The 69873-nt window shown below is 49.9% G+C and overlaps 3 protein-coding genes across 6 annotated transcripts; 1 reads left to right on the top strand and 2 right to left on the bottom strand.

Annotated features, from left to right (window-relative positions):
* Positions 1-5536: 5536 nt before the first annotated feature.
* Positions 5537-31453, bottom strand: Pou6f1 (POU class 6 homeobox 1). Of its 4 annotated transcripts, none has more exons than XM_057791864.1 (11): positions 31156-31453; positions 25892-25984; positions 24031-24226; positions 17223-17344; positions 15924-16149; positions 15174-15409; positions 14484-14612; positions 13708-13911; positions 10508-10649; positions 9604-9772; positions 5537-8892 (listed from the first exon to the last, which is right to left on the bottom strand). In XM_057791864.1, the coding sequence occupies exons 2-11, from the start codon at positions 25937-25939 to the stop codon at positions 8547-8549; spliced, it is 1818 nt and encodes a 605-aa protein (XP_057647847.1). In that variant the 5' UTR covers positions 25940-25984; positions 31156-31453; the 3' UTR covers positions 5537-8546. The 4 variants fall into 4 exon arrangements, with proteins under 4 accessions (XP_057647847.1, XP_057647851.1, XP_057647849.1 ...); XM_057791868.1 differs by having other exon boundaries at positions 13795-13911; XM_057791866.1 differs by having other exon boundaries at positions 15174-15406.
* A 13386-nt stretch (positions 31454-44839) lies between these two features.
* Positions 44840-49525, top strand: Dazap2 (DAZ associated protein 2). The gene is made up of 4 exons (XM_057792246.1): positions 44840-44997; positions 46061-46179; positions 46816-47061; positions 48163-49525. The coding sequence occupies exons 1-4, from the start codon at positions 44985-44987 to the stop codon at positions 48289-48291; spliced, it is 507 nt and encodes a 168-aa protein (XP_057648229.1). The 5' UTR covers positions 44840-44984; the 3' UTR covers positions 48292-49525.
* Positions 49526-50582: 1057 nt separating this feature from the next.
* Positions 50583-66276, bottom strand: Smagp (small cell adhesion glycoprotein). The gene is made up of 4 exons (XM_057792247.1): positions 65739-66276; positions 65151-65219; positions 51737-51817; positions 50583-51235 (listed from the first exon to the last, which is right to left on the bottom strand). The coding sequence occupies exons 2-4, from the start codon at positions 65182-65184 to the stop codon at positions 51057-51059; spliced, it is 294 nt and encodes a 97-aa protein (XP_057648230.1). The 5' UTR covers positions 65185-65219; positions 65739-66276; the 3' UTR covers positions 50583-51056.
* Positions 66277-69873: the final 3597 nt, after the last annotated feature.

Below are 69873 nucleotides of genomic sequence, written 5' to 3'. Positions count from 1 at the left end.
GTACCATTGTTGTTGTCTGTGGAACTGCTAACTATGTTCATGTGGGTGTACAAAGTGGATGTCTTGTGGGGTTGGGAGGAACATTAAAGGGGACCATCAAAAAGGAACAGTAAGAAGCAGTGAGGGACATTGAGAGAGCATTGGAAAGAACATAGGGAAAAATTGGGACCTGATGAAAAGATTTATGTGAGCTAATTTATTTACTCTCAGACCTTATTAGCCAATTTTCACCTACTGTAGTGGTCCTTCCGAATCCTGAGAGATTTAAGGGGGCTGGCACCCCAACAGAAACTTCAACAGGACACTTTTCTCCAAGCACTATTGTGGGGGGCTACACATGGCAGTCAGAAAACCCACAATTCATCCAAGGTGCAGGTTACTCAGGCACCTGATAAATTGTTCACTGGGTTTCTGGAAAGGCTGTGTGAGGCACACCAAGTATTTATCCCCACAGATCCAGACGCCCCCCAAAATCAGCAAGTCAGTAATGTTGTCTTGTCATGCAGTTGATATAAAGAGACAGCTCCAGAAGTTAGAGGGATTTGAGAGGATGAAGAGTCAGAAAGTTCTAACAACCGAGGTTTAGCTGCAGACAGACAGGGAAAGAGACTCTCCTGGGCAGTGATTGCTGCTCTTAGGAAAACAAACTGGAGAGTAAATAGGGAGACAGACCAGGAGGAAGGGAAAGACCAATATGCCTACTATAAACAGAAAGGTCACTGGAAGAAATAATGTCCTAACGGAACGGGGATAAAAAGGAGAGTCACCCCGTTCTCTAACTAACTGAAAACTGACAAGGCCAGGGCTCATACAGCTTGGCCCCTGGGATCCCAGATTGATAGCAGAGATAGGAGCAAATCTATTAACTTCCTGGTAGGCATCTGAGCAGCCCATTCCGTCTTGACAGAACCTCTTACACTCCTCACTTCTAACCAAACAGTGGGGCTGTGGATTAGAAAAGCAGTTGACTACTTTAATTGCTGCCTAATGGGCCATGCTAGTAGGAGCATGGAAGACGGTGGTGCTGAGGGGATCTGAACTGTGGGGACTGGCTTAAGAAGTTCCAGAGGAGAAGAATATATGGAGCCTAGAATTCACTCTTGTGACATTTTGGTGAGGAATGTAACCGTCCATTGCCCTCATCTGAAGAGTCCGTCTGAGGCTAAAGTGAAGAGTTTGGATTAATTCCATTGACAGAAAAAAGTCTCAAAACAGCCTAGTACAGATTCTGTCATGTGGTTATTTATAGCACTGTTAATAAAAACTCAGAGACAGATATTGGGGTTCAACCTGAAGACCAGAAAAGCAAAGAAGCCAGCCACTGGCTCTTACCTCAACCTCAGTCCAAAAATAGTAATCCTGCCTCCAGTATACCTCAGAATGAGACTGAGAGCTGTCTCCTCCCACTGTGTAATCCTCTCTAATTCTGAGATTAAGGGCAGGCACCACCACCTCCTGGTTTCTATGGTAAACTAGTGCAGCTACTGAGATTAAGGGTCTTTATCATTGCTGCCAGCTCTGTAAGACTGGCCAGTGGGACTGTTTTACTCTCTAGTCTTCAGGCAAGTTTTATTTATTGAAATAAAAATTAAATGCCACTACAGTTATTAGTGGTAACTCTAATGAAGATTTATAAGGAAAAGGAGCAATCCGAGCAAGAAAAAAAACATAAAATGGACAATTTGAGGAGAAAAGAAGCACCAGGAAGTAGAATAGAGTTAAGTCCTGTGTTCAAGGAGATAAGCAGATTAAGAAATGGAACAAAGGGCATTGATGAGCTCAGAGCAAGATCCCAACCAGCTAAGTTTTCAACTTGTGAAAGGAATTGAAGAACATTTTAGGTCCAAGTCTGGTACATGCCTTTAATCCCAGCACTCAGAGGGCAAAGGCCGGCAGATCTCTGAGTTTAAGGCCAGCCTGGTCTACAGACTCAGTTTCAGAACAGCCAAGTTTAGGCAGTGAAGATAACCATGGAGAACAAAAAGCTGGAGAAAATGTAATTGCATGAGAGGGCCGTGTTCCAGCCCAGCAAGCAACACAACCTGGCAGCTTTGGTCACGTGGTTCTGGCCTTAGAGTTAAGGATTGAAGAAAGGGGTTATGGAATTTGTTCCCAAGACTAAGGAAAGCTACTGAGGCCAGGCATGTGTCAGGAGTGTCCCTGAATGGAGGCCCAGAGAGGCCATTGCATGAAGCTGTGAAGTTGAAGCCTGAATTGCCATAGAGACCCCAAGATGTTGGAGATTTCAGAGTCAGGGGATACCCAATGAGTAAAACTGCTACCAGGGAGTAGAACCCGCTCAAGAGAAAGAAGTGTGTTTCAGTCAACAAAGCTGAAAGGAGTTGGAGATCTGAAGAGTGTTTTGATATCAGACACGAAGATGCGGAGTTTGGAGTTTGCCCAGCTGGTTTTCAGTCTTGCTTTGGTCCAGTATTTTCTCACTATGCTCCTTTCCCTATGTTTTGAAATGGTAATGTATATCCTGTGCCATTATATGTTGGAAGTATGTGATCTGCTTTTTAATTTTAATTTTACAGGGGATTACAGTTAAGAGATCACATGAATCTTAGTAGAAACTTTGAACTTTAACCTTTTAAATAAGTTTGAGACTGCTATAGACTATGGGGACTTCTAAAGTTGGACTGAATGCAGTTTTGCACTATGATATGGCTACAAGCCAAGCCTCTGGGGGTCAGAGATGGAATGTGGTGGTTTGAAAGAAAATGGCTCCCAAAGGGAGTAACACTATTGGGAGGTGTGGCCTTGTTGGAGGAAGTGTGTCACTGTGGGGTGGGCTTTAAGATCTCCCATGCTCAGGCCACACACAGTGAGATTGATGACTTCCTGTCACCTGCATATCCAGATGCAGAAGTCTCAGCAGCTTCTCCAGCACCATGGCTGCCTGCATGCCACCGTGTCCCACTGTGATGATAATGAACTAGACATCGGAACTTTAAGTTACCGAATTAAATGTTTTCTTTTATAAGAGTTGCCGTGATCATGATGTCTCTTCACAGCGATAGAAACCCTAACTAGGAGATCACTGCTGGTAAAAGAAGCTGACAAATTGATTTTAGGGCAAGAATTGTCCCTGACAGCCCCACATTCTCTTGAGGGGGACATATCTGGGTGACTCCACACCAAGCCTTGCTTCTGCATTAACTTCCAATCTGTTTCCACATCAGCCCTCAGCCCTGCTGCTCTCCTGATGGACAATGACCCTACGGAATCCCTGCATGACTGTCTTGAGGTGACTTCCCTGATCTTGTTCATCAGCCACGATCTGCCTGATAACCTGTTGGCAACACCAGATGACGAATTGTTCGCAGACCAGAACAGTTTCATCCAAGACTGGACTAGGCTTGCAGGGGCAGCAGGGGCAGCAGTGATGACCCGAGGCATAGTCTTTAAGCAGAGGAGCTTCAGCTCAATGGGCTGAGCTTTGCTTCAAGCACTCTGCTTGGGAAAGACAAGGCTGTCAGCATCTACACTGACCGTCAATCTGGGAAAGACAAGGCTGTCAGCATATACACTGACTGTCGATCTGCTTTCATTGTGACTCATATTCACAGGGCTCTATACAGGGGAAGGGGGTTGCTGATCTCAGTAGAAAAAGAAATAAAAAATAAATCTTACCACTATTGGGGGCTATCTAAAAGGGTGGCCAATGTCCATTGCAAAGGACACCAAATGGGGGACCCCCTTGAAGTCAGAGGCAACAGAGCAGCTGCCGTGCCATCCAGGAAGTGGCCCTCAAACCAGTGGATCTTCTCTAAGTCTTGGTATCCCTGCCGGTTTACTGAACCATCTGGAATACACCCCAGGAGAGACTGACAGGGTAGAACAGAAACTGGCCACACAAGATGAGAAGGACAGTGGACACTGCCAGGCGGCACACCCACTCACGTTTGTGGGAGGATGACCGGCTTTGGGTCTCTACCGACAACACCAAGGGGACCAAAAAAGCTGCTGAACTCCTCAGACTCAGCTATTATGTTCCAAATGTGGAGAGATTGGTTAAAGACACCACTTCTAGATGTGCCCCCTGTGACCAGGTAAAGCCCAAAGGGGCAGAAGCATAGCTCAAGGGACCTGGGTTCGAGGGACTGGACCTGGGGAGCACTGAACATCGGACCCCGCTGAAATCAGGCCTACTGTTAGGGGCTAGAAGTACCTGTTGGTGTTTGTGCACACCTTCTCAGGATAGGGGGAAGCCTACCCCACCCACACAAAACCTTCCTCGGGAATTAATTCTCTAGCCTTGGGGCCTGTCAACTGCCTGGCATTCGTGGACAAAGTATCTCAAAGTTTGGCAAAGGTATTAAATATTAATCGGAAATTGCATTGGGCATATAGGTCTCAGAGTTCTGGTCAGGTAGAAAGGAAGAGTAAAACTCAAGACCAACTCCATTCCGAGATATCCCAAGCTTTGGGTCAGACTCTGGCATCCCTTAACCCCTTGGGCTTGGGCAGGGAGAAGAAATGATCTAGAACCAATGGAGTGAAGGGGTCACTTATTCTCGCCCATTTAGATTGCTCCATTCAGACTCATCCATGCCAAGTGAGTGAGGGCAGCCAGGGACATGGCATGAATACTGCTCCTAGAGGTGGACGGGGCAAGACGAGCCTTCTTGGCAGCTGCCTCTTTAACTCTTAACTCAGAGGCAGGCCTGTCCCAAACATGTGCAGGATGGGGAAGGAGCCACTTAGCACACAGCACATTTTAATAAAGAGCTGAGCTGTATAAATCAAGCTGTTGTTACTGTTGATTAAGTCATGAGGGCATGGAGCCCTTTAAAAAGATGCCTGAGGGAGCATGTTTCTCTCTACCACAAAACATTCCATGTAAAGACATCCATCTATGAGCAAGAGACCCTCACCAGATAGACACCAGGCTCCTTCCAGGTAGAAGCCCTCACCAGATAGACACCAGACTCCATCCAGGTAGAGGCCCTCACCAGATAGACACCAGGATCCTTCCAGGTAGAGGCCCTCACCAGAAAGACACCAGGATCCTTCCAGGTAGAGGCCCTCACCAGATAGACATCAGGCTCCTTCCAGGTAGAAGCCCTCACCAGATAGACACCGGACTCCTTCCAGGTAGAGGCCCTCACCGGATAGACACCAGGCTCCATCCAGGTAGAGGCCCCAGGCTCCAAAACTATAAGCAGGGACTTTCACTTATTAAAAGCTGCTCAAGATGAGGAATTTTGTTACAGCCTGGATATGAACTGGAAGCACACACCAACAGCATAGCCTGTCACTGGGTCGAAGAAGGATGCAAAAGCAGCCTCAGCAGGAGATTCTGAGACACTAAGTACCAGAAGGATAGTTTAGGAGAAAAAGGGCCCTCTTAGCCCTGCACACCCCATCCCCAGAGGGAGAGTCAAAGCTTGGAAGGCCCAAGCAGGATGGCGTGACATGGGAACTGGGCGCTGACCTGTCTGTCCCTCTAGGCAAGCCTTTGGCAGCAAAGGCAGCTCTGACGCAGCCTTGGCTCCCTCACATCTGAGATGTAACAAAATAGGCAGAGCAATACAAAAGAAAAAAATAGTGTTTATTCACACAACTACACCAAGTGCTTCTCCCCTGTTCTCCCAGCTTTCGGGGGCAGTGCCAGTGCCCCTTGTGGGGAGACCATCAGGACTTCAATGCCAGAATCTGGCCTAGCAGGCAGGGAGGGAATCCTGGGCACAGGAAGGCGACTGGATTTTCAAGAACACAAACACATCAGGCTTTCTCATTCCAAATTCAAGTGCATTTACAGTTCATGTGACCAGTTTCTTCTCTGGACTTTGCTTGGATAAAAAAAACGCCATAGTTAGCGCAGGGTCAAAGAGCCCAGCTGATTCAGCAGGCCGTAGACAGTTCTAGTTTCCTGCACTTCAAACTAGCCAACCACAGAGTTGACCACTTTCTGCCCATTCTCCTGTCTTCCAGAGCAAGAGAGCCACTGGGCATGGGCTTAAGTCCAGGAGGGTGCTTTTGAAATAAAACTGTTAACTCTTTTTTTTAGAGTCTAATGTTCCCAAACCCAAAGAACAACAAAAACTACCTTGTAGGTTAGTGTCTCAGACTGGGGGAGCAGAGGCAGAGTTCATACGTCAAAGTAAACTATACTTTGGGGACACTTTATGCATACCTTGCACCTCACATTTGGGAAGTCCAGCCTGTAAACATCCGGGCTCTCCTACTGTTCCGAATGCATCTTTCCTACACAGGAGAAAATGGTTTACTCTGGCCCAGCCTTGGGAAGACAAGTTTAGACCAAGGACGGGGTGAGAAAGCATGGCCAGGTTTAATTTAGATCAGTTGTTCATGATTTTTTCCTATCATGCCACAGAACAGATGGCATCCTCCTGCATGGCCACAGCATGTCCACACTTCATACAACATGTCACCCCACAAAAGACAGCACTCTTGAGTGCAGGTGTTGAGCAAGAAAAGCTGCATATAATTTCTTATAAGTCACTTGATAAGCTCCAAGATGTAAGCATCCGCACTGTACCCTCCTGACTTCCCATCACACGGAAGCAGCTGACAATCACAGTCGTCAAGGAGACGGCCTTCCCCCTCTGGGGACACTCTGTCCTGGGAGGCAGAGTCAGGAGAACTGTGCACCTGCCTCCTTATTCCCTGCAGACCCCAGCAGGTTTGGTTGATGTGAATGTCGTGGAGTGTGTGTGTTAATTCACATACTACTGTCCCCATCTCACTGGAGAGCTACCAGCTGCTTCTCCACACTGGCACTGCAGGACCCAAGAGGAAAGGGGACAGAGAGGAGAGGCCTCAGTGTCTCTGCACTGTGATCAGCAGAGAAGGTAATGTGTCTTTGACTGTCATTTCCTCGGGACAGATAACATGAGGTACAAGGTGGGCATCTAGACAGCAGGCTCTGTAAGGCTGAGAGTAGAGAAGAGCCAGGCGCCATGGTACGGTGGCACGGTGGCAAGGCTATAATCCCAGCACTTGGGAGGTGGACACAGGAGGGTCAATTAGGAGTTCAAGGTCATTTTCAACCACAAGTTTCAAGTCAGCCTGAACTAAGTGAGATCCTATCTCAAAAAAAAAAAAAAACCAAAATAAAAAGTAGTGACTGGTTGTCCTTATCCTTGTAGACAAGGGCAGTCTACGTGGCAATCCTGGGGTCATTCAAGCAATTATCTTAGCTCTTTCCTGACTTCCTGAAACCAAATACTAATTGCTTTTCTCCTCAGTGCTAGAAACTGAACTGGAGCCTTGTAAGTGCAAAGTTCTCTCCCACCGAGCTACATTCTCCAGCCAACACACTGACATCAAAGGGCTGGCCAGCCTCCCTGTGGCTGGAAGCTCACTTAGAGACTTGAATATGATGCTAGCCCCCACGAGCCATCACCTACGGAGGCAAAGTCCATACCGACCTGGGCACTCTTGGCTCAGAGGAGCATGGCAGAGTGGCACGGGGCTTGTCACACACAGATCTGGTCTGCAATCTGACAAAGTGAAAACTCCAACATCCATGACTTAAAGTTACAAAGAAAGTGAGAGGTAAGCCAGCCTCAACTAGACATCTTCCTGGACCATCATCTTTCTGAACATTGCCCTCCTCCTCACTCCGGCTCCTTGCTTTCGGGCTTCTCACTCAATTTATTCCTCTAAAGAGGCCTCGGTGCTGGACTGAGATGGGTATGGGCATAAGAGAGGGTATCCGCGCCCCCTGTAGCTGCCTGTGTCAGTGGGCAGTGAAAATGTTCCCAAGCTGACAGCTCCCTAGAGAGCTTTCCTTGGGGGACAGTCACAGATGACGATTAGATTAAAATCTGTGCGAATGGCCATATTTACTAAATTCCAGACCTGCCACAGACCTAAGACTCTCCAGGATTGGAGAGTTCGCTGTTGCTTCCCTTCCCACTTGATTTGCAGAGGAAAGGTTCTGCATTAGTGCAATCCCACCACTCCCAGGACCCCAGGAGGAACCTCCCAGCATCTGACCCCACAGCTCTGGGACTTTCTGTTGGAGGTCAAGGCAGACAGTGAAGTTCACACTTCTGAACTTCATCTCCTTGGTCCTTTAAGTGGGTCAATGTGCCCATGTAGAAAGTAAAAGAGGGCAGTGTGAGGCTGAGGTCCCGCTGGGTGAACTGTCACACTGGCACAACCTCGGAGGAGCTAAGGGCAAGGGGTGGAGAGTGCCACCAAAAACAAGAGCTAGTGCACAGCAGTCCCCAAGATTTGCTACAGCCCCGCCCCAAAGACAGAGCCTTTCTGGTTCCAACCAGAACATACCCTTCAGTAACCATGTTGGCAAAGTGCTTTTTTGAGAGAACGCCATAAATCCCCTCCTCCCATCTGTCCAGCCCAGAGCCTAGGGCTCTCATGCAGCCCCTTGGGCCTCCTCCTAAGGGTGTGACATATTGGGCAGAAGAGGCAGGCATTGACACACATGCACAGGTGGAGTCTCATGACCTAGGGCAAGCTCAGCTGCACATGGTACTATCGCCGCCGTGACGACAGCCAGTTGCTGAGGGAACAGTAGAAAGTGCTGGAACAAGGGCTGAAAGGAAGCCCTAAGGGATCTGAAAGACGTTCAGCTTGCTGGTGTTTTTGAGCGTCTGGCGTCGATTACAGAACCAGACCCGTACCACCTCACGGTCATAGTTGAGCTCCTTAGCGATCTCGGTGATCTCCTGGCCAGTGGGCAGGGGGTTCTTCTCAAAGTAGGCATTGAGAGCCTCTATGGCCTGTGGCGTGAAGGAGGTGCGCCGTTTGCGTTTCTTGGAGGGCTCACCGCCCACAAACTCCATCAGATTCTGCTGGCCTTCCTGGTTCCGGAGCTCCGCCTCATTCAGCCACTTCTCCAGAACCGGCTTCAGCTTCTGGGCACTCTTGGGTGTGATGTCTAACTTCTCAAACCTGGAGAAGGAGCGGCAACAGTGTGGCTAGCTCCTCCATACATCTCCCATTAGGAAAACACTGCTCGCAGGGGAGGCGCCCCTCCTTCCCAGTGTCCCCACCCTCCTGGCCCCTCAAAGCCCAGATTCTTCAGACTTTCCATATCCCAGGCCTCACGAAGGAGAGATGCCCACAGCCTCTGGTAGGCAGGTAAATGACAGTGCGCTCTGCCTTGACCAGAACTTTCACCCCCAATGACTGAAGTCCCGAATGACTCATCATCAAAAGACCCAAATGATGGCCTCCTGAGATGGGAGCCACTCTCCTCTCACTGCTCCCAAAGCAGCCTCAGAACAAGGCCTGCTGCACCTTCAAGCTGAGCCAACCTGGCAGGCATGGGAGGCAAGGCAGCAGGAGCACACCAGGGGACTGACAGCCGAGGGCCAAGACAGAGCATGTTTCTAAGTCATAACTCTCTTCTGCTAGGAGGCTTCAGTGGCCTCCCTCCTGTGAACATCTAAATACTCAGGGTTGGAGCCTATCTAAACTTTAGAAGCCTGGGTCAGTCTTTGGCTACTCCAAGTGTCCATGCCCTGGACAGGACAGTATTCCTTATCTGGAAGGAGGCAGCGTGAGGGGAAACATGAAAAGGACTGGATGCCCGGATTCCCATGACAGCCGGCTATGGCACGGAGCTTTATCCTGACTTTATCCGGGGATACTCGTACTTACCGGCAGATGGCTGATTGGCTGTAGGCTGGACCTTCTGTTGCAGTCAGAGCCTGGCCCACCTGGGTCTGTGTGAGACCCAGGGAGAGCCGCCGGATCTTAAAATTCTTGGCAAACTCCCGGATCTCTTCTAAGTTGATCCCGTCCTCATCCAGGCTCGGGGTGTGCGGCTCTGGGACAGAGGGAAGGACCAGGAGGAGTACATGAAGACAGTCATCATGCTTCTCTGGGCCATGGGCCTAGCCTGGTGTAGGAAAGGAATGGGGACCTCTACCAACAGACCCTCATCACCGCGTCCCCCTGACGAGCAGGACTTGCAGGAAAGGGCTCTAGAACAAGCTACTGAGGTGGTCTATTCTTAGTTCTCCCATGTCTAACTGCTCACCCTCTCCCACGCTCCCTAGTCTGGTCCCAGGCACACCTACTGGCTATCTGTCTTTCTCAGAACTCGGTGAGACCACACTGAGCTAGCCAGTGGCAAAGTGTGATCAGATGGATGGCTAAGCAGCCTCACTTCCACCATGTTCACAGCCACTCCAACAGGAAAGGGAGTAAGAAAGCCACGTCCTGGTAGAGGGTAAGAGACTCAGTGGGTAAAGACACTCTCCACTCAGCCTGAAGACCTGAGTGGGACCCACATGCACACCGTGGATACTCACGCCCCACCCCTAATCCCAAACAAACAAATAAATGGAAAAGAAATTCAGAGTTACCATCTTTCTGCTTTGGGCCTTTACCCTTTCCTTTTGGACACCAGGAATTTATGGAATGACTTGAGACAGGGCCTCAGTAGGCTGGCCTTCAACTCCTGCACTCAAAGGCTCCTCCCATCCCAATCTTAGAGCAGCTAGGACTAGAGGTGCTCCCGGTACCCCAGATCCACATTCCTCTTCTTCGAGTCACTTACTCGAGACCAGCTGACTGACGGTAGGGGTCTCGGAGCAGGTGATTGGGATGGGAGCTGAAGCAGAGGGCTTGACTCCTGAGGCCGGGCTGGTGATGACCACGGCAGGCTGCGGCACAGCCGGCGTCGGCTGGATAGGCTGCACCTAGGAGAAGAGACACAAGCTCCATAACCCGTGCCTAACTTAGGGGGTCGCAATCCCTGGGAAGCCAGCACCAGGAGAGAGATGGACAAGAAATTCTGAGCTACCCAGGCACTCCCACCTGGGGCCATCCAAAAGCAGACTCTGTATCCAAGGCTGACATCGAATTTATAATCCTCCTGCCTCCACCTCCCAAATGTTGGGATTACTGGTATGTATCACCACACCTGTCTTAATTCTTATTTTTTCTCTCATGCATCTGTGTTGTGTGTGTACACGTCCGCATGTATGTGGGTATACATGTGTGCCACATGAGTGTGGAGGTCCGAGGCTGACATTAAGGGTTCCACCTCATTCACCAAAGCAGTCTCTCTCAGTTGAGCCCAGAACTCACTGACGTGGCTGGCTAGTGTGGCTAGCAGACTGCTCTGGAGTCCTCTGCCTCTGGCTTCTGAGTGCTGAGTTACACATGGGCTACCACACTCACCCAACATTTACCTGGTGCAGGGGATCCAAATTCCAGTCCACAGAGAGCACAATGGGCATCTGGACCACTGATCCATCTACCTAGCCCAATTTTTACCTTCTCTTTCCTTCCTTCCTTTCTTTCTTTCTTTCTTTTTTGTTTGTTTGTTTTGTTTTTCGAGACAGGGTTTCTCTGTTCCTAGTTTTCTTGGAACTAGCTCTTGTAGACCAGGCTGGCCTCGAACTCATGGAGATCCACCTGCCTCTGCCTCCCGAGTGCTGGGATTAAAGGCGTGCACCACCACTGCCTGGCTTTGATTTTTATTTTTTATATGACACATAATGTTGTAATGTTAATTAAAGTTATGTATCTTATTTATGATCAGGACAAACTACAAATATCTGAAATTAGCATTATTAGTATGACTTAAAGCAAAACCAACCAGTGTGGTGCCACACTTTAGCCACAGCACTCAGGAGACAGAGGTGGGTGGGTCTCTGAGTTCTAGGCCAGCCTGAGCTACATAGTTAGTTTCAGGATGGTTAGGGCTAGACAATGATGCCCTTCCTCAAAAACAAAAAAAAAAAAAAAAAAACAAAAAAAAAACAAAAAAAAAAACAAACAAAAAAACCCAAAAAACCAAAAGCAAAACAAAATAAAAAACCCATAAGCGTTTTTTCCTGGATTTTCTGTTCTTTGGATTCTGGCTCCCGCTAGCTCTCAAACCTATCCCTTAGTCCCCAGGACATGGCTTTAGTCTTTCCATAGAACTACTAGGCCTCGGAGAACCATACAATAATGTTGTACCTGGCATGAACAAGACCCTGGGCTCAATCCCCAGCAGCATAGATAAAAAAAGAAAAACTTAAAGGGGCGGATCTAAGATGCACATCTGTCAGCTGGAAGCAGGTCTAAGAAGCACATCTGTCAGTTGGGGGTGGGTCTAAGATGCACATCTGTCAGCTGGAAGCGGATCGAAGATGCACATCTGTCAGCTGGAAGCGGATCGAAGATGCACATCTGTCAGTTGGGGGAGGATCTGAGATGCACATCTGTCAGTTGGGGGCGGGTCTAAGATGCACATCATTCAGTCGGGGACGGGTCTAAGATGCACATCTGTCAGTTGGGGGCGGGTCTAAGATGCACACCTGTCAGTTGGGGGAGGATCTGAGATGCACATCTGTCAGTTGTGGCGGGTCTAAGAAGCACATCCGCCAGTTAGGGGGTGGGTCTAAGATGCACATCTGTCAGTCACTGAGAGCCCGGCAGCAGCTCCTGCCGTGATGAGGGTCAGCACTACTGTCACAAGCTAGCCGTACACCAGAGTGTCAGTTCCTTGGTGTAATATTCATAAACTCTGGAGAGGATTTTTGTTTGTCTTATTTTTGTTTTTGACTTTTAAGACAGCACTTCATAACCCAAGCTGAACTCCCTACATAGCCCAGGCTGAGATTACACATGTGTACCACCATGCATGGCAGAAGTAGAAATTCTGGTTTTGTTTTATCTTTTTTTTTCTTTATGTGCACATGTGTTTTGCCTGCATATATGTCTGTGTGAGGAAGCCAGGTCCTCTGGAACTGGAGTTACAAACAGTTGTGAGCTGCCATGTGGGTGCTGGGAATTGAACCTGGGTCCTCTGGGAGAACAGCCAGTGCTCTTAACTGCTGAGCCTTTTCTCCAGCCCCCAAACTTAAGCCTTTTTTGTTCTCTCTCTCTCTCTCCCTTTTTTCGTCTGAGACAGGGTTTCTCTGTGCAGCCCCGGCTGCCCTAGAACTCACTCTGTACACCAGGGCTGGCCTCAAACTCAGGGATCCATCTGCCTCTGCCTCCCAAGTGCTGGGGTTAAAGGTGTCGCCACCACCACCCAGCAGAAGTAGGAATTCTTATAGCCACTCTCTTCCAGATGAGGCTAAGGGTCATTTACAAGTCTCTTGGAGGCAAACATATAGCATTAGACAATCGTGGGCCTAATGAGACCCCTGCAGGAGACCCCAGTGCACAAGCCAGAGACCCCCACTCTGGCCGCATGCTTGTCCAGTGCCCAGGGACAGCACATGCTACATTCAACTCATCCTTCCTCTCTGGAGCTGTCCTGACCTCAGTCTGTCGGGGCTTGTTTGTGGGGTTCTACAGCCCTTATGCATGTCTCCCTCATACCTAAGGCGTCCTAGGGAGCAAGCATTCCCAGTCATCTCTGCATCCTTAGCATTTGGAACACAACGGGCACTCAAAATCTCTTCTAGAATGGAAACAAAGAAGAGTCAAAATGCCCAGTGTGTGGGATACAGAATTCATGACCCAGGGTTTTTCTAGCAGTTTGCTCCCCAAAGGATGACCAGCGTCCATCTGCTGTGCTCACTCATTTCCCGTGCTCTCTGACCTCTGTGGGCACAGACACATGTTGCGGTATGTAGTGGCCTGAGAATGGGAGCTGTTTCCCTGGGCGGGGTATGTGTGAACTCATATAAGCCTTCTGCTATAGGGGGTCCTCACTTTTGAGAGGCGCCTTGTTCTCCCAGAAGTTTCAGAGGGAAGTAGCCATGCTACACAGTATTGCCTTCCCATGCCCATCCATACCCCCAGCCCTGGTACCTCACTCTTAGCAGGGGACTCCGGTGTGTTTGGCTTCCGTACAGCCATAGGTTGAGGCAGGGGGCTGCTGGCTAGGGTTGCAATCACCTGGCCCTGGGCATTCAGCAAGAGTTGGGGAGTCACGGCTTGGACTTGTAGGCTCTGTGCTGGTGCTGGTGTGGCCACACTAGCCGAGTTCACTACCCACGGAAGTGCTCCAATAACCTGGAGAAAGTAAGGCATGGTCCCCAAATTTGAGGGGGTGGGGCAACCAGAATCACCAACTCAAATCCCCAGAGTTGCAAGCAAAGAGAATAACTCTGAGAAGCTGCTTAAGCATTCTGGCCTCCGCTTCTTCAACAGACAGAGTACAGGACTCACACCCAAGCCTTCCTTTCTTTGCTGTCCCTAGAGCTGAGATGGGGCAGATGAAGGGTTTTTTGTATATCAGAGAACTGGAAACTCTTCACTAGTCTGCCACACGTTAGCTGTGGGGTTTAGTAGTTCTGAATTTTACCCTTCTCTCCCACAAAACAAAAGATCCCCGGACAGGTTTGTACTCAGTGACTTAATACATGAGAAAGCACGGAGCGTGAGGCCCGACCACAAAGTGGGAACTGTGTGGATAAAATCCCCCACTAGAGCCAGCACTGGCAGGGGGCAGTGGCGACTACACCCTCTCCTGGACTCACGTCGGCTGTCAGCAGCAGCACGACGCCCTGCTATGACCACGTCCTCAGCCCTTCCTAGCCAGCCGCCCACAGCCACCACCCCTCAGCCCTGCTCTGACCACTTGCCTGTCCCTGAGCATTGGTGAGGATCTGACTGCTGATCCCCGGCATGCTGGGAATGGCGTTGGTAATGACTGGAGCCGTGGCGAGCGAACCCAGGATCTGGGTCTGTCCCCCGAGGGAGGCAGCACTGATCTGTGGGTAGAGGAAGAGCCTTGCTCAGAGGCCAAGGGGCAAGAAAGACCAGAGAGAGGAAAGAGGGCTGAGGCTTTCGAGTGGTGAGGGTGTCCACTGACTAAATAGTCAAGGCTAGAGGGACAAGTACGGGGACAGCGGGGAACAGGGGAGGGGCAGTCACAGAACAGTGACTCCTACTGCTTTTACCAATTAAGTCTGAGAGGGCAGAAGACCAGACTAGAAGAACAAAAGTGCCCCCAAGTCATGCCTGATTCTCTGCTCTCAAACCAAGAGTCACACAGGATAGATGCCAGCATGAAGCTGAGCTGCTCCTGTGTGCCCCGCCCCCAAGGCTGGTCCAGCAGTTCCATCTGGAGGATTTCCCCAGTCGTTGCTTGCTTTAGTCTGGGTAGGACAGGCTGACAGGTGCAAGGAGAAGACCTCAGAGGGAGCCCATCTTTGCTGATGCATCAGAAATGGCTGTATTCAAGGGGCTGGTCCTCCACTGTGGGGGAAGTTCCACCCTTGGCCCAAGCTTTGGTCCATCCCTCGGAGCCCTGGGTGAGGGCAGCAGCTTACGATCCCTGGGCTAAACGCGAAGCCGGCAGGCTGGACGGTGATCTGTGGGGTGGTGTCCACTGGCTTCGGGGTGGGGGCGGCGATGGTGGCAGCAGTGGGCTGTGGGAGTATGGCAGGCGTGGTCTGTAGCAGCGGCTGGGCCTGAGCTGGTGGCCGGGGCTGGGTGGGCGAGGAGGCCTGGACTGGTGGGGCAGCTTGTACAGGTGTCGGGAGAGCGGTGTTCAGCACGGCAGCTGCTATGGAGCAAGGCAGAGACAGAGGCGCTCAAGGGCCCAGCCGTGACCCGGCTTGGTTCCAGTCCCAAGGGATCTGGTACAAAACTGACAGGACACTGGGGGCACTGGGCGTGGGGCAGCTGCAATTCCCTTGATTCTTGAAGGGCCGACACATGCCAGCATCTCTTATCCCCCCTCCCTTGGGTCAGCAGACAGGTAGGTTTGAGAACCAGATGTTGACTCTTCTTGCAGTCCGTCTTGTTGGTCATGGGGTGGATGCTGGTGGGGGGAGGGGGTAGTCTCAAGCAGCTGATTGCAGGAAGACAGGCCTGCTGGCCAGCCTGATGTCCTGGCCTAGGGTCCCGAGGCGGTGCAGCGGCTCTGTGGCTGGGTGCCTATGACACTGGATCCAGAATCCAGGGTTGTTACCCCAGGTAGACTGCAGGCTCTGAGTCCAGCATGGTAAGCACACGTGCAGGGGTGGCAGTGTAGGGTGGTGGGGGCCCGGTGCAGTCCTGGGGAGAGTTGCCGTTACCTTGGAGCCCAGCTAACGCTGGCTTGAAGACTGCCGCGGTAGGAGACGCAGCGGCCAGTCCAGGGAGGGCAGCCACGGCTGCTGTAGGGATTGTCCACACGGCCAGCCCCTGCTGCCCAGACACCTGACCTGCAATACTGATGGGGATAAGAAGAGGTTGAGTAACCGCCCCTGCCGGAACCACAACTCCTGTCAGAACTGTGGCTAAGTTTTCCTGAGTCAAGACCTGCAAAAGCAAACAAGATTTCAAAAAGAAAAGAAAAAATAAAAAAAAAATCAACATCCACAGCGCAAACGAGGGGCCTCTTGGACCCAGCTGAGCATAAGCAAGCATTCTGAGGGCAGGGGGACAAAGGCCAGAGGAAAGCAAGAGCAGCCCCAGCTGAAGCCTAACCCACGGTGTCTGGACCAGACTATCCTGCCTGCAGAAAAGCGCCCAGGGAAAGGCCTGGCCCTGCCTCCAAGGGTCAGGGTGCACGGGCCCCCCCCAGTGTGCTGCCTCTTAGACCTTCCCTGGGGCGCGTTTGCATGTGCAGTGTTTGTTCTTTCTCATTGTTTCCTTTATTTTTTGAGATTAGAAAACAATCACATCATTTCTTCTTCTTTTTCCTCTCTCCAACGTCTCCATTATTCAGCTCCTTACTCTCTTTCATATGGCCTCGTTTTTTTATTAGTGTGTGTGTGTGTGTGTGTTCCTAAAGCCCTAAGTACAACCTGCTCAGTCTGTGTAATGTCACTTGTATGTGTGTTTTCAGAGCTGGCCATTTAGTGCACCCACTGTTTTGTGGCCAGGGAATGGGGGCCACAGGCTGCTCCCAAGTGGTCAAGGGTCCACAAAGGCCTCCAAGAGGCTCTAGTGGGGGGCACCCTGGCCAGAAGCCTTGGAGGTGAGTGCACGAGCAGAGGTCACTCAGGCTCCGCTGGCCTGCGGGATTCTATAGGCCCCTTCATTGGTTGGGCAGTATCAAAACTTAACTGAAGACTGGGCAATCCATGAACTCTTCCTCTGTTGTAGGGGCTGACATAGGTTCTTATTCATTTCATCATCAGATAAGCACAAATTCTCCCAGGAAAGAGTTAACCCTAATCCCCTCTGGACCCAGGGAAGCTGTCCAGCAGCAACCCCACATCCTCTTCCCTGATCTGGGGCAGAGGGAGCCCGGGATACCTAGTGGGAGATTTCCTCCCTCAAGTCACAGCCTCCGTCCTGCCCTGCCTCATGCGGTTTCCAACCCCATGGCCACCCCATGCTTGCTCCTGCCCACTGCCCTCTGTATGGTTCCCGGATGTGGCCCTTACCTGGGGGGCAGTTTGTAGGGTCAGTGGCGTCAGGGTCTGTGATGCCTGAGGCTGGCTTGGGGCTTGGCTGAAGGTGGCAATGGCTGGGGCAGGACTCGGAGGGATCCCGGGCAGCGACTTCACTTCATGTGACATTGAGAGAAAGAAGGACAGGAGTGAGCCTGGTGTGCGTGGAGGGTGACTGGAGCATCCAGTCTGCAGCCCCATGCTCTACTTCTGCATAGTCTCGGGCCAGCTGGCAACCTTCCCTGGCCCGTGGGGCAGCTCCCCAAGTGCTGCTAGTAACGCCTAGGAGGCTGGAGAGCCCTGGGCCGCACCAGGAAGGGAGGTGTTGTCTTCCCACATCTGTGGAAGGGAATGTCAGGCTCTGCATGACACTGTGGTCTGTCACATAGCAGCGGAAGCAAATGTTTGTCATGGATGGAAAAGCCAGAGCTGAGAGAAAATAGCCACTGTCCTAGGCTCAGACAGTGACTGAACTGTCCTGTTTTCAGAGGCCTGGGAAGGGGCAAGTCCTAAAAGTGCAAAATCCCTGAAAACCGGGCGCATCATTGTCACACTGTAGGGTCACGGCGGCTCCTCAGGCCACTCAGTTTTTCCTCTGCTGCTCAAAAAGGGCGGTTTCTATGAGCTTCCAAAAGAATGTTTCAGGAACTGCAAGCTTTCACCTCCTCTGACTTGGTCAATTCAGGAATTGGGGTGCTCTGCCAGGAAACCTCATCACAGCCCACAACAATGAGACAAAAGCTATAATTTTATAAACCAGACAATAATAGGAACCTAAGACTGGGGATGCAGCAGGATGGTAGACTGCTTGCCTGGATGGATGGATGGATGGATGGACGGACGGACGGACGGACGGACGGACAGACGGACAGACGGATGATGGATGGGTGGGTGGATGGATAGATGGATGGATGGATAGATGATAGATTGATGAATGGATGGATGGATGGATGGATGGACAGACGGACAGATGATGGGTGGATGGATGGATGGATGGATAGATGGATGGATAGATGATAGATTGATGAATGGATGGATGGATAGATGGATGGATGGGTGGATGAATAGTTGGATGGATGGATGGATGGGTGGGTGGATGGGTGGATGGATGATGGATGGATGGATGGATGGATGGATAGATGATAGATTGATGAGTGGATTGGGTGGATTGGATGGATGGATGGATGGATGGATGGATGGATGGATGGATGGATGCGTGGATGATAGATTGATGAATGGATGGATGGGTGGATGGATGGATGGATGGATAGATGGATGGATGGATAGATGATAGATTGATGAATGAATGGATGGATGGATAGATGGATAGATGGGTGGATGGATAGATGATAGATTAATGAATGGATGGATGAATAGATGGATGGATGGATGGGTGGATGGATGGATGAATGATAGATGATAGATGGATGGATGGGTGGGTGGGTGGGTGGATGGATGATGGATGGATGGGTGGATGGATGGATAGATGATAGATTGATGAATGGATTGGATGGATGGATGGATGGATGGGTGGATGATAGATTGATGAATGGATGGATGGGTGGATGGATGGATGGATAGATGGATGGATGGATAGATGATAGATTGATGAATGAATGGATGGATGGATAGATGGATAGATGGGTGGATGGATAGATGATAGATTAATGAATGGATGGATGAATGGATGGATGGATGGATGGATGGATGGGTGGATGGATGGATGAATGATAGATGATAGATTGATGGATGGATGGGTGGATGAATGGATGGATAGATGGATAGATGGATGAATAGATGGAGAGATGGATAGATAGATAGATAGATAGATAGATAGATAGATAGATAGATAGATAGATAGATAGATAGATGATAGATGGTCCAATCTTGCCTGGTCCAATCTCTAGCACTGAACATAGACAGATAGATGGATAGATAGAGGATAGATAGATGGATGGATGGATGGAGAGATGAATAGATGAATGTGTGGATGAATAGATAGGTACACAAGTAGATGACAGATAGATGAATAGAGATGATAAAGGATAGATAAATGATAGGTAGATGATAGATAGATAGCAGATACATACATACATACATACATAGAAGTAAAGATTAATAGGTGATAGATAGATAAGATAGATGATAGAGAGATAGATAGATGATAGATAGATAGATAGTTAGTAGATAAATAGCCAAATAAGCAAACAAACAAACAAATAGTAAAAAAGTAGAATTTAGTTATTGGGTGATGAATGTTGAACATGTAAGTGGGTTGGGTTTTTTTTCCTTTGAGGCAAGGTTTCTCTGTGTAGCCCTGGCTGTCCTGGAACTCGTCTGTAGACCAGACTGGCCTCAAACTCACAGAACTTTGCCTGCCTTTGTCTCCTGAGTGCTGGGATTAAAAGTGTGTGCCACCACCACATGGCATGGCTTCTTTTTTTGTTTGTTTTGGGGTTTTTGTTTTTTTTGTTTTTTTGAGACAGGGTTTCTCTGTAGCTTTGAAGCCTGCCCTAGTACTAGCTCTTGTAGACCAGGCTGGTCTCGAACTCACAGAGATCTGCCTGCCTCTGCCTCCGAGAGCTGGGATTAAAGGTGTGCGCCACCACCACCTGGCTTCCGGCATGGGCTCTTAATATGCCCTGGCTGAGCATTTATTTCTAGGCCCAGGCCTGAATTGGAAAGTCAAGAATAAAGACCAACAATCAATCAATTAATCAATCTCTCTCCCCCTTCCGAACCCCACTTTAAAGCTCCTTTGGAACGCAGTGCCCAGCAGGGTAGGTGGCACTGTTAGGTCACCCTAAGGGTCCTATCCAGCCCTGCAGGCCCAGCCTATGCTTTTTTGTGCTTGGGAGATTTTGTTTTTGTTTTGAAACAACTTAAGCCTTTAACTGTTCCCAGAATCTAATAATAAAACCCAGAAAGTTGAAAGAACTGGAGACACACATATGACATAGGCCTTACAAACCAGAAAAAGAAAAGCAAGAGTCAGGGTCCTCTCTTCTGTGAAAGGAAGTCACGTCATTAACTGTTGGAGAAAACAAGGGCAGTCAGGATGATCTGAATATAGGAAAACTGAAACCCATTATGTTGGACAAATGTAATGAAACCTAAGCAAACAGGAATGTGGGGCTGGCAACATGGCCTAGCAGGTAAGCCTTCCTGCTAACAAGTCGAACCCGAGTGCCATCTCCAGAACCACCTGGAAGCAGCAGAGAACCAAGTTTGTATGTTGTTCTCTGGCCTCCACATGTGTGCCTATCATGTTTGTATGTGTGCGTGCACACATATAAATAATAAATCAGTGGAAGGAAGCACAGAAAGTGGGAATGTGATAGGGATAAAAGTCAGCCTACTGCAGAGAAAGGAAACGCCGGTCTATTTGGGCGCAGTTTCAAAGTGGGACCACAGCCAGCAGTGCGATTCTCTAACCCTAGTAAGTAGGAGACTGAGGCAGGAGAACAGAGAATTCACAATGAGTTCAAGACGGGCCTGTCTTACAGAAAGGCGGGACACTTGTTTCTACACAATAGCACTGAGTTTAGATCGGCCAGCTTTTGCTCTCTCCCCCGTGAGCCGGGAGTCTCGCACTGTAGCACAGGTTGATTTTTTTTTTTTAAAGATTTTTATTTATTATGTATATAGGTTTCTTCCTTCATGTATCCTGCAGTACAGAAGAGGACACCAGATCTTATTACAGACGGATGTGAGCCACCATGTGGTCGCTGGGAATTGAACTCAGGACCTCTGGAAGAGCAGCCAGTGCTCTATTCCTCTGAGCACAGGTTGATTTTGAACTCAGGTTAGCCTTGACTCCTCAGCAGTCCTGTTGCCTCAGTGTGGGGATTCCAGGCCTGGCCCACATACCTGGCTCCACCTTTATCTCTGTTCTTTTCTTTTTACTTGCTCAGACTCCTGATGGCTCCATCTCCACCTACCACCTGCTGGGGCTGTGTGTGACCTCATCCACTTGTACGTCGTGGAGGGGATTGAACCCAGAACCTCATGCACGCTAAGCAAGCTATACCAGCAAGCCACAGGCTCAGTCCCTTTTCGCTGTTTTTCTGGTTTATCAGGAGAGCAGCACCTTAAAGCCAGGGTTCCTCCCCCTCCTCCTCCTTTGCTCTTTGGTCTTTTGACACAGGGTCTCTCCTTCCTATTTACACCACACTGGCCTCAAACCCAGAGATCCTCCTGCCTCTGCCTCCTGAGTGTTGGGATTAAAGGCGTGCGCCACCATGCCCAGCCGCCTTCTCTTCTTATTGTTAACAAGTGGCCTTTTAAAATTCCCTTCTACGTCAATAAGTGATTCTTTTTTCTCTGAGACAGGTCTCACACTATAGCTGGTGCTATCCTGGCAACCACTATCCAGCCCAGGCAGGTCTCAGCTCTCAGCGCTCTCCGCCTCAGCTTCCTCAGCGCCCCCATTATAGTCTTGTGCCACAACACTCAGTTTTAACAAATAGCTTTTCTTCAAAGGAATTTTAGTGGACCATACTATAAAATAATAAAGATCAGTACAAACACACTGAAAGAAGTACTGTTTATGAGGATAAAAATAGCCGAGAGTGACCGAATCCAAAGCAGCATGTCAGCACAGGAAATGGGCACAGCAAGGCACGGGGAGATGGCTCGGCTGTTAAGCGCGCCGGCTACACTTGTGGAGGACCCTGGTTCAGTTCCCAGCACCCACACGATGGCTCTGTAATGCTAACCATCTATAAAACTCCAATCCTAGATCTGATGGCCTCTTCTGACCTCTGACTGTTCCAGGCACACGAGTGGTACATGCAGGCCCAACACCCACACACATAAATAAATCTAAGAAAAATATTAATGGAAAAAAAAGCAGATGAAAGAACATGGGAGTGTGTCTCAATTCCAGAGTGTACCCTCCTGCACCACAAGAAGGGACAGAGTGTGTGACAAGGACGTAGTCAGAGGGACGCGAGCCACCAGACTCTTTACCCTAGGGTCCTATTACTTGGGCTTGTTTTGATGGCTGGGTCCCGTCTTAATACTGCAGCTACAGAAAGGACCCAATTGGTCTCCGCTGATAGCCACTTAGACAGTCCCATTCAAATACCCCTCTCACCCAATTGCCCCGGCTCAAACTCCTCGACTCGGAGGAAGCCATCTATGAGAGAAGACGCTCACCACTATAATACTTGTGCTATGGCGTGAGCAGTTGATTTAAGAGAGAGCAGGTATGGATCAGGGGAGAATCCTGACACCAGAAAAACATGGGGTCAAGAAAATGGGCAAATGGGTAAAATGGGCACTGTGGATAAACCCAAGAAACTCCCTGAATTTTTCCAAAAAAAGATTCCATTCCACATGGCCCCGTGAGTCCAAAGAATGGCAGGGACTGCCTCCTCGTCTGTCGTGCCCCATCTCTGAAGTCCTTTCCTTTAGAAGCAGGTGGGGTCATCCTGGCCTCCATACTGGAACAGAGTTTCCGAGGCTGGGGGGCGGGGTGCTCTTTTTCTTTCTCTGTCCCTCAGAGAGGCAGCAGTAAGTGATGCTGCTAGCCTGCTGAGAGCTTGCGCACCCATGTCCAGTCCAGGGAAGGTTAAGGAGCAATAGAAGGACACGGACATGGGACCCAACTGCCAGTCACGACATTAGTGAACTCTCGTTCTCCAACAGAGAAACTTCTTTTTGCAGTGGGTGAGGGCTGATCCAGACTCACAGAGGGTCAGAGCATGGAGAGTAAGAGACCCTGAGCTGGTCAGTCCTAAGAGAGAAATTTGTATCTCTTAGGAAATAGCTCAGAAGAGGAGGCTGGAATGGAAGAGCCAGAGACTCTGGGGTGCTGGAAGTCTGCTTTCTGGAAATGACACAGTTATTGCACTTAGGGACTAACTGTAGCTGTGGTTACCTGCACAAGACAGGCCTGTCACCAATACATCAAATACCAGCAAGGGGTCAACCCACCTCTTACTGAGGAACTATGGGCCATGAATAAGTACTGGGTCAATTGCTTCAGTGGTATAGCCACTAGTAAGTTGTCCACATTCCAGTAACTAACCCTTCACACATCCTTATGCAAGCAATGATAGTTAAACTTGGCGGTTTTTAAAAAATATATAAAAAAACAGACAGCCAAGTAGAAGAAGGGTTTCAGTGGCGGAGAGAAGGTGAAAGTTCAGGATACATAAGTATAAGACTGTCGGAGAATTAAAAAAAGAAAGAAAGGCCGAAGGCTGACAGAGATGGACCGTGGGGCTCAGGAAAGTAGCAAGGAGGTTCAGGATCCTTACAACAGCTGCATGCAAGGTGCTGGCGAAGAAAGACAAGGGATGGCCCCCACAGCTAAGCTGCCAGCGACTCTCCAACTGCATCAGGCCAGGAGAACTCACCTCACACCCTGCCGGCAGTGTTGAAGGACGGCACCTGTAAACCCAGTGGAGGGAGGCAGGCAATGTCGGGTATCACCTAATCTGATCCTTAGCTCAAGGGAGACAAATGTCCTTCCACCCTCGGCTCCTGGGATCTCCCAGCTCTGCTATAAACGGGATTTAACTGGAAAGCTGGAGGGATCCCGAGAGTCTCTCTCCTTCCCTGGCTTGGACAGTCTGGTGTAGACCTAGGACCCTCTCTAGGCCAGACGTGCCAATCTTCACCCAAAGCCATCTCAGCCCAATTCTAGAAACAAGGGGGTAAGGTATTCCTGGGAACTGGCCAGCATTACGGACTGTGGCCAGAGGTGCCAAACAGGCAGGAAGACAAGGCCCTAATGCCACCTGGGCCACCTGGGCCACGAGAGAGAAGCAGCAGATTAGCGATAGCCTCATACCAGTTGCCTCTGCAGAGTGGTCTGGGTCGCGCTGCCCGGCTTCAGCAGCAGGTTCACCAGCTTCGGCAGGGCCTCTACTCTGGGAGCCATCAGCAGCCACACTCTCCAGTCCTTTGCTCTCCTCCTCAGCCGGGAGCTGAGCGTCCACCCCGACTTCCAGCACTCGGATGGTCTCATGGCCTGACATCACAATGACCTGCAAGTAGAGTATAGGGGACAGCGCTTGGGAAAGGAGCCAGCGCTCTGGGGATGGGAGGATTCAGTATGTGGAGTTCTCATCCAGAGAACAGGCACTCCGAGAAGGCCAGAACTTGGGTCAGGCTACTGTCCCCGATCCCCAACAAGGAGCTGCTAGAAGCAAGCAGACCCTGGAGGCAGAAAGAAAAGTGCCACAGAGTCAAACCGTTTGGAGATATTTCTGTTTGTTCCCCATCTTGGACTTAGATCAGGAAGTGGGAAATGGCTCATTCTTGGAGCCTGCAAGAGCATCCTCTCGGATACTGAGGTACTAGAGACCCGGAAGAAATCTGTCCTAACTTCCCTTAGAGACCACCTGGAGGCTCCCAGCAAGGGAGTGTGGGAAGTGTGTGTTCCACAGTGTTCTGCAGTTTGTCTTCATTAATGGTGTGTGTGTGTGTGTGTGTGTGTGTGCACGCATACATGCATAACACAGTGCTCACGCACCTTCAGGGATTCTCTCTTCTCACCTTGCTGTGTACTTCCTCCAGGAGGTTCTCTCACTCATGGGAGGAGGGCTGAATTACAGACATACACCACCGCATGCGGCGTTCTTATGTGGGTCCTGAGGATCTAACTCGGGTTATCTGTGCTACAAATGCTCTACCTACTGAGCCATGTCTCCAACCCTTGAGTAACTTCTAAACTCGGACACCACAAATTCCCTGCAAGCTAAGTTCCCCAAAGAAAGGTCAAGAATCACCAAATGCAGTTTCTCCTGCCCCACCCTACCCTGTTCTGTGTATCCCAAGGACCTCATTTCCATTGTCGCGTTCTCAAACAGCAAGGGCACCTTATGCGAGTCCCTGCTCAAACACCTGCACAGAGTTCTTTATTCCATCACTGAAATGCACCAGCCTGGCCTTTCAGAATCCCCAGTGAACCCCATACATGAGAAAGCGTTGTGTTCATCATCAATAGTGGTTAGAACCACTCCAGCCCTGCAGCCTGAAAACTGGCTCAGCCATAGACCGTACCAGAAAAGGCTTCTGGGAGCCATCAAGAGGAATGAATATATACCACAGCAGGTTCCTTTGGCAGACTCAACCTTGACCTGGGGGATTTCACTACGATTTCATTTCAAAGGATGCTGATTTGTTTTCTTCTTTTAAGGTATAGTCATTTCAGAAATCACAGAAAATACATAGAAGCATAAGGAAAAACGAAGTCACCTGTTCAAACACGTATAGGTATTTGTGTACTTTAACAGGTTTTTGAGATCTTACTTTTCATTTTATGTGTATTCATTTTAGGTGTTTTGCCTGCATGTAGCACCTGCAGAGGCCAGAAGGGGGCATCGGATGCTCTGGAACTAGGTTGTGAGTAGCCAGCAGGGTGTGGGGACTCAAGGCCACGTCCTCTGCAAGACCAGTCAATGCTTTTAACTGCAGAGCCATCATCTCTCCAGCCACCCAGTGGAGTTTAATTTAAATTTCAAAGTTGCAACTTAAGATCCCAAACTCCGCCCAAGAAACCCTAGTAGACACTCCTTTGGGCAGGTCGACTGATCATAAACTTTATTAAGAGACAGACAGTGAGAGGCCCCATTATGTCCTTCTCTCTGACCATACCACTCCTCAGGCCACGACCCTCAGCATCCCCACTTCTCACCCCCAGGAGATACCTGCTCATTCACGGTCAGAGATGAGTCAGAGCCAGCTCCAGGATCCATGGTCACTGCCGGGTGGGGTGGGTGCCAGTCCACACCTAGTGCATTCTGGGTAGGAAAGCAAAGGCTGGTGAGCCGCAGCGCTGAAGTTTCCAGGCTGCCTAGAAAAGTCAGAAATAGAACAGTAGGAGAAGAGAAGACAGGCTCTCCTGGTAACACAGAAGAAAACAAAGCAAGATGCTAAAAATTTTGAAGACTCCAGCATCCTAGGAGAGCCCGCACCCAGGGGAACCCAGAAGATCTGTGTTTAGGAAGGCAAAGGAGAGAGGGAGGTCATCTGTTCCTGGGGTCCCCCCAGTCCACAAGAGTCCAAGGTGGAGCTAAGAGACACTTGGAACCTTGGGCAAAGGCAAGAGGAGGGTTCTGGACATCAGTGTTTCCCTGGGCAGCTTCCTGAAGAGGCAGTAGAGAGAATTCAACCCCGTGCACTGACTCTCTAGAGCTAGACCAAAAAATACCACTTCCTAGACCCCTCCCCACAGCCCTTGGAGCCTCCGATTCGGTGGTGGATTTCGAGAGAGACTCTGCAGGGATGGCCCAGGGACCATGCTGTCCAGTACACAGGAGGCAATATGTTCCCAGTGGGGGCATAGCCTGCCAGGAGCAGGAAGCAAGAGCGGGTGAACCCCATGTGAGGACAGGCTGTCTGGCTGGAGTCATTTTTTAAAAAAGTAGGCAAACAGGTTAGACATTTGTGTAGGAGAAAAGGTAACTGACATTTAGTTTGGGTACCTGCTGTAGGATGAGTGTTTCATGTGACACTGACATATTACTCATCTCTACTCTGGGGACTGGGAATGTTATCGTCACCGTGTCACACTTGAGGGAATCTGGAACACTGTTCTATACCCTACTTTACCTTTTTCTCCTGTAAGGTTTTTTTGTCATCCCAAGGACTGAATCTAGGGCCTCGAACAAATTAGTCAAGTTATATGCACATCTATAACACCGGACTATAACCAAAGCCCCACAAACCTTTTCGAAACTGAGGTAAAATTCTGCTATGGTCTGAAAGCTTGCCTCCCTCTCAGTTCATCTGTTGTAATCATAAGCCCCGAGGTGAGAGACGGAAGAGATGCAAGTGTCTGGGAGGTGAGATCAGGAAGGCAAGCTAGTTCACTAGACAACTTGACCTCTGCCTTCCAGCCTCCAGCGTCAGCAGCCTCCTCAGCAGCGGTGAGTTTCTATTGTTTACCAGCTACGGGGACGATACTCTGTTACAGCAGCCCCAACAAATATAGTCACATGCAGAGAGCTCACCAGCTTAGGTATTTTATTGTATTATTCATCGCTCTCTCTGTGATACGGGGGATTGAACTCAAGGCTTGGTGCGCACTAGCAAGTGCTCATCATAGACCAGGCTAGCCTAGAACTGAGAGCCCCTTGCCTCTGACTCCTGAGTGTTGGGGTTAGTGGTGTGGGCCAGCACTTTGAGAGTTTTAAAGCATCTCTTTCATTGGGATTCTGTACATGCACGATGCTGTGCATCTAAGAGCACTTCTAGTTCACGAACATGAAAACTCCGCTGGCACTGCCTCTCCCAGCCCCGGGAGCCCCTCATCTGCTTTCTCTACAGATTTTCCTACTTTGAGTTTACAGGCTGTAGGGAGGTGCCGTGTGCCCGCTGGGAATGGAACATAGTCCACTATTGGAGCAGCAGGTGCTTGCAACTGTGGGCCACCTCTCCAGCCCCCAAGGGAACATTTTTTAGCCAGGGTTTTTCTACATCGCTAGGCTAATCAAGTGATCACTACATTCTTGTGCCACTATGTCCAGCTTTAAATTGGTAATATTTATGTAACAATAGGGCCTAGCACGCAGACACTATATGAGTGTTACTATTATTGTTCTGGTTTGCATGTTTGTTGAGACAAGTTGCATGTATTCCAGGCTGACCTGGAACTCCCTACCTAGCTGAAGATGACCTCGAACTTCTTGTCCTCCCGTCTCCCAGTCCCAAGTGCTGGGGTTATAGGTGCACATACTAAGGAATGGAACCCGGGGCTCCATGTAGGCTAGGCAAGCGCTATCCCAACAGAGTTTCATCCCCAGTTCTACTACTGCTGATATTTTAACTGAAACAAAGCATGCATACAAAACGTTTCAAATCATAAAATAGTATAAAATGTAAATGGTTACCATTATGATTTTACTTACTTGTTTACTTATGGGACAGGAAGGTGGACCCAGCGCATGCGCTCTGCAGCAGAGTTACAGCCGAGCGCTAGTGTTATAATGGCATAGTAATTAAGAATGGAAGAAGTATGAGTTTACGCCAGATAGTTTTTTCTTTTCTTTTCTTTTCTTTTCTTTTCTTTTTCTTTCTCTGCTGATCTCTCTTTGGAGACAGGGTCTCTGCATAGCCCTGGCTGTTCTGGATCTCACTCTGTAGACCAGGATGGCCTTGAACTCACAGAGGCCAGCCTGCCTCTGCCTCCCAAAGCTGCGATTAAAAGCATGTGCACCACACTCGTGTTTCTTTTTTTTCCTTGAAGCAGAGAACCTTTAGAAAACACGTTTCTTTCTTTTCTATTTCTTAATTTTCATTTCTGGGGTTTGAATTTGCCCTGTGCATGCTAGGTCAGTGCTGTACCACCGAGTACCACACAGCACCAACAACTTCTGCTTCTGCTTCTTCTTCTTCTTCCTCCTCTTCTTCTTTTCTTCTTCTTCCTCTTCTTCTCTTCTTCTTCTTCTTCTTCTTCTTCTTCTTCTTCTTCTTCTTCTTCTTCTTCTTCTTCTTCTTCTTCTTCCTCCTCTTCTTCTTTTCTTCTTCTTCTTCTTCTTCTTCTTCTTCTTCTTCTTCTTCTTCTTCTTCTTCTTCTTCTTCTTCTTCTTCTTCCTCTTCCTCTTCCTCTTCCTCTTCCTCTTCCTCTTCCTCTCCTCCTCCTCCTCCTCCTCCTCCTCCTCCTCCTCCTCCTCCTCCTCCTCTTCTTCTTCTTATTCTCCGTTTGTTCTTCAAGACAGGGTTTCTCTGTGTTGCTTTGGAGCCTGCCCTGGCACTAGCTCTTGTATACCAGGCTGGCCTCGAACTCACGGAGATCCGCCTGCCTCTGCCTCCAGAGTGCTGAGATTAAAGATGTGTGCCACCACCACCTGGCTATAGCGCCAGTGTCTTCTAATTTGTGATATGTACTTTCTCCTTACCATCATTAGGATGAGTGTGTGTGTGCATGTGTGCATATGTTTGAGTGTGTGTGTGTTCAAGTGTGCATGTGTGAATTGTATAGATGTAATATACTGTTGAGCTCTATCTCCAGACTTTCTTTCCTTTGTTTTTGTTTTTCTTGTTGTTGTTGTTTTGTTTTGAATAGGGTCTTTCTGCACAGCCCTGACTGTCCTGGATCTCACTCTGTAGACCAGGTTGGCCTCGAACTCAGAGATCCGCCCGCCTCTGCCTCCTGAGTGCTGGGATTAAAGGTGTGTGCCACCACTGTCTGGCTTTTTTTGTGTCGTTTGTTGCTACTGCTGGATTTTGGTTCTGCCTATTTGTTTTTGACATTTGTTGCTTTTCTTCTTTTTTGGCATTTATTACTTAGTCTGTGTGTGTACCGTGCTGGAGCCCGAATGCCACGGTGTTCCCCGGTTGCCCGGGTCACAGCCCGCGTGTGAAGACAACTTGTGGGAGTCAGTTCTCAGCTTCTACCATATGAGGTTTAGAGATTCAACATCCAGTGACAGGCTTGGCGGCACAGGCCTTTACCTGCGGAGCCGGCTAGCCAGCACCCCCTTTCTGTTTTGTATTTACTGAAGTTGATGTTTGGTTTGGGGCTTTTGTTTGTCTTTAGTTTTTGAGGCAGTCTCACTATGTAAATCTCTGATACTCCTGCTTCATCATCCCCTCTGCCGGGGTTACAGCTCTGAGCCACAGCCTCACCTTTCCTTAGCTGCCAGTAGTGCCTCAAGGAGGAAAAGAAAACCAGGGTGGTGTTCTCTCTCTCTCTCTCTCTCTCTCTCTCTCTCTCTCTCTCTCTCTCTCTCTCTCTCTCTCTCTCCCCCCCCCCTCCGTTCTTCCCTCCCTCCTTCCATTCTGCTTTTCTTTTTCTCCCTCCCTCTCTCTGCCTCTCTCCCTCCTTTCTGCCCTCCCTCTCTTCCTCCCCCTTACCCTCCTTCCCTCCCTCTTTCCCTCCCTCCCTCCCTCCCTCTCTTCCTCCCTCCCTTTCTTTCTCCTTCTCTCCCCCTTCCTCCCTCTCTGGATTCTCTGGTTTGTTTTGGTGTTTATGATCCGTTTGCTCACTCCTGGACAGGTGTGGGGCTTTGTCTTCCTGTGGCCCTCCCTGTATAGAACCAATTAATGTAGTTCTACTGTCTGGGTCACACAAACATCACCCTGAGCACCAACTTCAATCAAAACATATGCGCCTCTCGCCAGTCAGTGTTGACTGGCGTGGATTACCAAAGTGACAGTAGGTGGTATATATACTTATGGAACTGAAGATCAACCTGTTTTACGAGCAAGAACTTAGAGCGAAGAGGCTGCAGTTTCTCCATCTCTGCTAGAGCTTCCTGTGTTTGGCCTAGCAAGGCTTCTTTTTTTATTTCCTCCTGACAGCCGCAGGGACTATTCTGTAAAGGTTTTAGGCTTTCCAGCCCAGCCCAGGCGGCGATCTGAGCGCTCAAGTGGGTTAGAAGCCACTCTGGAGAGCCCTCGGCCTTGCCAGGTGCAAATGTCCCGGGAGGACACACGGGGCCCATTTTATGACATTATTAATACTAATACTGTCATTAAATATTTATGAAGTGCTCACGCTCTGGTCGACGGTGACCCTCCCACCACTTCCCCATCCTTCCAGCAACAGCGAGGTCTCTACCCCAGAGTCCCTGGCGCCCGTTCTCCGGGGGAGTGGTGACAGGTCGCCGGAACCCAAGCGTCTGGGTCTCCAGGGCTCTGCAAGCCTCTTCCCGAGATCCAACCCGGGCTCTAGGGCAGGGCGTCCTCCTGGCAGCCGCCCCTCCACGGGTGTCCGCAGGGCACCGGGGGACCAGGGCGCGGCCCGGGGTCTGCGGCCTCAAGTGGACAGCGCGGCCGTCAGCTCCCACAGCTCCCGCCTCCCGGGCCGCAGCCCGCCGCCCCGGCCCCGCGCCTTTTTCCTCTTTATCATAAATATATAAATTATGCTAATTACGGGCATTGCATATTAACCAAATCCGAAACCTCCCCTGCCCGGCCCCCTCCCTCTCCGTGCAAAGCCCTCCCCGCCCCGGACCCCGCTACTCACCGGAGCCCGAAGCCCAGCCTCCCGCTCCCCGGCTGCCCAGCGGCCACCGACTAGACACTCACGTCCCAGCCCGGGCCAGGGGGCCGCGGCCGAGGCTGCCGCCCGCAGACAAAGAAGCCGGAGCGGCTCGGCCCGGCTCGCTCGGCCCAGAGCCACTCGGGACCCGCCGCCCCCCGAACCCCCGCCGGGGCTGGCAGAGCGGAGCAGTGGTGGGTTGCTGGCCACGCGCGGGCCGGGACGCCGGGGGCGGGGGCGGCCAGGTGCAGTCCCCTCCTCGCCCCCTCCTCCCTCCCCCCCCTTTCCCTCCTTCTGCTACTTGGATTTTTTTAGCTGCTGCGTCATGAGCATAATTTATGCAAAGCGCTTTGCCGCACGCTGCACCTCCCGCGCCAGCCGCCGGGGGCGGCGGTCAGGAAAGGGAGGGGGTCTGGGGAGCGGCGAACGGCTCGTGGGGGTGGGGAGGAACCCCAGGCCCCGTCGGGACTAGAACCCAGGGCCTGTGGGGCCACTTGACTCGACCCTCTCTGAGAGTAGCACTAGAGTCTCGATCGGTGGCCCCGGTCACCTTCCCTGCAGCCGAGGATTGGGTCAGTGTCCAACTGTGACTCTCCCGGTAGTCAACTACCTTTCTCAACGGCGAACCTCAAGTTCACATCTATCCTCCAGCCTGGGAAAGGAATGGGAACGTGGACGACGCTCAGGCTCGGTGGAGCAGGGCCTCGGGAGCAGCTGTGCCCTCGTGGTACATCCCAGAGGGGACCAGGGTCCCAAACGCTCCGAGCCGCTCACCTTCCCACCTTCCTGGAGGGGCGGCGTCCTAACCACAGTCCGCTGGCTAGTCAGGATCGAGAAGGTGTGAAAAGAAAAAGTTTGGTGTAATAGAGAAAGAAAAACAAGCTCAGTGGTCGTGGTCACGGTGCTGGGAGGGTTTGAAGGGAAGGGAAGGCTTAGAGGCTGATGAGGGGGACTGGGGACCGAAGGTTTGGGAGGTAATGAACAACTGGAAGGAAGACCAAGGGGGGGGGGGGGGAGGTTAATGAAGCCAGAGAAGGTGAATTCCAACAGCTAAGCGGCTTGTTGTCAATCTAATGTTCCCCTTCACCTCACCCACACCCACGTTTCTTGGATGACCTGGAGGTAGATGGTGCAGAAGCAGCATTAGGAGAAAGGGAGTGGAGAGCCAGACAGTCCCTTAAAACCCCAGTGGAATGAAGCGTATAGCCCAGCAGAGGAGAGGGGAGCGGCACCGGGTGGTTTTGACCAGCAGCTACTCTCCAGGCTGCCTGGATCTTGCTGGCACCCAGAGGCTCTCTGCTCACTGAAGTTTGCGGCAGAGCTGGGCCTGTCGCTGTTTCCTGGGGCCAGTGAGGAGGCACGGGGACTAGATGGACAAGGACCAGAAAGTTTGGAGTTTCATCCCAGCTCTTCCACTGGCCGTCCTGGCAGCATCCCCACCAGTAGGACCAGCTACTGAAGAAGCTGAGAATGAACTGAGCCCGTGAATTAGGGACCAGCCTGGACAACAAAGTCACACACACACACACACACACACACACACACTCGGAAAAGGAGCATGAGGATGTAGCTCAACACAGCTCTGGGGTCAGTCTCTGCCTACACATTAAACTGTGGTGACAGTATGTGCCTATAATCCCAGCACCCGGGAGTCTGAGGCCAGCCTGGTTACATATGAGTTCCCAGGCCAGCCTGGGCCATGAGAAGATTTTGTTTTAAACAAAGGGGGGGGGGGGGGGGCTGGAGAAATGGCTTACTGGCTGAGAGTTCCTGGTGCTCTTCCCAAGTTCAGATTCCAGCACCCACAGAGGGTGGCTCACAACCACCTGGAACTCCAGCTCCAGGGGACCTGGAACCTTTTCCTAGTGGGTACTAGCACATGCTTGGCACACATACAAATACGTAAATAAAAATAAAAATTAATTACAACTGTGGTCTCAGCACTAAATTTCAAGAGGTTGGGGGGGGGTGCATTGAAGATCATGGCGGACCCAGGACACAGGATCCTGCTTTACGGCAGTAACCTCCCACGGTGGCGAGGAATTAGGAAATGTTCTGGGTGCACCAATGAGCCACGCACCTCCCAAAGGTCCTGTGTGGATTTGGATTTCATATCTGAACAGGGCTAGAGAAGTCACACTGTGCATATAGCAGGCTAGAGCACAGGAAGTGACGGAAGAATTGCCCAAAAGAGGGCTGGAAGATAGGTGGGGCCCACATGAGTTTTGGGAGAAGGGTATCTGGCAAACTGTTCTGAAAATTTGTTTTCTTTAAGAATCCTTCTTAAGTCCAAACACCACATTGTTGTAAAGGGGTTTTTGCTTTAATTACATCACTATCCCAATAACTTTGTAATATAATTTGTAGTTTGTAGGTCATTTATTCTGTTTCTTTTGTTACATTTACTCGGGGAGAGAGAGGTGTGTCGGAGTGCTCCTTCGGAGGGCAAGAGGACAATTTATAGGAGTTGGTCTCTTCTTCTGCCATGTAGGTGGATTCTGGGGAATCCATTTCCAGTAGGGAACTTAGCATCAAGCGCCTTTACCCACCGAGCCTTTTTGCCAGCACCTCAGTTTCTTGAAAATGTACGTGGTTTGCCTAAAAGGCAAATAACAAGGACTTTCCTGTCCTTCCCTCATCTCCCACAGGCACCCAACCTGCGACAAGCAAGGGGGACACTGAGAACTTTAAAAGCCCCTGAAATCTTAGCAGATAAACCTTGAGTTCCCACCTTCCATGACCTGAAAATTGACCCAGTTTCAAACCGTGTTAAATATGTCATAGAGCAGCCAAGTTCTGCAAGGACCCATGAATGTATTCCAAACACTTCCCTCAATTGCATGGGCAACTTTGCCCTCCCCTTTCTCGCCCCAAGGCTTAGGACACCAAGGGCTGTGGCTTAGATGGTGTGAGCTGAAGGAGACACATTGGAGACTCAAGTCAGTCTCCAGGAGTCCTCTCCGCTGTGAAAAGCAGACAGCGGAGCATGGCCAAGGCAGTCTGGGCCAGTTTTCCTAAGACAAGGGAGATAGGTCGCAGGTCAGACTGAAGCCCAGCGAGGAGGCGGCTGGAATCTGCGCTGGTGACAACACAAGGCAGAGGTGAGGAGCCAGAGCTGGGTGGCGGTGGTGGTGCACGCCTCTAATACCAGCACTCAGGAGGCAGAGGCAGGCGGATCTCTGAGTCCGAGGCCAGCCTGGTCTACAAGAGCTAGTTCGAGGATAGGATCCAAAGTTACAGAGAGACCCTGTCTCGAACCTCCCCCTCGTAAAAGGGGAGGACCCAGAAGTTTAGAAAACATGGATGAGGCAAGGAGTCCAGCCAAAGCGTGCTCCGTGTCTAATATCCTCCCAGAGCTGCATACGCAGTGCTTTCTAGTTAATTTTAGCAGTGATGTAAAGTTGCATTGCCGTCACCGGCTCTGACAGATCTCCCTGCAGTTCAAAGGGCAAATATGCTGTGGGTTTTGTTTTTTTTTTTTTTTTTACAGTGACAAGGTGAGGAACATTTTAGCTCATAAATTATTTACCAGGCCTCACAGGCATAATGGGGCTGTGCATATTCATCAGGCAATCATCCATTATTCATAAGAAGCTCCCTTCAACTGTTGGAAGAAAATGAGGTTGTTGGTTGAACTGTTAAAAAAAAACCCTGTCTCGAAAAACAAACAAACAAAAAAAAAGGTGGGCTTTTGTCCTTCCTCTCTCTTCTCTGATAAGTCGCTACATTTCCACTGAAAAAAAATGTGAGAGGAAAATCTTATCCCTGACATGCAGATGTGCAAAGGAAGGGAAGGAGCTGAGCAGGAAGTAAATCGGCAGAATTCAGCAGCATTCATTGCTGACTCCCGTTCCCACAGGCAAGATGCTCCAGGAATAGCTGGAGTGCCGCTCCCTTTTGGGGAGGGGGGCAAGGAGGGAAAGAGGGTCTTGCTACAACACTCAGGTTGTCCTGGAACATTCTGTGTAGGCCAGGCTGGCTTCAGACTTGTGACAATCAACCTCCCAATGCAGGAATCACAGCTGCACCATTTTGTGACGTCAGCCCCCATGCAGGAATCACAGCTGTGCACTGTCTTGTGATGTCAGCCTCTCCATGCAGGAATCACAGCTGCGGACCATCTTGTGACATTAGCCCCCCATGCAGGAATCACAGCTGTGCACCTTCTTGTGACGTCAGCCCCCATGCAGGAATCACAGCTGTGCACCACCTTGCTTAACTGGGGACACCTGTTATGCAACAGAAGAATGGTTTCAACAAAACGTTGTAGCTGATGCTAACCGACACTGCGTTCTACTGCTGAAGTATCTGTTAGTGAGCAGGACCAGCCTGGTCTACATGGGCTAGCCAGGGCCACATAGGCTCTGTTTCCAACAAAGGAAAACAGTCGGGTGTGGTGTCACCTGTTTTTAATCCTAGCAGGCAGGCAGATCTATATGAATTCAAGGACAGCCTGGTTTAAAAAGCAAGTTCCAGGCCAGCCAAGGCTACATAGTGAGACTTTGTCTCAAAACAAATAAACAAAAAGCATTTGTTAAAAGAAAAATAAGCCAATTAATAAATAAAATAAAAAGTTAATACCTTTGATTCCAGCATTCAGGAGGCAGAGGCAGATGGATTTCTGTGAATGTGAGGCCAGCCTGTTCGTGAGCTCCAGGACAGCCAGGGTTGTCACACAGAGAAACTCTGTCTTGAAAAAGAAAAAAAAAAAAGGAAAAAGGGAAAAGGGAAAGGAAAACGAGGGATTGAAGCAGTGTTTTAGCTATTAAGATCATGCATTGCTCTTGTAGGAAACCTGAGTTGGTTCCCACTATACTTGTGGGATGCTCACAACCACCTATAACTTTAGCTCCAGGGTGATCTAGCACTCTGTCCACCATGGACACCTACACTTATGTGTACACACACATATATTCCTAATTTTAGACAAAAATGTAAAAAGCAAGGAGCTAGAGAGATCATTCAGTGGTTAATGGCAATGCTGCTCTTGCATTCGTCATGGTTTCAGTTCCCAGTACTCACATCAGGCAGGTTACTAGCGCTTGGAAGTCCAGCTCCAGGGGATCTGATGCCTTCTTCTGGTCGCCTAGGGTACTGCATGCATGTGGCAAACATACAGACACGAACATATACACACAAATAAAACTAAAATTAAAAATTAAAACAACAAGCAAATAAAATACAAATAAATAAGATGAGTTTTGCTAAAGCCAGGCCTGGCCTGGGTCTGGTGGTGTATGCCTGTAATCCCATGTAATCCCAGTCGTTTCACGGTTTGAGACAGGAAGACCAAAATTCAAGACTGTTTCAAAAAAATCAATAAATAAAAGGTGTGTGTCTGTGTGAAGGATTCCTGAGCTGGGGAGGTGACAGCAGCTTAGTGGCAGCGGTAGACCACTTCATAGCATTCAAGAGGATCCAATGCAGCCCTCAGTGCTGTCAAAGGAAAACAAAAAGCAGAGCCTGGAGTTGCTTCTTTCTTTCTTTCTTTCTTTCTTTCTTTCTTTCTTTCTTTCTTTCTTTCTTTCTTTCTTTCTTTCTTTCCCTTTCTCTTTTTGAGACAGGGTCTCTCTGTGTAACAGCTCTGGCTGTCCTGGAATTCACTGTGTAGAGCAGGCTGAACTCAAACTCCCAGAGACCCACCTGCCTGTGTGCCTGTCCATGCCACATGTTGGTAACCTCAGGACTGAGGACACTAACGCAGGAGGCTAGCCTGGGTTACAGAGGGAAACAGTGTTTTTTTGTTTGTTTGTTTTTTTTGTTTTTTGTTTTTTTTTTTTTTTAAGCCAGTGTGTGTAAAGACATTAGCAAACAAACCAAAGCAGATCAATATTATTATCCCTTTTGTCCAGTCCTCACAGGAAGTCCCTGAGGTAGATATAATGTTCAGTATGAGAGATTGAGATGAAGAGAAAATGGAGTTATGGAGAAGCTGAGGACCGGATCGTGCACCGGATCATGCACTGGGCCTGTGTCCTTCCTTGCACCATGTGCAAGAATCCTGTCTTCCCAAATCCTCAGAACAATAAAAGAGATGCTATCACTGCAATAGAAGCATTTCATAATACTGTGTTTTCCATGAACTGAGTTTCTTTATTTATTCATTCATTTATTGGTTTTTTTTTTTTAGACAGGGTTTCTCTGTGTAGCCCTGGCTGTCCTGAAACTCACTCTGTAGACCAGGCTGGCCTCAAACTCAAAGATCCACCTGCCTCTGCCTCCTGAGTGCTGGGATTAAAGGTGTACACCACACAGTCCAGCTGACTTTATTTATTATTTGTGTTTTCCTTTGTTCTTCCTCCAGGCCAGTGGCTGCTCCTCCAGATTTATTTTGCTGGGTTGGAGATAAGCTCAATGGTTATGAGCAATTGTTGCACTTCCAGAGGAACCAGGTTCAATTCCTAGCATCAACCTCCTGCAACTCCAGTCCCAGGAGATACAGTGCCCTCTTGTGGCCGCCAGTGGCTTTTGTGTACATGCTCCGCATGTGGGCCTGGCTCTCTTAGACACCTGGAGAGGGTGCTGGCCCCCAGACACTGGTGTCAAGGATGGTTGTGAGCCACCGTGTGGGTGCTAGGAACTAAATCCAGGTCCTCCAGAAGAACTGCCAGCACTTTTACCATAGAGTCATCATTCCAGCCAGGAGGCTGATTTCTTAACTCTTTCTGCCTCAGCCTTCCAACTGTTGGGATTACAACTGTGTGCCACCATGTCTGGTCTTTCTTGTGAGTGGGTTCCTGGTAGCCTCCATTGTCACAGGACAACTGAGACACTGTAGTTGTGACAGGCTCTCAGGTCTCGCTTCTAGTCTGGATATGGCCACTTGCTAGTGTGAAAAGCTAAACAGAAAAAGGTTTGTTTTGTTTTTTTCAGGGATCGAATAGGGCCTTGTGAATGCTGAACAAGCCCTCTAAACACTTGCTATTCTTCAGCCTGGAAGCTGAAGTCAAGCGTCCTCAAGTCACAGCGTCTCTGTCTGTAAAAATGTGAGCCGTGTTTAACCTTGGGGGCTTAGGAAGTTACAAGGAGAAAAAGACCGAGAAATCCAGGGCTCGGGCATTTCCTTGTTTATTTAGGTTCGGTTTATGGATTTTGTTTATTGGTTTTGGAGATAGGATCTTACTGTGTAGCTCAGGCTGGGCTCTCTATCCTGATCCTCTCACCTTAGCCTCTCTGGGGTGCTGGGAATATAGCACCCCCTCCGCCTTGAAGGTTTCATCTCTAATATATAGGAGGAACTGAAGTGGGAGGTAAGATTTTCCTCACTTCTGTCCCCAAAGTCCTCCATTGACTCTGTCTCTTGCTAGCTTTGGCCACTCCCTGAGCAGTGTTCTTAGCCTGGAGCTCCCGGTGAGGTCCACAGATTGCATGGATTCTTCCCCTAGCGACTAAAGAAAAGTTAATCTTCTTTTTTTCCTTTCCTTCTTTCTTTTGGTTTTTCGAGACAGGGTTTCTCTGTGTAGCCCTGGCTGTCCTGGAACTCACTCTGTAGACCAGGGTGTCCTTGAACTCAGATTTTTTTTAAAGACTTATTTTCCAGGTGTGCTGGTGCATGCCCTTAATTCCAGCACTCAGAGGTAGAAGCAAATGAATTTCTGTGAATTTGTGGCCGGCTCATCCATATAGTGAATTCAGGCTAGATACATACCAAGACATTGTCACAAACAAAACAAATTAAAATAAAACAAACATATTTTTATTTTACAGGCATATGTATGTGTCTGTATATGGGTGTGTGCAGTTTATGTGTGTGGTTGCCTGAGGAGGTCAGGAGAAGGCATCATGTTCCCTAGAGTTGGAGTTAGAGGTGCTGGGAACAGAATTCTGGCCCTTCGGAAGAACAACTGCTTTCCAGGTCCTGCTCTTTTTTCTCTGTGTACAGCCCTGGTGGTCCTGGAACTCACTCTGTAGACCAGGCTGGCCTCGAACTCACAAAGATCCACCTGCCTCTGCCTCCTGAGTGCTGGGACTAAAGGCATGCACTACCATACCTAACCAGGCCCTGTCTTAAAAACTTTTATTTTTAACTTTTATTTATTAATGGGGGTGATGGAGGAAGGTCATTGGCTAATAAAGAAACTGCCTTGGCCCTCATAGGTTAGAACATAGAGGTGGGTGGAGTAAACAGAACAGAATGCTGGGAGGAAGAGGAAGTGAGCTCATACGCCTTAGCTCTGCTCTCTGGGGCAGACGCAATGAAGCTCCAACCCAGGATGGACGTAGGCTAGAATCTTCCCGGTAAGCGCACCTTGGGGTGCTACACACATTATTAGAAATGGGCTAGTCCAGGTGCGAGAGTTAGCCGAGAAGAGGCTAGATGTAATGGGCCAAGCAGTGTTTAAAAGAATACAGTTTGTGTGTTGTTATTTTGGGGCATAAGCTAGCCAGGTGGCCAGGAGCCAGGGCGGCAGGAACGCAGCCCGCAGCTCCCCACAACATGGGGGTTTGTGTGACAGGGAAGAGGTACTAGTGACCTTGTAAGAGTGTGAAATTGTCTAGGGAAGGCGAGTTCCAAAAGTCTCCTGGGCAGAGCAAGTTCTGTTCTTCTGAGTGCTGTAGGTAACTCTGGAACATACACAGCACACATACCACACACCCCGACACCCCACTACCATGCACACACCACATACACCATACACAGAACACATACACCCAAACATACCACATACAGCCAACACCCCCCAGACAACACTCCCATACACCACACCCCACACAGAGCACACACACACACCACCCCTCATAGAATAAAGTCAAACCTCAACCCTCAAACCAGCAAATCTTAATATACATCAAGATCACTCAATTTAACTTGCATTTTAAATAAGCCTTAAGCAGTTCTAATGCAAGGGGCTTGTTGGGTCCAGGCATGTAGTGCAAAGATGGGGACAGACCACCAAAGTCTAATAAACCAGAAGCAAACTTTATTCCAGAAACCAGAATCCAGGAAAAAAATAAAATAAGAAATATCCATGGGGCACAAAAAGCTTATCAGCTAGCTGAGACCACAGCCCAAGATGGATTGTGTAAGGCTGTGGCAGAGGCCAGTTTCTGAACCTTTTTATAGTAGGGGCGCCAAGTATTAGGTCCGAACAAAGGAATTTTTACAATCTCAAAACAAAGCTCAGGGGCTGGAGAGATGGCTCAAAGGTTAAGAGCACTGGCGGCTCTTCCAGAGGTCCTGAGTTCAATCCCCAGCAACCACATGGTGGCTCACAACCACCTATAATGAGATCTGGTGCCCTCTTCTGGCATGCAGGTATACATACATGCAGGCAGAACACCGTGTAATAAATAAATAAAATGTTTTTAAAAAAATAAAACTCAGATACATACTGCCTTACTTTACAATCTCCATTAACAGAGTTTTTCAGATAACTAGTGTTTGTACTTAATCTGTTGTCTTCCCTGGTACTTCCAGGCGGTGTTTACTGAGCCCTGTCCTCTCCCCTTAGATGCTGCCGGTTTCACATAGCAGGGATAATGCATAACCCAGAGGTCATGTATCTATCTCCTAAAAGTTGACTCAGCTCATATCCGAAGGCTAGCTCTCAGTTTGCAGAGAGATGCTTTGGCTTTGTAAACAGAGCTATGGGTTGTAAAGCGGAATAACCCACTGTAATAGCTAATCCTCAAGCTGCTGAGACAGCTGCTGAGAGTCTGTTCTCATTCTCCTAGACTTATAACTTTATATTTCTTCATTTCTACATTCGTATTTCTGAAATCTACATTTTTATAGTCTTATTCTTGGACCCTTCAAGGCTGAGATTTCAGAGAGAAAATACTGACAAAAACCCACAGAGAAGCCGGGCGGTGGTGGCGCACGCCTTTAATCCCAGCACTCGGGAGGCAGAGGCAGGTGGATCTCTGTGAGTTCGAGACCAGCCTGGTCTACAAGAGCTAGTTCCAGGACAGGCTCCAAAACCACAGAGAAACCCTGTCTCGAAAAACCAAAAAAAAAAAAAAAAAAAAAAAAAAAAAAAAAAAAAAAACCCACAGAGAAGCCCTGCCCAGGCAGGATCCACTAGACTGCCAGGATAGTGCACTCAGTACTTGAACTTTATTCTGCACAGGGGGCCCGTGCCTTTCCTAAAATGTCTTGCTAAGCCTAGGAGAGAAGGCTCCATTTCCCACCATACATCTGGTAATAGCTGTTCCCTTATACACAAAGGCCAGCCAGAGCTTTGAAAGGACTCCTTCAAAGAGCCTGTGGATGCTTCCCAGAGATCCAGCCTTCCTTGGTCTGAGAAATGGGAGACTGTTATATTCTCCGTCACACAAGGATGAACACAACACGCTTTAGATGCTCAATAAAGGCACATTTAAACAAACAAACAAACAAAGACCTCCAACAGACTAGCTGAGACTAGAAGGCCAGCAGGAAGGGTCACTGTGCAGCCGGCTTGGTACTGCTGTGACAGAGCACCTGAGACGGGATGATTTATAACGTTTGTTTGGCCCAGGATTGTGGTGTGAGGGTACAAACAGCATGTGGGCCCACCAGGTGCCATACACACCGAAAGGGGACCGGCAAGCATGCCAGTGGTCTGAGTTTATAACAACTCACTCTTGCCCTGCCTCCTCAGTCCCCCTCCCCCATGTCGGCTGACACTAGGGACCAAGCTTCCAACACGTGAACCTTTAGAGGACAAGCCATCATTTTCAGCAGCCTCATATGGCAGCTTACTGACCTCTGGAGCAGCATTTACTGAATTATGCTGTGATTTTCCTTCCATGATCTACTCCAGGCCACATTAAGAGTTCATTAGCAATCATCTTTGGCTTCTTCCCTTCTTCATCTCAGTATTATTATTGCCCCCCCCCCACAAGATCACACTATGTAGCCATGTTTGGCCTGGAACTCTCTATGTAGACCAGGCTAGCCTCAAACTCATAGACATCCTCCTGCCTCTGCCTTCATTCCTTCATTGGTTCTACAGAAATACCCAGCAAGGGTCACACCTGGAACAGCCCAGACAAAGTGTCTCCACGCTGGAGTGCCTGGAGCAAGTGAGTAGATCATAGCTGTGAAAACTATCAGATAATACCAGACAGACAGACAGACAGACAGATGATAGACAGAGGGAAGGAGGGAGGGAGGACGTGTTGATTTCCATCCAGAATCTGCCTTCCAAGTGCCGTTGTTAAAGATGTACCCATTATACCCGGTTATTGATATTTTTAAATTGCTTGAAGATTTTATACATGTATAAAACATGCTTTGATAAAATCTGCTCCCTAATTCCTCCCTTACTCACCTCTTGGATTCCCTTCCAATTTCATGTGCTTTTTCCTTATTTCCTTTTTTAAAGATTTATTTTTATTATATGTGTGTTTTCTTCGCATGAATGAATGTATGTGCATCATGTGCTCTCAGAGGTTAGCAGTGGGTGTCAGGGCCCTTAGGACAAACCACCTTGTCTTCACACAGGTTCTGACCTGGGCTCTGCATGGCCTGGCTCCTGCTTCGTCACCTTCATCTCTTACAGTAGTGAGCTGTTCTCACTTCTGTGATCTGGCCACACTGCCCCATTTTCATGGCCCATCCCCGCATTGAACACCGTCTTATCTCTAGCAGAAGTGACGTCCTCCCTTTCCCAGGGACCCTCTCCACTTGTTTAGTGGCTATGAACTCCTAGATCTCATCTCAGGCACCATACCCCCACTCCCCAGAAAACCACCTAGACAAGAGCAGGCAGGCGCTCATCTATGCGCTTCCCTAGCATCGCGGATGGTCCCTAAGCTGACTCTAACCATTGTAGGTCATTACCTTGACTTTTCTAGACCTTACATTTCAAAACCACGAGGGGCTCTGCTTCGTCTTCCATGCTGTTTCTCTAGTGCGCCCCCGGGCCTGACACAGTGGGCATTCGCTAAACACTGGCTACGGCACTGTAAGAAAGAGTGTTTGACAAGTGAACGAACAGCTCCGTTTAAGAGTAAGACCACGGAGCCGGGCGATGGTGGCGCACGCCTTTAATCCTAGCACTTGGGAGGCAGAGGCAGGCGGATCTCTGAGTTCTAGGCCAGCCTGGTGTACAGAACGAGCTCCAAGACATCCAGGGCTCACAGAGAAACCCTGTCTCAAAAAACAAACAAACGAAACAAAACAACACAAAAAGAGAAACATGGATCCTCCCTTCTGTCCAAGAAAGTAGCCAGTTGCTCCTTCGCCCCACCTGGTGGAGAAGGCAGCGAGCTGCAGCCCCTTCACCGTGGTAGCTCACTAGGCAGCACGCTGGCCTCTTCCTAGGCTCAGCGTCGGACTGATGCAGAACACCAGACACCTAGCAGAGGGATGACCAACCAGATGGCACCACGCCCTGGAGGGCCCGGATATCAAATTAACCCTTTCTTCATGAGCCCTTGGTCCTGGGAAGGACCTCCCTGTAGCAGTACCTCGATTTTTATTTGTCGATGTTGCTTTTATTATTATTTTATTTACTATGTGTGTTTTGGTTTCAGATACACAAATGTCACTGGCTTTAGGATACTAATTTAATCTGAATCAAATTTATAATGCACTTAAAGGGACTTTCTCAAAATACCTAAAAGAATTCTGAACAGTCTTTAGTGCAACCTTGTCGGTGGAGACACTGGGTAAGCGACAGGAAAACAAAATGCAAACACTGACCCGGAACCTGGGAGTCAGGGCACAAAACCTGAGTCTGTAACCTGTCTCTTTAGATCGGCTTTCTCGAGTATTTATTTTTATTTATGCATGTGTCTGTGTGACATACGGCACCCATGTGCATCTGGCAGGGTCCAGAAGGTGTGGGATCCGAACACGATAGGGGCCTCTGAAGAGCAGTGTTCTTAACCGCTCAGCCTCTCACCAGCTCCCCTGGATTAACGCTGTTGGAGAATGAGGGGTGCAGAAAGAAGCAGCTTGCCCCGGGGCTGCTGTGCGGCCTGGATCAAACTGCATTTACAGTAAGTCAGTCACTGGAGACAAAGGCAGGGATGACTGAATAGGATCGAGGACGGGTCATCAGTCAGGGCGCTTTCGGGGCGCTGGGGTGGTAAGTGGGGGGAGACGTTCGAGACGGGGTTTCTCTGTGTATCCCTGGCTGTCCTGGAACTCACTCTGAGGACCAGGCTGGCCTCGAACTCACGGAGATCCGCCTGCCTCTGCCTCCCGAGCACCCGCAGCGGATCTATCGGGGCTGTGATGTCTACGGGCGTCTCTCCACTCCACGGTCTCACCCAGCAGCTCTCCACCCACGTCAACTACCAGGGCGAACAAACTACAGATCGGCCCGCGACCGCCGGCTCCAGACGTGCGCAACAGCTCAGCAGACACGCTGGAACGAGGAAACAACCCTGCCCGGAAAGACGTTCCCTTTACTCTCCAGGACAATTGAGAGGTGACGCACTCGGCGGTCTGCAGGGAAAGGGCTTCGGGTCACCTCGGGCGGGCGGCAGGTGCAGGTGCCGGCTGCGCGCGCAACCCTGGCTGGCGGGGCCGGTCTACGTCAGCGCGGCGAGGGGCGCTGGGCCGCCCGCGGGAAGGCGCGGCAGGCAGGGGCTGGGTCTCGCCTCCAGACACGCCGCGAGGGAGGACCCGGGGCTCGCGAGTGGGGGGCCGCGGAACGAGCGCCGCCCCGAGACAGCACCGCCATTAGGGCGGGGCTGCGCTCGCCCTCTCCGCAGCGCGGCAGCCTCGCGAGGGGGCGGGGCTTCCGGCGGCAGCGCGCTCGGGCGTCGACTGACGCAGAGTGGACGGGTGTCACGTGACACGGAAGCGACTCCGAACAGGAAAAGGACGAAAAAAATAACCGTCCGCGACGCCGAGTCGAAGCGGACCCGCAGCCACCATGAACAGCAAAGGCAAGGCCGGAGGGCGGCGGGGACGGTCGGGGAGGCGGGCTGGTCCGGGGCGAGCGGGCCCGGGGGGCCACGGGCTCGCGGCGGGCCGGGCCGCGCTTCTCCTTAGGGGGCCGGGAGCCAGGCCTCACCTGACGTGGCCGCCCCCTCCCCCGCGCCGCCGCTGCTCGGCCCTCCCGGCCCCCATAAACTCGGTGGCGCAGTTTGGAGCCGCGGGCTGTGTGTGAGGTGGGGGGGCTTTTCCGTGACGGGCACCCGCTGGAGCGAATGGGGAGCCAGAGCAGGGCTGTGGGGAGGCCAATGGCGGGCCGGCGGAGGCGGGGCGCCGCGCTTCGGAACAACAGGCCTTGGCGGCCTTAACTAGTGAGGTGCCGGCTCCGCGGCGCCGTCCCCCTCGCCGCCCGCCCTCCGCAGGACCAGGTCTCACGGTCCCCGTGCTTGTGCCGCCCTCAGAACACCCCTCCCGCCGCCCTCTGCACGGCTGGCTCCATCCTCTCGTTAGGAAGTCGACTCTGAGTAGGAATCTGGGAGGAAAACTGTCTGGACTGAGAACAGCCCAAAGTAGAAGTCCCCTAAGACACCAGCGGTCCAGAACCTCGGGGACGGGTCCCCAGACCTGTCCTTCATCGGGAAGGGGACACGGCCAAGTTAGGCTTGGTTCCGTCATCAGTATGCTTCTGGGAACGGCACCTTTTCTGCCCCGTCAGAGCCCCGTGAGGGTGCAGACAGCCCTCCCTGCTTTTCTTGGCTCCAAGAAATTCGGCGCTGTATGGCAATCTGTCTGTCGTCCCCTGCGCGCCTCCACCAAGTTAGCTACCCTGTGCGTCCTGCCCAGCTGGTGGCTCTGTTTGCAGCCTTGCTTTAAGTTTGTGTCAGCGTCTGTGTGAGTGAGGCGCTCACAGAGGGGAGCTCGAGTCGAAAGGAGGTTGTAAGTGACATTTGAGGACGCTGGGAACAGAACTTGGGGCCTCAGGAAGAGCAGCACTTTGTCTTAACCAGTGGGCCATCTCTCCTGTCTGCCATCCCCCCAGTTTGACAGACAGCACCTCCCCCTTTTGTGTTCCAGGTCAATATCCAACACAGCCTACCTACCCTGTGCAACCTCCTGGGAATCCAGTATACCCTCAGACCTTACACCTTCCTCAGGCTCCACCCTACACAGACGCTCCGCCGGCGTACTCAGAGGTACTGCAGCTTGCTAGACTTTGAACTAGTTGAGGACACCCGTGGGCCCCTCGTTCAGTCTTTAAGTGTGACTTCACAGACAGAAGGATGGTGATTACCATTGGAACTGTGCTGTTTGATTATGTTATTTGACACATGCTGACGTTAAGGTGAAGTTGGGTTCCTTGAGCAGCAGGTGACCCAGGAGACTGTTGTGTTATTGTGTGCCAGTGACTCTAACGCAGTGATCTGGACACACGAAGAACTGAGAATGGACTTAGGAGCCAAGCATGGTGGTACAGGCTGGTAGTCCAGCACTTGGGAGGCTGAGGCAGGAGGATTCTGATTTCAGGGCTGTCTTGGGCTATATAACCGAGCCCTGTCTCCAGAACCATCCAAGGGGCTGGAGATGTAATGTAGCTGATTTGGTGGAGTGCTTGCTTAGCATGCACTAAGCCCTGGATTTGATCCCCAGCACTGTGTGAACTGGGTTTGGTGGCAAGGGCTTGTAATTCCACCAGTCAAGGTGAAGGAAGGAGGATCCGGAGTTCAAGGTCATCCTCCACTACAGTTGAAGGTACCAGTAAGACTTGATAAAGACAGTTCAAATAGGGATGTCACAAAGTAACATTCTGCCTTCTCCTCTGCCTCTTTTAGCTCTATCGTCCAAGCTTTGTTCATCCAGGGGCTGCCACAGTCCCCACCATGTCAGCTGCGTTTCCTGGCGCCTCTCTGTATCTGCCTATGGCCCAGTCTGTGGCTGTTGGGCCTTTAGGCTCCACTATCCCCATGGCTTACTATCCAGTCGGTCCCATCTATCCACCTGGCTCAGCAGTGCTGGTAGAAGGAGGGTATGATGCAGGTGCCAGATTTGGCACTGGCGCTACCGCTGGCAACATTCCTGTGAGTATGGGCTAACTGGAAGCCATATTCCTTCTCCCACCATCCGTGGACAGTAATGGTCAGGGTTGGCACAGCAGCTGCTGTCTCCTAGGCAGAAATGTGACACGTCCTTTGGTTTTGGAATTAATCATTTGTTTTCTTGCCTTAGTAAGATACTGCTAGCTAGCTGGGCAGTGGTGGTGCACTCCTTTAATCCCAGTATTCGCGAGGCAGAGACAGGTGGATCTCTGTGAATTCGAGGCCAGTCTGGTCTACAGAGGGAGTTTCAGGACAGCCAGGACTGTTAGACAGAGAAACCCTGTCTCAAAAAACAAAAACAAAAGCCTGCTGGGTTCTTTTTCATTCGCGTGGGCACAGTGAACGCTCCTTATTAAGTCCATACACTCTTAATATCTACCACAAGGATGAAATGTACACCAGGAACTCAGGTGATTAAAAAAGTAGAATACATAATCCCTAGTAAGTAGGTGTTAGTTACCAGTTCCTCCTGCTCAGTGCTCTAGTATGTGGGGTTCTAGCAAAGGCCATCTCTCCGGAGCCACATTCTAGAGTGAAGTGGAGCGGTGTTGTCAGTGGCACTTAAATGTTGCAGTGCTGTGTTAGAAGTCTGGAATTGCTGAGGTGCAATCCAGTGGTAGAGCATTTGCTTGGATATAGAGTGCTCTCCTGCTCCATGAACAAATGCGCACATGGCCCACAAGAGACCGCGGGCTGTTTTTGCTGTTTTGGAACTGGCACGCAGTGGTTCTTCTGGGGACAGGCTGCACCCTAGGGCAGGAACACTGGTGAGTGGCAGGCTCCCTTCCCGTCTGTGTCTAGATTCAGATGGTGACAAGCTGTCAGAATTAGCTCCTTTTTAAATGGTGGTTGCTTGGTGTGTGGCACATACCTATAATCCCACAGTGGGAGGCTGAGGCAGGGGTCAGCTTGGGCTACATAGTAAGAAGCAGGCAAGTTAGGGTTACATAGTGAGACCCTGGGTTAGCCCACTCCAACCCTGCAAAAAAAAAAGTTACTGGTTGGCTCACTGCCACCTTTTTGAGGCATCTGCTTCCCTTGTGCTCCTCCTCTTTGCCCACTATCCTTGTCCTTTCCTTCTAGCCTCCACCCCCTGGATGCCCTCCCAACGCTGCTCAGCTTGCAGTCATGCAGGGAGCCAACGTCCTTGTGACTCAGCGCAAGGGAAACTTCTTCATGGGTGGCTCAGATGGTGGCTACACCATTTGGTGAAGAACCGTGGCCACGCCTGTGCCGGGAAAGACATCACGTACCTTCAGCACTTCTCACAATGTAACTGCTTTAGTCATATTAACCTCAAGTTGCAGTTTAGACACATGTTTTTGGGGGTGTCTTTCTGGTGTCCAAACTTTGAGGCACTTTTCAAATTTAATAAGGAACCATGTAAGGGTAGCAGTCCCTCCCTAGAGCATTTTGAGGTAGGGAGGCATCCATTCTTCAAATGAATGTGAGTGAAGCAGCCCCGAGGCTCTTCCCTAATTCCTTTGGAGTAACACTGTACCATCCTGGTCTTCGCTTCTAGTAATAAAACATCAAATTAGGTTTGGAGGGAACTTTGATCTTCCTAAGAATTAAAGTTGCCAAATTATTCTGATTGGTCTTTAATCTCCTTTAAGTCTTTGATTTATAGTAGTTGTTAAATGAAACGCATTAGCTGTCTGCCTTTTCCTCCCCACCAGCCCACCCTGTCCTCCGTCTTCCATCAAATCAGTGGTGCAGGACAGAAAGCTGGTCACTCGGCTCTTCTCACCGTGCACCTGTCCCCCTTGCCATTTTTAACTGTCTTCATAAGGATCCTCTGAAGCCCCCTGTGCCCTGAGCACAGACCCGTTTCTCTGGGTTTTGTGTATCTCCAGGAGAAGGTGAGGGGACCTTTAGGACCCACCTCGTAGGCCGTCTCTGCATCACCACGAACCCAGACTTGCTGTGGTGCCAAACCTGAACTTAAACAACAGTTCTCAGTGCAAGCTGTCCCAGAAGTTTCTTTAAAAGTGATGGGCAGAGAAGAAAACACATGAAAAGGCTTGGCTTTAAAGCCAAATTAAGGGTGTTTCGGATCAAACTTGGTTTTCATTTTCTGAGTGTCTGATGCAGCCACTCGGGTTTCCAGGAGTTTTCCTGTGATGGGTTGGTTAGTAGGGTCACATGAATGCCTCGCTATGAAACGACTTGAGTCCAGTGAGATCTCATTAGGATTAATATTTCAGGGATCCTTAATATTTTGATTTGTTTTCTGAGATTGGATTTTATTTTATCTGACATTTCAGTTCATCTAAATCTTGTGTTCTGTACATGTATTGTTTGACTGTACCATCGACTGTTATGGAAGTTCAGCGTTGTATGTCTCTCTACACTGTGGTGCACTTAACTTGTGGATTTTTTATACTAAAAATGTAGAATAAAGACTATTTTGAAGATTTGAATAAAGTGATGAAGTTGCATTACACTGTACTCTAGGCATTCTTTACTCAGCATGTGTTCGCATGTTCATACATGTCAGGTCTTTTAGAGCTCACCCAGAAATGAGCTCGGTGCTCCTGTAGCTGCTTCTTTAGCGATGTCTGTGAAATAAATGTAGACCTGCAAGGTGAGGTTTTAGGTTTGGCTGTTCTCATGAGCTTTCACTAGAGCTGATTCTGGAATTCAAAACACAGTCTTAGAAATGAAAGAGCAGTGCTGGTCATGTTGGCACTGGACTTTAATCCCAACGCGGGGGAGGCAGAGCCAGGTGGCCCTGTGAGCTCAAAAGCCACCCTAGTCTACACAGTGAGTTCTCACTCGTGCTAAGGCTTCCATCACTTAGTGTAAGTAGTGTGTATACTTCAGGGTAATTTCTAGATGGTTGCTCCAAAGTTCTATGTGGACAAATACTGAAAACAAGCGGGCCAATGCCATTACTCTAGTTACTGTGGAAAGAGGTCTGCCAAAAGTTCATGGCAGCCTGGGGTAACTAGCAAGATCATGTCTCAAACCCACAAAGCAAAAGCCAACCAGCCTCTGCACTGCAGCTTCTGGAATCTATACTGCTAATATCGGGTAAGAGTTTTAATACCAGAGTATCCAAGGGGCTTGGGTGGAAAAGAGCCTGGCCTGGCAGTGGTGGCACACACCTTTAATCCCAGCACTTGGGAGGCCAACCTGGTCTACATAGTGAGTTCTGAGACAGCTAGAGTACACAGAGAAACCCTGTCTTGAAGAAGAAGGAAAAGAGCTTTACTGGTAGGAAATTTAGGTGGCTGGGTTTTTTCTGACTCTGTATATAAACAGGATCTGGGAAATTGTGGCTTTTGTCAGGATAAAGGTCAAACCCACTTAGTTCTCATGTGTTTCTGATGGGACAGTTGCTGCTTCTCTGGAACACTCCTGAGATAGTTCTAAGAACTTCAGAACATCCCTAAGAGTTCTTAAAGAGAGACAGCACACGCAGAAGAGTTAAAGAAGCAGAGAAAACACTATAAAAAGTTTAAGGAAAAAGTCAAAATTTAGTTTTTATAAATGAAAATCTTTCATAATAAATTTAATTTGGATAAAAACTGTAAATTTGAGGCTGCTGGGGGAAATGGTAAGGTTCGGATCAAAGCAAGTAACACTGGGAGGCCTGTCCCTGGCCTGATCCGTCTTGTGGTATTTAGCCTCCAAGAAGCTGCACTGGGACTAGGCAAGTAGGGAGGGGACAAAGTGGACCAGCCTGGGGCCACTTTCCACATCTCCCACTTCCAACTTAGGCACGGCCCATGTTGTTGGCCAGTTGTGAGCACTGTCCTTACCAAGGCCTGGCTGTATAGGTGTCAAGCAGCTTTCTCCGTGTCCCTGGACCATGGAGTCAGTGACGATGTTATTGGAGACTGTCCTGGGAGGTGAGTGGATTTGCCATCTCATTCAGTGCCACTCACTGGCTTCAGAGCAAACATTCCCTAATTATAGAGTCAGTGTGTTAGCACTGGAGCCAAGACTCGACCCCTCCAGTCTGGGGATCATTAGATGAAGTACTCTTCCTTCTCTCTGCCCTTGGCTGAGTCACTCTCCATCTGGAGGATGGTGCTGGGCTCGCCTTCTGCGGGCTCGTAGGTGATGTAGCTGCCTTTGTTCTTGTACAGGTAAAAGAAGATCAAGGTCACCACCGAGAGCAGGGTGAGGAACACCACAGTGATCACGACTGGGAAAGGAGAGGGAGACATGTTTGAGTACTTCACTGGGCCAGTCAGGTCCTCTCAAACCCAGCTTCCCCAGGACACAGCAGCCAGAGTCTCTTGGTATTTAGCTACCACACAGTTTAACTCCCTCTCAAACCAGTTCCTGATGATCATTCTAGAAACCAGGAGGGAAACAGCTGATGCCAACAGGAAGGGTGTTTTAATACATGGCTTCCCATGAGAGTTTCTCTTCCTCACCCACTCAACAAAACCACACATCTCCTCCTTCCAACCCACACACTCCAGCTGAGCATCCACATGTGCCACAGCCTGTTCACAGCCACTCCCCACCTATCATTTGTCGGTCATGTCTCCATCTTCCACAGCTCTGCATGTGTGAGACCTACATGCCAGAAGGAACCCAGTACTGGAGTTGGTCCCTGATGTGGCTTTTCCTGTACGAGGAAAATCTTAGCTGTCACACTGGGTTCCAGGGTATCTCTGAGCCCAGAGGCCCTTGTTACCTGCAATGAGTGCTGTGCTGGCCTCTTCAGCTTGTGGGGACAGGGTCTCATGGGCCTGAAGAACTGGCGTGGTCATCAGTTCTGGGAAGTTGGAGGGGGAAAAGGAAATGGTGAGTCCTTTGTCCTTGCTATTCTGTCACTTCCCTTCCTGTTCAAAAGCTCAGTGGTTCAGAGCACTGTCTGCTCTTCCAGGGGTCCTAGATTTTATTCCCAGCAACCCCTCGGTGGTTCACCATCATCTGTAACTCCAGGTCGAGAGGATCTGAATTTCTAGCCTCTGGGCACCAAGCAAGCACACATAGTACACAAACACACAGACAAAACATTCATATACATAAAATAAAGATTTAAAAAAAGTTCAACTAGTATCTACAGTAACTTCAAACAGTAACTTGGAACAAAGAGATTAAAACAAACCATTTCCAAAAGACAACATTTTAATGAATTTTTCTCTATCTAATACAATGTTTAAAAACAGGGACTTGAGCTGGGCATAGTGGTGCACACTGTTAATCCCAGTACTTGGAGGCAGAGGCAGGTGTATCTCTGTGAGTTCAAGGCCAGCCTGGGCTATATAGTAAGACCCTATCTTGAAAAAAGAAAAGAGAGAGAGAGAAGAGAGAGAAAGAAAGGGGCTCTTGATTGGGAGTGGTGGCACACGCCTTTAATGCCAGTACTCAGGAGGCAGAGGCAGGCAGATTTCAGAGTTTAGGCCAGCCTGGTCTACTGACTTAAAAATAGGAGGGGGTTGGTTTTTGTTAGTGTGGTGACATGTCTGTAACCCCAGCACTCAGGGCTGAGGCAGACTGACTGTTCCAGGGTAGCCTGGCCTGTACAGGGAGGTTCTGTCTCAAATACAAAACAACTACAACTCTCGTATCTGTTGAACGGGGTTTGAGCCTGAACTGATTGATTTTCAAATGTGATCTGTCCTTTTCAAGCTACTCCCTTGGGAAAAACATCACCTAACCTCTGCCAGCATCAGTCACTTCGGATGCTAACGGTACAGTACCTAGTTTATAGACTGTGACATAGAGACGCAGGGATCCAGCCTCAGTCACTTCGGATGCTAACGATTCAGTACCTAGTTTATAGGCTGTGACATAGAGACACAGGGATCCGGCCTCAGTCACTTCGGATGCTGACGGTACAGTACCTAGTTTATAGGCTGTGATGCAGAGACGCAGGGATCCGGCCTCAGTCACTTCGGATGCTAACGGTACAGTACCTAGTTTATAGGCTGTGATGCAGAGATGCAGGGATCCGGCCTCAGTCACTTCGGATGCTAACGGTACAGTACCTAGATTATAGACTGTGATGCAGAGACATGAGGATATGGCAGTATAAGGAACACATCAAATGTTGAGTGTGTATATATGGATATATTTGTACCATGCAGCATAAATGTATCCTTAATCTTTCCATGTACATCTTTAATCTTGTCTGTATGTGTGCACATTTGTGGTACATGCATAGCATAGTGCACTTGTGGAAGTCAGGGGACAAGTTCTGATACCCATTCTTGTTCTCCCCCTTGGGCGATACAGGGTCTCTTGTTCTCTGCTGCCTACACCAGGCTAGCCGGCCTTGTGAGAATTCTTCTCCATCTTTTACCTCAGTACAGGAGTGCTGAGAAAGAATGCAGATGCATGCTACTGCCAGGCAGAGTGCTGCGAATGCAGGTGCATGCTACTGCCAGGCAGAGTGCTGCGAATGCAGGTGCATGCTACTGCCAGGCAGAGTGGCACTCACCTTTAATCCCAGCATTCAGGAGACAGGCAGGTGGATGGATCTTGTGAGTTCCAAGCCCACCAGGGCTAGTGGGAACCTGTCTACAACAGAACAAATGCACACTGTGCATCTGTTTTTACCAGGTTCTGGGGATCGGGATTTGGATGTTTATGCATGTACAGCACGCTGCCCACCAAGTCATCTCCTTGGCCCTACATACCTTTTATAAACATTAGTTTTCAGTAATAAAATATACTTACCCAGCCCCAAACCTTTTTCTTGTGGAATATTACTTTAATTATGTGAAGATGTGTTACATTTGTTTATGCTGCATTGGTTTAACTGTGTAAAGATGTGTTGCTGTTTTACCTTGCCTGCCTAAGGTACCTGATTGGTCTAATAAAAGGCTAAACAGCCAATAGTTAGGCAGTAAAGGGATAGGCGGACTGGTGGGTAGAGAGAATAAATAGGAGGAGAAATCTAAGATGGAGAGACGAGAATGAGAGGCTCGAAAAAGGGGAACAGAGGCAGACGCCCGGGGTCAGCCAGGCAGCTGCCAGCAGCAGGACACAATGAAAGGAAGACTGAAGCTCCACGGCAAAACACAGATGAAGAGAAACGGGCTAAAGTAACCTGTCAGAGTAGTGGGACAAGCATAAGAGAAGGCCAAGCATTCATAACAATATTAGGTCTCCGTGTCTGTATTTGGGAGCTGGTTAGTGGTCCAAAAGCAAGCCTGCTCTACCTTTCACTTCTAGGATAGGCCCTGCACTTTAACAGGCTTGGAACAGGACTTTCCCCACCCTGTATCTGTCTGTCTGTCCCTTAAGCTCCAAAGCCCAAGTCATTACTCAGAGTCAGGACATTATTAAACTGTGGTCTGGAAACTTGTAGGCAAGTCTTTTTTAAGGTCTCTCTAGGTAGCCCCACTGGCCTGGATTTGCTCCATAGTCCAAGCTGGCCTTGAACTCACAAAGATCTGCCTGTCTCTGCTTCCCCAGTGCTGGGATTCAAGGTGATAAGCACACAGTCTTTTCCTAATTAGCATTTGATGTAACTGTTGAAGAAGTAACTTGGTAAAGGTCACTGCAGGATAGAGGTGTCAAGGGAGGACACGCTGGTCAACTCTGGAGTCATCATTTTCTTCAATAAATAATTTATTAAGTCTGGCCTAGTGTTCAAACCTATAATCACAACCCTCAAGAGCCTGAGACATGGGGCTCACAGTGAGTTCTAAGCCAGTCTGGATACAGACTGTGAGACCCTATCTCAAAAAAACTGAAATAAAAGAACAGAGATGAGAAGCAGAGGAGGGAGGGTGTGGGGTAGGGGGAGAGAGGGACAGGGGAGAGGGAGAGAGAGAGGAAAGGAGAGAAAGAGTGAGAGAGGGAGGGAGGAATAGGGAGGGAGGGAGGGAGGGAGGGAGGGAGGGAGGGAGGGAGGGGCACAAGCAAAACTAGCAGCTCTGTGGCCCACCTGCTTCGCCAGGAACTGCGCTAGGCACACTGGGAACAGAGCAGAGCAGGACCAGCTCCACAGTGCTCACACCCTCAGGTCCTATCATTGCTCTGAACTGCAGAAAGTCCAAACAGGAGCACCAGCAGGGACTGATCTGGTGGTGGTCCTGCTGGGGGCGACTTCAAGGAAGCAATGCTTGATGGCACCAGGACTGGGAATTGATGTGACTACTGTCAGCAGAGCCCAGGTCTTAGGGCCGGCTGTGGCACCACTGAGCACGGGCAAAGGGATCTCAGCTGCTGAGCTGAGGCAAGAACAGGTCAAGGGCGTTGAGGGTCTTTTTTAAGAGGCCAAGAAGAGCCTCCAATTCCCTGTGATCCCATAACTGAAAAGCAGCAGGAGGTGAGCTGCCGAGAGAGCTTCCAGTCCATGGTCAGCCCAAGGTGGGGGGCCAGGTGGGGAGAGACGGGGTCTCTGCAAAGCCCTGGCTGTCCTCGAACTCACAGAGAACCGCCTAATGTATGAGAGGCCAGAAGACAACTCGAGGGAGCTGGCTCTCTCCTTCCACAGGGTCCAGGAGACCGGACTCAGGTCATCCTGATGGCTCACTCAGCCTATTATTCTGTGAATCATTAAATCAACATTGCAAGGCTATTATGTGAATAAAGCGGGAGAACACCTAAAGAGTTGGCATGTAACTCAGCTGTAGTGCATGTGCATGCACATGTGTGTGTACGCATGTGTGCATGCGTGCATGCATGTGCTCGTGCAACTCCAGCTCCAGGGGATCCAATGCATTATTCTAGTCTCTATGGACACTCATAAGTGCACACACATGGAAGTGTGCACGCACACACACATAAAAAAATCACATTAATAACGATCTTAAAATATGACATCCAGCAAGATGGCTCAGCAAGAAAAGGCACTTGCTGTATAAACCTGGTGACCTGAGTTCAAACCATGGGACCCTGTAAAGACTTTGAGTTCTTTAGCCAAGAATGACCTTGAGCTTCTTACTCTCCAACCTCTGCCTGTGTCCCATGATGGCAGGCATCACCCAAGCTTGTTTTTACACAGTGCTAGGGGAAAATGCAGGGCTTTGTTGGCCTCTACCAATTAAGTACATGAGCTTTTTAAATTTACTTTTTATGTTAAAATGTTTAGAGACAGGGTCTCACTATGTAGTTGCTGTGGGCCTTGAATTCAAGAGTTCCTCCTGGCATTTTGAATTAAGAGGTGTGTGCCACCATGACTGATAGATTTTTCTTTTTTTAAAGATTTATTTATTATGTATGCAGTATTCTGTCTGCATGTATGCCTGCAGGCCAGAAGAGGGCAGCAGATCTCATTACAGATGGTTGTGAGCCACCACAAGGGTGTTGGGAATTGAACTCAGGACCTCTGGAAGAGCAGCCAGTGCTCTTAACCTCTGAACCATCTCTCCAGCCCAGATTTTTTTTTTTTTTTAATGAAAATGGTCTCTACTAGAAGTAAAACAGTAGAGCAAGGTAATGCACAGGCCTTTCAGAGGTAGAGGCAGGAGGATCCCTATGAGTAAGGCTAGCCTGATCTACATAGCCAAGGCTAAATAACAGACCTGGTCTCAAACAAAACAGAAAAGTGAAAGCTGTAAAACCAGGGTCAAGCTGTGAAGCCTGGCCAGGACGTTTAGAGAGGTAGCTACTGTCCTTGTCTGGAGTCTACGCTAAAGGTCCACAGAGTTCACGGTCTCCACACTCGCGTGTCCCTGTAATCTCATTCCAGTATGATTTCAAACTGTGAGTCATATACAAAAAGACAAAACAAAACAAAACATGCACATCAAGCTCTCGAGCAGCAATGCCAGGTTAGAAGCTGCCAGAGACTCCCAGAACAGCAGCAGGAAGCTCCAGGCAGCTCAGGTGGCAGGCAAATGACAAGGGCTGTCTCTAAAGTGTTATATTTGGAATAGGCAAGGGAGGGGTGTAAGGCTTGAGGAGTGGCCTTGAAGGTCTCAGGGTAGAGAGGAAGCAGGATCTCAGTCTCCTTCTCCAGAGGGAGAGTGGCAAGAGTCACGGGACCTGAGGAAGTGAGCTCAAGAAAAGAGAAGCTGAGCTGGGCGTGGTAGGACAGTAATTCCAGCCACCGGGAGGACTGTGAGACACTCTGAGGCCAGTGTGGGCTACATAATGAGGCCTTGTCTCCAAGTCAGGAAGAAGAGAAGGGAAATGGCCCAGGAAGCACAAACACAAAAGGATGAGGCGGCTCTTACAGAACTTGTAGCTGATCTTTGTCCCCGTGCAGGGATTCTGAGAGGCGCCTGTGCAGACAGACGGCTGCAATCCGGCTAGGCTTGAGGGGTCAATTTATTAAGGCCTGCTTTGGGGGTGCTGGACTGGAGACAACAAGCACTATGAGTCAGGACGGGCACCTTACAAGAAAGCTGTCACAGCCTCCTTACGTTCAGAGTCCAGGTTGACAGACACAGAAATTAAAAACTTAAGCCAGGAATGGTGAAGCACACTTATAATCCAGGCTGAGGCAGGAGGATTGCCATGAACTCAAGGTCAGCTGGGGGTCCACAAAGAGAGTCTGTCTCAATACCTAAAAATGTTAATTCAATAGCCAGGAGTAGTGGTTAATGTCCTTAATCCCAGACCTCAGGAGGCAACAGAGCTACATAGTGAGACCCTGTCTCAGAAAAAGAGAGAGAGAGAGAGAGAGAGAGAGAGAGAGAGAGAGAGAGAGAGAGAGAATAAAATCCATTGAAGAGTACTACTCTGAAAACTGAGGCAGGAAGATTGAGAGTTCAAAACCAGCCTGGGCTATATAGCAAAACCCTGTTTTAAAAACCAAAGACAAATCAAACAACAACAACAAAACCCACCTCCAAATCCCCACTTCACAGGGCTTCTAAACTGAAAACGAGCTGCAGGTACAGTCTCGATTCTGAGTCAGTGAACGGTGTCACCGGACGCTCACAGCAGCACTGCTTTCGAATCCATGGGTGAAGCAACCCCAGTGTCCATCAGGAACTGGATGAACAAAATGCAGCTAATGTAGACATAGGGTATTATTCTGCCTTAAAAACTGAAGGAGGGCCAGGCAGCGGTGGCACACGCCTTTAATCCCAGCACTTGGGAGGCAGAGGCAGGCGGATCTCTGTGAGTTAGAGGCCAGCCTGGTCTACAGAGCTAGTTCCAGGACAGGTTCCAAAGCTACAGAGAAACCCTGTCTTGAAAAACCAAACAAACAAAAAACAAAGCAACAACAACAACGAAAACAACTCTTCTCTTTGTGAAATGTATGCATCTGTGTGTGCATAGGCGCACTGCCTATATGTCTGTGTGCATGCCTGGGACCCATGGAGGCCTGAAGAGAGTGCTGGGTCTTCCAAGGCTGGAGTTACAGGTTGTGAACCTCCATGTGAGTTCTGAGAATTGAACCCAGGTCCTTTAGAAGGGAGCCAGGGCTCTTAACCACTGATCCAGCTCTCTAGTCCCCTTCCCTCAAAGACAAGGTGTGTAGCCTGGGCTGGTTTAACACGTGTGATTCTCCTGCCAGCCATAGCCTGCACAGGTGGTGTCGAGACGCCCCTCCCCCATATATGTATAGAGCACAAGGGAGGGCCGCAGAGGGAGGACCACAGAGGGAGGCTCTGTAAAGAACAGGTGAGCCAATGGGATTGGGGAGACAGAAAATACAGAAGGAAGTAAAAGTAATTCCATGGTGGTTGCCGGTTCGAATATGTGGAAAACAAGCAGAAAGAGGGCAAGACGGTGCAATGTGGGAAAGAGCTACAAATTTAAATAAGAGAGTCGTGAAATTTTCCTGAGAGGTTCCCTGAATAAAACCTGGAAGATGGTGATGGAGGCGGCCTGCAAGCAGCAGAAATGCAAAGTCAAGGTTAGGCTGTCTATAATGACCGCTGGGCACCTGGGCTGGAGTGCGTGCAGCCTGTTAAAGGGGCCATGGGGAGGCACCTTGGAGGGGAGCAGCAGGGAAAGAGAGGAAAAGCCATGCAATGACAGCGCATGCGCCTGCGGGCTGCAATAGGGCCCGCAGCCGTCTGTGAGCTTCCAAGCTGTTACAGGCTCATTACAGAGCCATCTTGCTAGATGTTACTCTCCTACAGATCTTGTTAAAATGCAGACGATGGGCCTGGAGATGGATCAGCTGTTATAGCACTGACTGTTCTTCCCTAGAACCCAGGTTTGAGTCCCAGCACCCACATGGAACTTTCTGGAACTCCAGTTCCTAGAACAGCTGATGTTCTCTAGTGGACTGTGCAGGCACTGCATGCATGTGGCACACACATAAAATGCAGGCAAAATATTCATATGCATAACACAAAACTGAAAAAAATCTCCATTTAAAAAAATTCAGACTATGATGCAATATACGGGGTAGAGGACCCTGGAAATCCAAATATCACACTTTTGAAGAAGCTCAATCTAGTGCACTGGAGGATGAGAATGCGCCGCGTGCATGTGTGTGTGTGTGTGTGTGTGTGAGAGAGAGAGAGAGAGAGAGAGAGAGAGAGAGAGAGAGAGAGAGAGAGAGAGAGAGAGAGAGCGACAGTGAGCCAGCAGCAACTCTCAGGCTCTCAGGCCTGGGGAGGGCACTGTGGACTTTCCGGTCCACTGCAGCCCATGCATGAATGCAGATCCCATCAGCAGAGCTGTGAGAAATTATAACCTGCTTTGATGTTCTGTAGGGATGGCTGGCAACTGAACCTGGGCTCGTGCACATGCCAGGTGAAAGAGGCAGGTGCTGGGTCCAGCTCTTTCAAACCCCAAGCGGCTGCTGCTATTTTAAACAGAATTTTGGGTTCTGTTATGTGGCAACAGTGATTCCAACAGATTGATTTTAAGGGATCGCTTTGACTGTGGCTCTGCTAACAGGCTGATAGTGAAGGTGAAGGCAGACCTGACGCAGGTGACAAACCCAAATGGGGAGCCTCTCTCTAGCACCCGAAAGCCCTGACTGGGTCTGGCAGAGAGTGGCCAGGTCTGCTGGAAAGCAAAATCCCATAGGACCGGAGATGGGGTGGAGTCACACTTGTTACCTGGGATGGGGAAGCTCTCTGATGAAGGGAGTGGGGATGGGGCATGACTGCTTATCAGATATCCAAGATGTAAAGAATAAAACTGAACTAGAGATTAACAAATGGGAGCTGGGTGGCAGAGGCACACGCCTTTATTCCCAGCACTTGGGAGGCAGAAGCAGGCAGATCTCTGTGAGTTCGAGGCCACCCTGGCCTTGTAGCTAGTTCCAGGACAGGCTCCAAAGCTACAGAGAAACCCTGTCTTGCCCCCCCCCCAAATTAAATAAATAAATTAAACAACGTGGGTCGGGGATGCGACTCAGTGTAGAGGACTAGCCTTTCAGCGCGTGGCCCTCGGTTTCAGCCCAGCATCGTGAGAAATACATACAGGGAATTTTAAAGTCAGGCTGGAGAGATGGCTCCGTGGTTAAGAGCACTGGCTGCTCTTCCAGAGGACTTAGGTTCAATTCCCAGCACAGCACCACAAGGGACCTCACAACTGTCTGTGACTCCTGTTCCAGGGGAAATCAGATACCCTCACACAAACATGCGTGCAGGCAAAATACCAATGTACATAAAATAAAAAATAAATTTAAAAAAGATTAAAGTAATAAGCATATTCTAAATAGGAGGCTGGGGGAGATCAGTCACGCGGTAGGTAGGTGGGTCAGTGCACACACGGTAGGTAGGCAGGTCAGTGCACACACGGTAGGTAGGCGGGTCAGTGCACACACGGTAGGTAGGCGGGTCAGTGCACACACGGTAGGTAGGCAGGTCAGTGCACACACGGTAGGTAGGTAGGCAGGTCGGTGCACACACTGTAGGTAGGTAGGCAGGTCGGTGCACACACGGTAGGTAGGCAGGTCAGGACACACACGGTAGGTAGGCAGGTCGGTGCACACAGTAGCCAAGTCAAGTAAAGCCTGGACATCAGCACATTTACCACAGAACCCACAAATGACCTTCACCAGACAAGTTTTGGTTGAATGCAAAGCTGTGGTTTAGGGCAGGTTCAAGAAAAATGGAAGGAGGAACTGGAGGCAGAATATAGAATGTGTGTGTGCTGCCAAAGGCCAATGTCTTCATCTTATTGTTTCTGATCTTACAGTGTCAGCTAGACTGGCTCTCAAGCCCCAGGGATCCCATCTCCACCTCCCAGCACCAGAATGATAGGCCTGCTTTCCTCGATGTATCTGGCTTTTTCTGTCGGTGCTGGGGATCTGAACTTGGGTACTCAGGCACTGTGACAGAACCATCCCCACTCTCGTCCCATAACTAAACACTTTTTTTCTTTTTGACAGCATTTAGCTATATAGCCCTGGCTGGTGCAGACTCAGAGATCTGCCTGCCTCTGTCTCCCAGTGCTGGGTTTAAAGGCCTAGCTCGATGCAAACCCTACAGAGTTCTTCTGTACAGGTGAATACAGGAGTGGAGCAGCCACCGGAGCCCGAGGGAGTTGCCAGGAATGACTCACAGAGCAAACAGTTCACGGTGGGGGCATCTAGAGCCATGTCCTCGAAGAGATGGGATCTATGCAGCGACAGGGGACTGGCTGCACACAGCTAATCCCCTGTCACAGAAAGCAGAGAACCCGGACATGGTACAGCAAACAGGGAGATGGTGGAGGGGGACATCTCAGCAGGAAACGGGAGATGGTGGGGGGGACATCTCAGCAGGAAACGGGAGATGGTGGAGGGGACATCTCAGCAGGAAACGGGGGATGGTGGAGATTCCTTTCTAGAACTTTGATTTGCTCAAGACTGTCTTACGAGTGAGGATGGGAAGCAAGCGCTGAAGGAGATTCAGAGGTCCACTTGAGGGTTATCCACGGTGGTTTGACCTTAGGTGCCCTGCTGACCTTAGTTGCTTTTGAATCGATATTGCAAACCAGGGCAGGTCCACAGCCTCCTCTGAGTGCTGGTGTTACACGCATGCGCCATCACAACTGGCTAGTTACGACTTTTACGGTGAAAACAGACAACAACAAAGTAATCTAATCCAGAAAGCCTGGCACCTAAAGAAGGCAGCCGGGCTGTGGGTGTCCCGGTGCTAGAGTGGTTTTGCACACGTAGGCTCCAACTTGGATCCCCCAGTTCCTGTCAGTTTTTCCAAAGAAAGAAATCTGCTACTCTCTGTCTCTCTTCAGAGTAGGCAGGTGCGGGCCGAGGGCCGCGGCAGCGAGCTTGAGGCTCCGCCCAGATCCGCTCCCACACCTTTCTTTTGTTGACCCAGATACCCACTGATTTCTTCGTGTCTCTGTCTTATCAGGAGCTTTCAGATCTGCTGCCACCCGAAGTCGCCAACCTGCTTATTTGCTGTAGGCCTGCCCAGACAGGGGCCACGCCCACAGTTCTCCTTCCCATGGGAACCCACTCTGCAATTCTGTCCCTCTCTCCTGCCTCTCCTGTGCCCCGATGGCCGGCGACTGGGTGAGGGAGACCCGGATGGAAAGGACACACCGTGGGGGTAGATCCAGCCTGGCACAGCCTTCATCAGCTGCACCATGAGAAATGTTCTTTTTTCTTTCTTTTAAACTGGGAAATCACTGAAAATTTCTTAACTTCCTCAAACTCAATTTTTGCTTTGATAAAATAAGAATAAAACTTGTTTGGTGTGTTGAGAACTAAGTTCAGTGAAAAATTCTAAGTGTCTCATATATGGTGGGGACCACTGGGTAGTAAGGTTTGGGCGGAGTTCCCAAGGCTGAGCTCCTGACTGACTGTCCTACTGTAACAGAGCAGGCTGACATGTGGTCCAGCACCTTGGTCCACAGTGGCCTCGTGCTTATGGAAATATCTTTTAATGATTGCATTTTAATGACTTTTCCTTCAAAATCAAGAAAATGAGCTTTTAAATAGTATTAAGATTGCCGTATCAGCCAATTAATTATTCATTACAGTATTTTCATCCATAAGAACTCATTATAAACATCATTATATTTGGGGGGTATTGAGACAGGGTTTCTCTGCATAACAGTCCTAGCTGTCCTGGAACTGTCCGTAGACCAGGCTGGACTTGAACTCACAGAGAATCTCCTGCCTCTGTCTCCTGAGTGTTGGGATTAAAGGCAAACATCATATTAATGCTACCATAGTCTTAACCTGGAAAGGTTGAAAAACACACATTTTAAACTTTTAGACAGAGGAAACTTTTAAACTTTTTAGACAGAGGAAAGAGCCCACCGGGACAGAGGGAGTCTCACGGTGTGGTGCAGAGTGGCCCAGCATTCCTGAAGGATTCCTTAGGGACTCCTGACTGAGGAGGAGGGATGTGAAGGTGGGGTACCCAGGAGCTGGACCCTGCAGGGAATCCTGCTGATCTCTAGTCTTCTCTCCACTCCTCAGATGCAGGATTGCTACACCTGGTGAGCAGGAAACTGTACATCCTGAAATTCTACCCCGCTCACACCGCTTGTACCAAGAACATAAACACACAACTCAATTCTAAAAATGGGCCAGGAGCCAGCGAGATGGCTCAGCAGAGGGGACACTTGCTGCTAAGCCTGACAACTGGAGTCCCTGAAACCCACATGGCGGAAGGTTGTCCTCTGACCTCCACATGTATGTTACGGCATGTGTGAGCACATGAGCACACATGTGCACAACATGAATAAAAATACTTGAAAAATGGGCACAGTCTTGAAGAGACACTTCTCCGGAGACACCCAGGTCACCAAGACCATGTAAACGTGCTTGGACATCACAGTCATTAGAGGAATAATCCGAGTCACAATGAGATACCGCATCACACACAGAGACAGCTGGCATCAGACTCACCCCAAATAATAAGTGTTGGAGAAGATATGGGGAAACCAGAACCTTCGTGCACTGCTTGTGGGGATATAAATAACACAGCTACTATGAAAACTTGTATGGTGGTTCTTTTAAAACAACATATAATTGCTATTTAACAACCCCACACCTGGATGCATATCCGACAGGATGGAAAGCGAACAGCAACCAGATAGTCACTTTTGTGTGGCTAATCAGAACGCACACACACAATAGGATATCACTTAAGACGTAAAGCAGAGGAGATTCTGACACATGCTACAACATGGCTGACCCTGAAGGCACTGCACTAAGTGGAATAACAGACACACAGCAAATACCAAAGCCCTCATCCAGAGACTCCAGTGCTTAGCTCCTCCCACTCACAGCCTCAGTGGAATAACAGACACAGAGCAAATACCGAAGCCCTCATCCAGAGACTCCAGTGCTTAGCTCCTCCCACTCAGCCTTGGCCCACAAGCTAGCCGTGAGTTCTGTCTGTCGGTCTGTCTGTCTGTCCATCTCTTTGCTCACCTCTTCGCACCAAATAAATGGGAATCAGGTGACTCAGATTTACGAATCCCAGGAGGAACTGCCCTAGATTTGCCTTCCCTGGGGTCCTCCCTGTCTTCAGATCAACAAAAGCAAAGTCACTAGAAGTGAGCCTTTGTTCTCCTGAAAAATGAGACTATACATAAGAAGACAAAGGGATATAGATCAAGGTTTGTCCCTCCACCTGGCTAGCACAAGGTGAAAACAATCATAAGAATTAATTCATCACCCAGGAGCGCTGCCCAGCACCTCTAGGGAGCAAGGAGTGAATTATAAGGTAGGGTCTCTTTCCAGGGTTGCAGGCCACCACCACCCAGCTCCGTGCAACACCCACCTCCCCTTTCTGACAAGGTCTTATGTAGCCCAGGCTGGGCTTGAACTCACTATGTAGCTGATGATAACTTGAATTTCTGGTACCTGCCTCTACCTCCCAAGTTGCAGGGAGAAGGGACCACAGGCAGAGGCCATCACAGTGGGTTCCACCCCGCAGGATTCATTCCACACAGGGGATCAAACCCGCGCTTGGCAAGCACTCTACCATTGGAGCTACATCCAAGCCCTCCCAGTCATCTTTAGAAGACTCTTTCCCACCTTCAACCACAGGGGTGAATGTAAAATTGGTTCCTTTGGGCTTAAAAGAACACAACGAGCCCAGGTTACTATCAGAACCCGGAGCTGGCTAGGTCCAGAGGCACTAATGGGCACACTATAGTTGAATCCCGCTTCCTCAGGAGGCCTTTTCCTGTGTGAGGCCGGCGAAGGAGGGAGGGAGGAGGGTCTTCCAGTCTACACTGGGGCTTTCCGGACTGGTTCAGGGGTGGGGTGGGTGTGGATTGTTATACAGTTTCTGTATTCCATTTATTCAATCACTTACCTCCAGGAGAAGGTGTAGCCGGTAGGCTGCTCATCGCTGCTGAGGGCAGAATATCTAGCAGGGCCAGTTCTGTGGAAAGAACGGAAAAGAACGCGGTAGATGGGGTCCTGAGGTTGCATGGCCTGGAGATCCCAGCAGAGCTTTCGGCGCCAGATTTTCCTGAATCCCTTCCCCCTGGACGTGTCTCCATTCTTCATTTTGGTTCTCCCTGAGGATCTAATCAATTTTCATAAGCAAATCCCTCCCCAAGAGCAGATCCCCGCCCGGGTTTATCTGGGACGTGTCACGTTGGTGACTCTTTCCCCAGGTCGCCCTTTTTACCAGGCCTGGGAAAGTCAGGCAAGGGTTGGCAATTGAGCAGCAGACCGGGTTCCGCCCAACAGATCCGGGCACCACGGCCACCTGCATTACCTGGAGCCCCGCGGAGCCGGACACTGAGTCCACCCGCTCTCTGGGGACCCCGCGCGTCCCGTGCCCGCGCCCTTGCGGCCGTCGATGGTCCCCGCAGCCGCGCGCTTCCCGCCCCGGGTCCGGTTCCAGCCGCCGAGTGCTATCCCGGGCTCCCAGGCTCCCCCGCCGTACGCTCACCTTTCCAGTCCGACCGGCGACGGGGCAGGGCCGGGAGCCGCGCGTCCTTTTGAACTCGCCGTGGTGGGAGCGGCCGAGATTCGCTCGCCTAGGCCGCACCCGGGACCCCGCGCCGAGCGGCCGCCGAGCCCGGGCCGCGGTGGGTGGGACAGGAAGGAGCGCGGGGCCGCCCTCGGCAGGTTCCCCCGGGAGGAAAGGCCACTGTCCGGAGCCGCCCTCCCTCGTGCCCGGCTCGGCGTGGGGCGCGACCCGCAGGGGCGCAGATCCCCGCACAGACCCGCCGGTGTCCCGGAACGCTGCAGGTGACTTGGCTGGAGCACCTCTCCGTCCAGCGCCGGCCAAGCGGGGCGAGAAGCCAGGCGCCACCTGCACCTTCGCGTGCGACCTTCGTGTGAGGCCGTGGAGCGTGGAGAGGGTGAGGGGTGTGGCTGAGGTCTGGGCAGGATTAAAAATCCCAGCGCAGACGCCTGCCAGCTGAGTGGCTGTGGGCAAATCCCTGAACACCTCGATAGTCCGGCTTCCTCATCCCTAAAATGGGGACTGAAAGTGGTAATTCCTGTAAAGCCATTTCACAACCCTGGTCCTAGCCCAGGGCAAGTGTCTTAATTTAAATAGTCATCTGTGTGGCACTTTAGCTGCTGCTTGACTCACATCAGTGGCAGGAAATGCTCCCAAATTAACTAGAGGAACCGAGTGACTAAGAGGATGTAATTCTATATAGCACGGGCTCTGCAGTTGGCCCCGCTGTGTAAGCTAGCACGCGTTACGTCTGATTGTCTTCCTGGGGCAAAGCTGTGTGCGCCCGTGGTGTTACGGTGGGGCCGGGACCAGTTGATTAAAGCCTCACCTGGTGCATATTTATGTGCTCAATAAACACTGGCTAGTGTAATCTGGGCTGAGGGTCGGACCTGACCAGTCACACCTGGCTTTCTTAAGTGTCCTTTTTCCTTAAAATATAACCTTAAATGTTTGCTTTGGGGCAGAGGGTAGTTGGAGAAAGGCTGAGTTCAGGTTCCAGTATCCACATGGCGGCTCACAGCCATAGGAAATTCCAGTCCCAGGAAATCTGACGTCCTCTTCTGGCCTCCACTGGCAATGCAGACACACATAAAAATTATTTGCTGGGGCTGGCGAGGCACTTGCCTTGTAAAGCTGACAGCTGAGCTTCATCTGTGGAAACCACATAAAGATGGAAGGACAGAACCAGCTCCACAAAATTGTCCTCTGATGTCCATGCATGTTGTGCCTGCACGCATACACGCGCATCGTGCACACACAAAATAATATTTTCCTTTTTTATTGTTTTGTTTTTCGAGACAGGGTTTCTCTGTGTAGCTCATAATTTTTTCAGGGGCTGGAGAGATGGCTCAGAGACTAAGAGCACTGGCTGCTCTTCCAAAGGTCGTGAGTTTAATTCCACCAACCATATATATGGTGGCTCGCAACCACCTGTAATGAGATCTGCTGCCCTCTTCTGGCCTGCAGGCATACATGCAGGCAGAACACTGTATAATAAACCTTTAAAAAACTTCCAGAGGTTTACTGATACATGACTTTCCCCTAGGCATTTAAATACACTAAGAAGCAGAAGGCTGCAGGGTAAGAAGGAGCCATTATGCACACGTTGAGCTCCAGACTTGGCATCAAGTGAGGAATTTGTGAGTGCCTGTGTATCACGCTCTTCAGCTTTACTGTTTGACGTACCCTATCATCCAACTGGATCGTGTCTGTAGAGTTCTCTGCAGCACAGGCCAGCATCTGTGGCTGCGTTGGGGCTACAGGTTGGCACCTCACACCCCTCTGGTCTGTCCTCCGTGAAGAGGCATGGGGACAGATGGGTGAAATGTAAGCCCCAGAAATGGGAGCAAGCAGCCGTTTGTCAGTAGACCTCTAGGGGCCTCGGGCACAGCTACAGGTGACAGTTATCTTCCCCTCATTTTATTGACTTCCGTGTGCTGCTACTGGGGTGGTAGGCTCTTTGTTCCTGTCTTTTTTCCCCGGACAACATCTGGATAAATAGTTTGGTTCCCAGCTGAGACTTGTCCAACCTAGCTAAGCATATGGCCCTTCCTTCTCCCCTGCCTCCTCGGAGATGGGAGGAGGGTCACATGCCAATAAGGTGCCACATTCACAACGGAGTGCCCTTCCCACTGCAGCTGTGTCTCTGCTGAAGCAGGTCTAGACTCCTCCTCCCAAGAGACCGGAAGTTCTACAAGGTGGCTATGGCCCACTCCCCTAAAGATTCCCATTGCCTGGGGAGGAGAGTCAGCAAACAAGAAAAACCCAAACAGAAAGCAACAGCCCTGTAACAGGAGGCTCAAGCTGGATTTCTCAGGTGTTTTGTTTCATTTTAAAGACAGGGTCTCTTGTTTCCCACAGTGGCCTCAAAATTTCCTATGCAGCATGTCAGGGTGACTTGAATTTCTGACCGTCCCCTCCCGCAGACTGGGCTAATGTGGGTGCCACCATGTCGCCTTTCTGTGGTGGTTTATCCAGGGCTTCATGAATGCGAGACAAGCAGTCTACCAACTGAGCTACATCTGCTGCCCCAAGGGTGTTTGCAAGATGGTGAAGGAGCACAGCAGGGGCCCGTGCTCCCAGTCTCTACCCTTTAGTGCTCCCCAGTCACACCTCGGTGGTGCGGGAGGTCCAGTCTTTGTGGCTTTATTGGTCAATAAATGAAGCCGCGCCACGCCCAAAGCTGGCCGGAATCACGAAGGCTGAAGGAGTTCCCACAGACTCTGAAGGCCGCAGGAGGGGGTGTTTTCTAAGGAAGCTAGTAAAGGCAGACAGTGGGGGCATTTGAAGGTCTTTCTTGAGAAGCACACCGCCCCCCCCCGGCCCCCAGACTACTGTTCAGAGTAGAGAAAGCCTGTGAAGGACATGCTTTTTAAACAAGATAACAGGGCTTGATTTCAGAAAAATGATTTCTATGGGTTTGGATCCAGGAAAGCGTGCCCAGAGGTGGTTTTGACACTCCCTGTATTCACCATCATGGGTGTGTGCTTGATGGCCACTGTGTATGTCCACAAATTCATCACACCCTGCAGGGGTGTCTGATGGAGAAACCCAGGCACATCTGTGCCCAGTCCTTTCTGGGTATCAAAGGGCTTGGGAGGCACTGATGAAGGAAACATTTTCCTGATGGATGAAAAAATAACTCAGTTACCAGACTCTCCCTTTGCTAGATTATACACTATACATATAAGTAAAATGGAAAAAATCACTCCCAAATAAAACCACAGAACCCCAGCTCCTGTATTGTCACACCTACTACTGGAGAATCCTGTAAGTATTTCAAATTCTGTGTCCTGTGCCTGTGTTAGGGGACTGGGGCCCCCCTAGAATTAGTGTTTATAGCACAGGACATAATTTATGTATAATAAAGTTCATAAGTCCTTTACAGTTGGGTAAGCCTCCACCCATGTTCATACCCATTCAATCATAATAGTAAAAGTTATGGTGTTTGTAATTACTGTCCTCTGGAAAAGGCCTGCTTAACTCCCAGCCCCACCCCTCCCCTCCTGTCATCATAGACACCATGCTGCTGTGTCATCCCCTGCCCAGGCAGTGGCCGTCATGGTTCCCATTTCCCTGCTGTAGGACAGCCATACTGTACAAGAGGAACCAGCCAGGTTCTTTCTCCACCGTACTGGAGGATCTGGAGAGGAGATGGTGCCAGGCAGGTGGTAGCCGCAGCTGAGGCCTGGCCTGGGCAGCAGACCCCAGCCCTCCACAGATTCCATGTGCTGGTCTTTTCTTCCCTGCACCCAGCTGTCCTTTCTATGAACTGCCCACCTGTCAAGGGATCCTCCATTGCTTCATTCTGTTCACTTCCTGCAACCAGAGGGTCCAGATAAGCTTCCTCTGCATGCAGTGACACTGCCACGCGCGTTTCTCAAGCTTAACCACGAGGAATTTCACACAGCTAGTGTTCGCCACGTGTCCTCCCGCGACCCACTGTCGCCACGTGTCCTCCCGCGACCCACTGTTAATCTGCAGTTCTCACAACACACACCTGTAGTCTTAGCATGTGGAGATGGAGGCAGAAGGATCAGAAGTTCAGAGCCAACCTGGGCTACATGAGACCCTGTTTCCAAAGATCAAAAGGGAAGGAAAAGAGAAAGAGCAAGCA

The sequence above is a fragment of the Chionomys nivalis genome, chromosome 17 (genome assembly GCF_950005125.1).
Source record: "Chionomys nivalis chromosome 17, mChiNiv1.1, whole genome shotgun sequence".
NCBI lineage: Eukaryota > Metazoa > Chordata > Mammalia > Rodentia > Cricetidae > Chionomys > Chionomys nivalis.
The sequence above is the reverse complement of the archived record's forward strand: the minus strand, read 5'-3'. Positions and strand labels throughout refer to the sequence as shown.

Bases quoted from the DNA above. Each gene is read 5' to 3' on its own strand.
- Pou6f1 (XM_057791864.1), bottom strand. From the start codon at position 25,939: ATGGATCCTGGAGCTGGCTCTGACTCATCTCTGACCGTGAATGAGCAG. The intron at 17,345-24,030 runs GTATGAGGCTAT...TGTCACATGAAG, and splicing joins CCACTCTGCAGAGGCAACTG to TGAAGTCGCTGCCCGGGATC. The intron at 15,410-15,923 runs GTAACGGCAACT...CTTGCTCCATAG, and splicing joins AGCGTTAGCTGGGCTCCAAG to CAGCTGCCGTGCTGAACACC.
- Dazap2 (XM_057792246.1), top strand. The intron at 46,180-46,815 runs GTACTGCAGCTT...TGCCTCTTTTAG, and splicing joins CTCCGCCGGCGTACTCAGAG to CTCTATCGTCCAAGCTTTGT. The intron at 47,062-48,162 runs GTGAGTATGGGC...CTTTCCTTCTAG, and splicing joins CTACCGCTGGCAACATTCCT to CCTCCACCCCCTGGATGCCC.
- Smagp (XM_057792247.1), bottom strand. From the start codon at position 65,184: ATGAGCAGCCTACCGGCTACACCTTCTCCTGGAG. The intron at 51,818-65,150 runs GTAAGTGATTGA...CCAACTTCCCAG, and splicing joins GGCTACACCTTCTCCTGGAG to AACTGATGACCACGCCAGTT. The intron at 51,236-51,736 runs GTAACAAGGGCC...CTCCTTTCCCAG, and splicing joins CAGCACAGCACTCATTGCAG to TCGTGATCACTGTGGTGTTC.